At 39.0% G+C, this 72,089-nt stretch overlaps 1 protein-coding gene across 1 annotated transcript; it reads left to right on the plus strand.

The window, feature by feature from the left end:
* The first annotated feature begins 836 nt into the window (after positions 1–836).
* Positions 837–53,696, plus strand: LOC137276921 (zwei Ig domain protein zig-8-like). Its single transcript, XM_067808568.1, has 8 exons — positions 837–951; positions 14,294–14,296; positions 40,002–40,126; positions 46,707–46,920; positions 47,844–47,867; positions 49,328–49,645; positions 52,374–52,394; positions 53,548–53,696. The coding sequence occupies exons 1-8, from the start codon at positions 837–839 to the stop codon at positions 53,694–53,696; spliced, it is 969 nt and encodes a 322-aa protein (XP_067664669.1).
* Positions 53,697–72,089: the final 18,393 nt, after the last annotated feature.

Consider the following 72,089-nt stretch of genomic DNA (forward strand, 5'->3'; position numbering starts at 1 on the left):
CTTTCTTCAATGACTTAGCTGAAACCAGGTGGCAACTAGTCCATCGCTGTATCGATTCCTGTTAGCGGTCTGTGAGAAAACTTGTTTGGGATGCATTCTCACGCATGTTTCGGGATGGAAGAGTTTTGTTGCCCGACTCTGGGGGTGCTTAAGGAGCTTTCATAGAGACGGATACCGTCATCATTTAAGGATTGTTGCCGTTACGGACGCGTTTTCGGGAGTACCATTTGCGGATAGTTTCCTACATTTGCCTTAAGCAGTTTAGTTTCAAGGAATATCTAAAGAAGAAAGTAAGGACAAGTGTTTTCGTAGGCTCAGAGGAACACTTAGCCTTCTCTTGAGGATAGTGAAAAATGTATTTGTGATATTCTGTGTCAACAGTTGTCAAACGGACCTTTTCATTTTTCACCAAGTGTGTGCTTGTTAGTGAGCCATATGAAGGCTTCTACATAGAATCTGTCGCAGCGATGAAACCATGACTTCACTTCTGCTTTTACTAGACCCACGCAAGTTTGTCTTATGAATTTATTCTGACACGTTAAACGTTCACACAACTTTCTGATATACGTACAATAAGACTCATCGACGTAGAAGGTGATAAAGAGGACAAAGACTTCTAAATAAAAAGCAATCCAACGAGTTTCATTCCGGTGCGGATACCTTGTCGAACATGATATTTTCAAGCATGGCATCGAAGTATAGCATGTTTGGATGTACACAATAATTGTGTTACAATTACTGGATTCTTTTTAAGACGAACTGTTTTTGAAGTGCCCATATCAACAATAAGGCTACAAGATCAAATGATCATATGATCACTGAGTGACAAAGTCATCATGTTCGGTCAGTTGTCAAGCTACCGCTTAACACACGCAGTAATACTGCAGAAAATGATGAACAGAATTGTGGCGGTGGTTGTGTTGGAGTTTCTTACGTGTTTCTTCATATGTGGTAAGTAGATTATTGTTTTACAACGCATTCTTGTGTAAGCGATGTGGATATGATACGTGTAGCCATTGTATTTTTTACATATTTTCTCAATACAGCTGTAGCTCAATTGAATTATTTGAGTGGTGCATGATGATAGGTCCGATCCCAATAGGAAAGATTGAGGTTAAAAGTCTAGTCCAACATATGCATATGGTAATCTTCACTGCTCAGCAAATTGGCTTGCTCATCACACACCACACCACAATGTGATGATATGATTACACCGTGTCACGTTACGTGGTACATGGTACTCACAATTGATTAAGCGTCGGACTACACTTTCACAGTACAATGCATGGTACTACCACGTGTAAACCACGGCGCTTTTTCGTATGTGTTGTGTGTGTGTATCTCAACAAGACATTACACTAATGGTTATCTTTCAAAGGAAACACTTATCGTTGGGTATGTTTATCTTTGTTTAATTGGATAGATGTCAATGATTTTGTACTCCCAGGACATACTTCATGACTCTTTAAACTTAAATACGAAAAGTGGTAAATCATGTTATCTTCATCTTTCCCATTTAGATGCTATGCACGTCAGCTGTAATTACGACGGGTATGTCTACATCATAGTTGTTTTAGTGAGGATTCAATTACTGCAGTGTTTGTGAGATAAATATTAGCTACACGTTTTGAAGCCGAGTAGCAAGTATAGCTATCACAGACTGTTAATGCAAAGTAAATGATGTACTAGAGAATGGTGTTGTTGCAAAATGTCGAATGATGATTCACGTGTGACATTAAAATAAGTTTAACTTTCACTTCCTGTACGTGGTGTTATTAGCTGTCAAGTCAGAGGTTAGGATAGGGATGCCATCTGCATCTATATCATGCTATGTGTTATCATTGTGCGTCTATTTGTATGCCTTTACTTCGAGAACATAAAACAATTTCAAAACTTTCACTTATCAAACATTTATCGATTTGTTTTCCGAACGATCTACGGAATAAGTAATGCTATTCATTGCTATCATATTACATCTGGGGAATGTTCCTTGTATTGACCGTTCACATGTTAATACATTTTTAATGATTCTGTTAATTTAGTTTTGTTATATCCCAACCACGTATTTGAAACACTAATTTCATGAAATATGCAGGTGCTTTGGGACTCAGTCCAACTATTTCTCATACGAAAACCCCACCCAAGGTTATAGTCCAATCATTAAATCTCTAGAGTGCTTTGGTATGGTCGGTCTGACACACTACAGAGCTCTGTTAGAACCTTCCAGTTTGAAGTTTTATTTCGCGCACAGGGGAATTTGTTGCGGCAGATTATCAAGTCTGTTTTTCTCTGACGTTCAAGCATGGCATTTTCATAATAAAAACATGAAGCCAACCGAAATACATTTTGTATGCATACATCAATCAATACAGGTGAATATTCCTATTGTAAATGCAACTAACAAGATTCACGGTGCATTTTGTCATATTTTACTTTCACTAATATGAAGTGATAACGGACACAAAGCATACGCAACAGACACAATATGGATATCCGGTCCTGTAAATACGTGGTTATCAAGGGGTATTTTGTCCTATATGGATAAGTGGTTATTGGTCGTCCGACCATGTGACAGATGTTTTATATGCTAACTGTAACATCGCCGAATGCATTTATTATATACCAGTCGTATTAGAAAATGTGATAATGAAAAATGTTTATTAAAAAAACTTATCCTATTTCAATGACATCACTACAATGTGATTTTCGGATTCGCTTCATGTACCGTATTATCAGTTTGTATACAATTCATAATACAACGTTTTTTGGTATGTAACATTTTGATTTGCAACACATTCAGCTGCAACTGGTTTGTAACGCTTGGTAAAAGGGAATAGCCAGGCCCCAGTCAGTATCAAATGATGTGATAGAGCCCTGCTCCACGGCTGCCCTTAATACTGAGACCATGAATATATAGCAATTGTTTCCCAGACCCCCATCATTTAAACTATCAATTTTAACCTTGCAGACTTGTTCAAGTCCAAATATGATAGCATTATAGCAGTGTGTTTTCAGTGTGTGTGTGTTTGTGTGTTTAGATGTATGTTAATACTCTAACAGATAAAAGAAACAAAACACCCCCATCCCCCAATAATGGAAACTGAAACTGCTAAAGCATGAGACTGTGTCTCTTTATTATTGCAAATCACACAAAAGAAATTTCGTTGTGAATAACAGCCCCAGCGTATTGTGATCTGGCTGTGCCTACCAGTTAAAAAAGTTTACGCGCAAAAACCACCTAAACCGACTCCTAATTGGAAATTGTCCAGACAGTAATCCGCTAGATGGTATCTAAGCGCGGTTGTAAAACCCTGCTTCTGCAGATGTCTCTCCGTACTTCAGCTACCTTAACTTGGAGCAGAGAATTGAATCAGGTCGGGAAATGTCACTGCGTCGCTCGTAACATGCCCATTATCAAAGGTAAAAACCTAACTCAGTGAAACATTTTAAAATATTACGCATGTGTTAATTCTATAGAATAAACATGTAAATGTGCATCCAATGACTGGAAAATTATACCACAGCTAATGACAAGCATGCTGGGTGGTAAATGTGAAGAATAACCCAGAAAGGTTGCCTTTAATTCTACCAGCTGGAACACCAAATATAAGAAATACAAAGTCGAAGACACGAATTCAGACACAGTGCTGAGATGTAATCATTCGGATTTGTAATCAGTTGCATTGACTTTTGACCGATTTGGGTTCCTCATAACTTCACATTCTGTGTGTATTGTCAAACATTCTATGAAAAGCTATGTCTCTGGATGGCTGGGTCTTGACGATACTAATTTACTACTCAGAAATATTGTTCCCTGTGCGGACAGTTTACTGTTATTTAATTGGAGAGTGTCTAAATCTTTGACGTGGAGTTATATCAACCAGAAGACATATGCGCTAACTTTGACTTTACGCTGATGTTTATTTGGACGCCTGGTTGTGGGGCAATTCAGATAGGTAAATTAATAACTTCCTGCTTTTTAATCATATTCTATCGATTTTGGCTTGTCATAACCATTTACATTGACGGATTAAAGAAATCGCCTTTATGGCAAACATCGTTTCATACTTTGCTGAAATTGAAGTTTGATAAGCATCATGGCTATATTTACACTGAGCGCTGAAGGTTCCTCTGCTAACTCTGTGTTTGAAAGGGTGACCTTTACTCAGACAGCCTTTAAAGCAATATGCAATTGTTGAAGATAAAATTACATCATTGATATTTGTTGAGTTCAAGATTTATTAGTAGGATTGTTTGAGGAAAACTTTGCTCAGTTCTGTAAATTAGGACGACCCCTTCTCGATGGGTAATCTGTTGTAGTTTGTATCCCTGGGTGGCAACCAAAGGGAAGCAGCTATTCTCGGTATCATTGTAGGCATATACACTCTCAGTTTGCAGCATTACCTAGGTTAACGTTTTAAAAGACAGCTTAACATTACATTTCTCAATCTCACGTGTCTCCTTATTTACGAAAAATGACCAGTGAAAATTCGGGTCAGAATGGTAGTGAACAGTCCATGCCTTTCGTAGAGGGTGACTAAGGAGTCGGATGTTAACACTCTCTGACCTGGTTGACAATTGCTTTCGTTTCCCAAATTACGTAGATGATCATGATGTTGATCACTGGATTGTCTGGTCCAGACGCGAAGAATGCTCGTTGTAGCGCAGCAACAAAGAAACAAACACGCATGCATATTTTGAAAAACTGGTTGAATTCGGAAAAGGCACGTTTTTTTTTTCTAAATATATACGGTAAAGTGACGTTGTTCCGGTGGTGTAGGGAATTACATAAATACTTCAAGTTACCATCGCTCCACGCATAGGTATTTGACAGAATGTTATAAGCATTAACGTACTTCTTAAGGTACTTGGGTTGTGAGTTACAGCTAATTAAGATGGATTCAGGTACACGCATGCAGGCATCTCTTTCTCTCTAAATCGAATCAGTGTTTCATATGCTGCACATGTATCACCTTGTCTAATCTGCAGCAAGATGTGGACGCCTGATTTAACCACCCATAACCCAAAGTTGCAGACAATATGCAAAGTGACTGCAGTATCAACGGACAATTTTCACATGAGACAGTGCAGGTTATGAGCATGAATTGAAGCCGCACCGTGAAGCACTGTGTAGTCAATGAAAGTGTCATCTTGACATCAAAACGCCCTTCAGTGTGAAGCGTTACTAATCAGGGAAGATAATCATCTCATATTAATCACAAGAGATTAAAAAGATAACCATACAGTCAAATATCACAGTATGCATCTCATAGACAGACGGTCATGCTGTCATGCTCAAAGTGAATTATTATCTTTTCAACGAGGGGTTTCCGTTTTAACACCGCTATGTTAACACGAGACCAGATAGGTGCCTTATGAGGCTAAGCACATGTTTTAACAACGCGACATTAACACGAGACAAGATGGGTGCACTCTGGTGCTAAGCACATGTTTTAACAACGCAACATTAACACGAGACAAAATGAGTACCCTCTGAGGCTAAGCATGTGCTATAACAACGCAACATTAACACGAGACAAAATGAGTACCCTCTGGTGCTAAGCACATGTTTTAACAACGCAACATTAACACGAGACAAGATGGGTACCCTCTGGTGCTAAGCACATGTTTTAACAACGCAACATTAACACGAGACAAAATGAGTACCCTCTGGTGCTAAGCACATGTTTTAACAACGCAACATTAACACGAGACAAAATGGGTACCCTCTAGTGCTAAGCACATGTTTTAACAACGCAACATTAACACGAGACAAGATGGGTACCCTCTAGTGCTAAGCACATGTTTTAACAACGCAACAGTAACACGAGACAAGATGGGTACCCTCTAGTGCTAAGCACATGTTTTAACAACGCAACATTAATACGAGACAAAATGAGTACCCTCTGGTGCTAAGCACATGTTTTAACAACGCAACATTAACACGAGACAAAATGGGTACCCTCTGGTGCTAAGCACATGTTTTAACAACGCAACATTAACACGAGACAAAATGGGTACCCTCTGATGCTAAGCACATGTTTTAACAACGCAACATTAACACGAGACAGAATGGGTACCCTCTGATGCTAAGCACATGTTTTAAGAACGCAACATTAACACGAGACAAAATGAGTACCCTCTGGTGCTAAGCATATGCTATAACAACGCAACATTATCATGAGACAAGATGAGTACCCTCTGAGGCTAAGCATATGCTATAACAATCACTGGAATTTTATGTTCAGCCTTCACAGACATGAATGTTTACAATCTTTTTTCAGAGAGATTGAACATGGCTCGAGGCTTTATCCCACCATCAAACAACACATTTATGTCATTATCGCCCCAACCTGACCAGTCCAACAATATAAACTAAGCAACCGCAATTCCTGATCGGAAGGAACACTACAGCAGTGTCACCCCTCGCTACATTTCAACATTATAACACAATCGACTTTTACCTAAATTTGTTTTCTTTGGGTCTGATCTCCACAGCCAGACAACGGAAACGGACATCAATCTTAGAGGCGATTTCAACCAATAAGGATCTAGCATTGGCCCACCATTTCCTGAAATAACCCGTCCGTTTTCTTGTGATTAATGCCTATATTATGACCAACAAAGCAATTAAACTTCGTGATAAAGTGGAAAGTAGTTACATCGGTTTTGTACTTTGCATAAGGCTTGATTATTCATCAGCTTCCACAAGATCACTGATGATCTTCATGATGCAAGAAGATTTTTGTTGTGTGCAGTCGGGAAATTAAGCTGGTAGTTACAAACGACTAACGTTATTAATAATTATATTTACGATTGCAACTTTCTAAAACCAAATATGTTATATACTGACTGTGACCGTGACTGTGATGTTACAATGATATCACATTAACTGTATTTGAAGCAAACCATTTGCGTCTACAAACCAGTTTGTGTGACGTAAGGTTAAAGTACTCGGGCACCAAACAAACGGTATTATCATACGGTTCTTGACATTAGCTTCCATGCATGTGTTGATGAATATCTAAGCCATTTGCTTCACAGACATCAATTAACATTTATACAAGTCATTATAATAGATATTGTAGCGACTACGAGGTGTCAATATCGTTTCATGAAATGTGATAGTGACAAAAGTCAATGCATATGTACCGTAAATTCTATGAGTCATGTTTAATATATATCTACAGCAGTAGACACGCCAACAATCTGGCAATATTCCCTTTCACCAATGATCGACAACGTCCATGCAAATGCACATCACATGACCAATTGCCCTAATGAAATGACATCAATCAACCCTTTTCTCCAGTCCTTTTGTATGAAGTTCATTATCACTTCATCCAACAGTTTGCTAAACTACCACGAAGCAACGATTTATCCGACAAGATGTTAGCCACGGTGAGGTGCGAATTACGATACAATTAGAATACAGTGTAGCCCAAGGCTGTTGTGCCTTCAAAAAGCTCCCTTCGTGTTATTATCAATACCTTACTTCCTTTTAAGTAGTTATTACGACACTCAGCAGAGAGGAATTGTATCCGTGTACTGCGGGATGTTTTATTGAACAATTCATATTTGATTACGAAACAATGGTTTTGCGAAACCCTCACGGCAACAACTAAAATTATACCTACATCCTCCATTCCAAACGTTGCCTCAAGCCATAATGTATTTGAAGCTGTATGTCTGGTTTTGTTAGTGTAGCGTGAAGTTACATTACAAGATGGTACATATGTCGATTTTCCAACTTTCCGAATATTGCACATGACGCGAACAGCAGCTCAGGTTGTGAAATGAAAAACGTTGGTAGATGAGCCCAGCGTAGATGCGTTCATTGATTGATGTTGGTTTTATGTTATTTCACACCGAGGAATAACTCAACATGTATGAATCGCTTCATTAAAATGATTGAAGTTCTTTTAACGTCAACTCGAGATGTAGGGGTATGGATATCGCATGTTGTCTCAAACTAGCATCTATCGTTTAGCATGGAATTTTAAGTTCTGTTTATGCACTTGTTTAATGTAGGTCCAACAAATATGCCTCTTTGTGTATATGTATTTCTTCACAGCTATTTTCATCTCGGTAAACAAGACCAGTCCTTAAAGTTAGGTGCATACACTTTAGCGATGTGAACATCTCGAACGTAAAAAGATAGACTATTCTGGCATCCTGCATGGGTCTTACAACATGGAGATGTATATTTAGATTTACATCTATTTTTCCTCCTCCCATCACTTTTCCATCCACCCTCTTCCCATATTAAACTCACCCACGCTTTCTACCGCGGTCTAACATCCCTCCACACACCCCTCCCCCCGCTCCCACTCCCCATCACCCCGACCAACCTTCCCCTCCCATCCACTCCCCGTTCTGTAACTCTACTAAAGCTCAGCATTGATTTTATTGAAACAGTTGGAAAAGGTTCCTCCGAGATACCCTTGAAATGTAATGCAAACACATTGTGATATCGAGTAAAATAACGTATGATCTGCTAAATCTAGAGAGAGAAGATATAAGCTATAAATCAAATCCCAAATATTGCGTCCATTGACAAGTCATCGCAGCGTTAGTTATTCGCATGGCCTCTACAAGGTTGTGTGTACATAAACGTCTGCACACTGAGAGTCTTTAAAGACCCTGGGATCAGACGGTTGAATATATGTTTACGAGTTTTTATCAACTGGCTCAGCCACAGTTGTTCCTGTTCAGATAGATGAAAATCCTCTATTGATCCCCGGTCTTTTAACTGGCAAATTATATTACTCCTGTATCACGTTTGCAGCAACACCGGCATGGATAAATTGGTCAGGCTCGAGTTCCTATTTTGTTCCATTGGCTTAATTGAAGCACTGGGTGAAATTTTGTTCATTCGCTACGTACAAGCTTCTAGACAGTGTGCAATCAAAATTAATCAACCCAGCATTGTGAACGACCCAAGGCTGTCCGGTAATTGTGTCGACTAGATGATTGCACCAGCCTTCGTTTCTTGTTCCTCTGAAAAGTGTACGCAAAAGGATGTTCTGTTGCGCTTCAAAACTTCCTCCTATGCCTTGATCAAACATTATCGTTGGGACAGGATTTGGATTATTATCGAAAGAGATCCGGTGTACAAAAATATGGGACCCTTTGAAATCTTTTGTCGCCTCTTTGATCGATTGAGCAAACATCAGCAAGAGTCGTCAAGCATGGAGAACTGATGCAAGTGTTGGTCTCCAGTAGTCCATAGTGGTTACGTAAAGCTGCTTGACAATGTACAACAAGGTACGTGCATTGGCTGTATATGGTCGTTGCAATAATATCAGCAGCTGTTCTAAAATGTTAAAAGTATTTTAGGTGATATAGTGTAATCTTCAGTAATCCCCCAGGTCCGTCCTGTTGGGTTCTTGAGTCATACCCTGTATATGTCACAGTAATGAGTTTTTCTCAGTCAACTCATTACTAGCAGCGGGGGCACGGGTGGAGTCGATGCCCGAGTCCGTGTATGTTTCAAGATCAAAATAGATTTGTTGTCTCCACACCCGTGGCACAACTAATGCCTAGGACTTATAATAATAGCCACTTTTAAAGTTTGCAGGCACTAGTGATGCCCAAAGCAGTAATACAGCATTACCCCTAGAAACCAAAGCTGTCTATTAGGCGCTAGAATGTTAACTGTCACATGACTTTTCCCAGCGGGTACCCATTCACTGCTAGTACCTCCATGTAGCTGCAACATAGCCGAGTGTGGTATAATACTAAACTCACTCTCTCACTGCTAGCAATTCATGAGCAAACTCATTTGTCCACGGTGAGACCATATGTGCCACGTGTGCTTCGTTGTGGGTGAGGATCGAATTTCAAGAAACTCTCAGGAGTCAAACTGCCAAACACTGTCCCCTGTTCTTGGACTGTCCGCGACCATCTTCGCGTAACTTCAACTGATTCGTGAACTGGGCTCTATGCACACACCATCACTGGATTCCATTTACAATATTAAACTGACATGCTGTGATGTAAGTGAAACAAAATACTGTTGAAAGCTAAGGCATGCTGTCATGCGGCGTACATTAAAACTGAATCAACCAAATTCACTCATAGAAGAGATTTTACAGTATGACTTAGAAGTTGTAATTCAGGGTTATTCATGCATGACTATTACCTGATTTAATAACCTTTGCAAACAAGTCAGTTCTGTCAACTGAAACACAACGTTTACATATACAACAGCATATCTGAAACAGACATTGACATTTGTGTTTTCCAATAAATGACTATTGGATAGACTATGTTATTTTCACTCGGGAGAACAGTGATTAGTGTCAGGTAGCAATGTATCTACCAGACCACATTGCATGCCCTTGTAGAAGGTCACGTCTCAATTATGGCTTAATGATGTGTATCATACTTGTTCCACACTCCCTGATGCCAGGACACACACTCTGGTCTCAACCTACACAGCAATAAAGGTGTACTCACTGCAGACTGTCAGCAGACAGCCATTATCATTTTATGCATCCTCGCTGAGTGTCCTCTGTCTATTTGTTGTTCCTGGCTACATCTGTAAATGGAGGGCATCACACAATCAATGGTTTAACACAAGTTGTAGTAGTATCATTATTTATAAATTAAGGTTCACGAAATTTACTAGATAAATAAATAATACGATGACTTTAAGTGTACTGTGTGCTTGTGTCTATGATCAAGAAGAAACAATGTGTCTTCGTGTCTTGTTTTTCTGGACATTATGCTCAGGTTGAGCTAATCTCATGGGCGGCATCTGTGAATATCAGCTGACGCATGCATGTAAGTGAGTGTGTGAGTGAGTAGTTGTACGTTGCACTCGGCAATATTCGAGCTATAGCATGAACATCGATCTACGATAATTGGGATACGATGGCATAATTATGTCGGCCATGTCAGCGAGCCTGATCACCCGATCCCGTTAGTCACCTCTTACAACAAACATGGGTAACTGAAGATCAGTTCTATTCATAACAAATAGATTATAAGCAGACGCTCAAGTCACCTAGGACAAAGTTGTACTTACTCTCATAGTCCATTGTACACATTAATATCTTATGGGGTGTGGGAAGTGTGTGTGTGTGTGTGTGTGGAAGGGTGAGGGGAGGGTTGATAATTGATGTCCATATTATTGTCTATGTATGCAAGATGTAGCAGCTGGATGCCACCATCCCAAGGAGCCTTATCAATCAACAACCAAAACAAAGCAGGCATAATGTGATAAATATGCAATGTTCTATTGAACAAGGTGAGCGAAAAACCTAGACAAGGTCCTAATGATCTTCTTGATCAAAGATACACTCATGCGTTTCATGGAACACTGAATTGGCTATACGTCATAATCGACCTTATCGACGTATGCCTTCTGCCCAACATCGATAATATCTCTCTTCCAATGATGAATCCACAATCTGGTATGACTTTCTAAAACGCTTGTTTTTCAAATGCCTGCCTACCTTTTTAAGGCTGTTGCATATCATTGCGTACACAGGTAACTTCAGTCATCAAACGAAAGAAGATGTATCATGTATCTCATAAATACTCCAAACAATCAAAACAGATACTTCTGGACCCTTGGGGAAGTTAATGAGTTGATGTGGACTTGGGTGACCGAAAGAAGGATGTTTACATGCTACCAACTCCTGGTGAAGCAGCTACCTCGTAAGCATTCCGTGTTCTCTTCAACATTCCTTGTCCAAGCATTGAACATGTGGAGATTTCTGAAGAATGCATTAACGGAATGGTTTGTTAGTGAGAACTTATCAAGCGCATTCCTGCCGCCAACGAATATGTCTTGTCTGCGAACGAATCGGATTTTAAGCATCATCTCAATCACATTTCCTCGCAGTTTGCTATGAGTTAGTTTTATCTCAACCGTTTCTTTGCCTTGGGGGTTAACCGTAACCATTAATTACGCAATGTAGAAGTCATGTAATCAAAATAAGTGATGTGTTTCTAGTAATTGAGTGCGAAACACCAGAAACATTTTCGATGTAAAAACACCTACTATTTTGGAAAAGTTGAAAATGAATTTCAATGATTTATTTCATTTGTTTTCTACCGAGGAGGAGTATGTGTATGTAGGTGGAGGGGTGGGTGGAGGCAGTGTTATTGAAGAGAGTGTTTTTGGTTTCTAGTGATCGATTCGTCTATAGCTGATGATTTATCTGGTCTTAACTTAAGATGCACGATTCAGCAAAGTAACATACCTTTGGCTGCTTTCTGACATTATTGATGATTCCAAGCGATGATTCCCACTCTTTGCACTTTAAACAATGGCATTATATGTGTAAGCTACCGGACACAAAGCATATAATTTGTTGATATAACAGGTGTTGTTTGCATGCAGTATTTGGTAACCTTAATCGAATAGACGGTGGTCGAACGGTGCACATATCTTCTTACTAAATACTGTAGCGAACTGTAACGAATCAAACACACCTGCTTGAATGTCACAGTGTGCCATTCAAACAATGTTATGTTCGAGTTGTTCGTCTTTCCATTGTTTGGTGTGGATGAGGGTTAAGATGTATCATTCGGAACGGAGGCTTAACTATATTTAAGCTAATTCATTTCTTTTCAAACGCCGGCACTTGATTTGTGCAATGCTGCTTATATTTGCTGTCTTCTGTAGTCTTTTGTAGTGAATTCGGGAACATTGCTTGTGCGACCAACACTGGTTTGATGAGAATATATGTTTCGTGTGGCTCTGTACTATACATAAACTACATGTGGACCGCGGAGGATTACTTGCGTACCACTAGATACTAAATACCCGTCAGACAATCGTACTAGGACAAAAGACGGATGAAGGTTCGCCATGGCAGGAGGAAGAGGCCCCCCAAGAGCATAGGTATACACGCTTCAAATTAGCTTTATATCACATATTTTCACGGTAGTTTAGGAAACACTTTTTACTACAAGAACTATAGAGCCTTCTTGAACTTGTATGTCAGTTCAGAACGTTGACTTGTTACTGAAACGTACATGGCAAATTATATTCCGTGATGTGATATGCTGTAACGAGACACAGAAGACGAGACACCACACCATTTCACAAACACAAAAATAGTGTGAGTACGAGCTCGTATGTCCACATCTTCATCTCCGGTTTTAGAACAAACTTGTTTATAATCTTAACACAAGATCTTATATCCCAACGAATCCGCGAACGAATCTGAGACACAGGAATCTCAAGATCCTTTTTTTTCTCCTAAAACCGCTCTCTTATAAAAGACACATAATTCAAGCATAAAATCTGTATAATCTGTTACAGAATAAGGAAATTGCTTCACGACTGACTAAGTTGTAATAACAAGCGCTATTTCCCCAGTTAGGTGGCAAGATGGAAAACATGTAATATAACGTAGTTGTATTGTGGGTGGGTGACACATAACGGAGATCACTTCAGCAATTGTCGTTATGTGTTTTCTCTGTAATCGTTTAACTTCCATAAATGTTTTGTGACGCGTATAGAGAAATGATTACGTGACCATAGATGGTTACTCATGCCGCGATGCAGCTGTGTCAGCTGTATTGAAGACTCTGCTTCATAGCCGTTTGTTGCTTTGAAAAGGGATACCTGAAAATAGGTGCTCGAAATTTGAGGCATGTCAGAACCATATTCTTTCAAACTGATATGATCAGATAACTTACTGTTCAAAAGTGGCTAAGCAAACTTGATTTATCTGGGAACAGTCAACACTGCAAGAGTGATATAAGTTTGTGCTCAAACCATTGTGAAATAGATAGAAAACGTCTAATTGATTCTCTGTTAATCGGAAATTATAACTCCGTATTAATTGAAGAAGGGGTAGCTCAACATGCAGACGGAAAACGGGTTGTGACTCCACTGACGTTCACTGCGGCCATGCATCGCCCTCTCCACTAGCTATGGCGATGCCATTCCATCACTGGAGAGCAGCAAGTTCACGGTGTGGGTGTCGTTGTCGAGCAGCTACGTAGATACGACGATATCTCATGCGCATCCTGTGGGAGGGGTCAGGTGAACTTTTCGAGCAGTCCAGCACATGATCGTTGTTTCTACAAAGCAACTAACGGTTTGCTAACACGGCATGTGGACGGGTAATGACCCGCTGGGATAAACTAGGATGCTCGCTCGTGAAAGCGATGATTTGATCGCAGTATCTCTGAATGTTACTGTTTCAATAAGATGCCCGAATTGCCTGCCCAAATCTTGATACCCCCACCGACCTATCCGTCATGTGGCATCAAGTCAGGTGTGTCCTGACGGTAATATTGTTTAAGCCATTGTTTGATCCATCAGTAGGTATGTATGACTTGTTCAGGTCATACATCCAATAAACAGAACTTTTCTTACTTCCATGCATAAATAGAATGGTGATGTGACGTGATGGCGCCGACGATTTTGAAAAAAAATTCTTTCAAATCCCTAGAACTTTATACCTCCTCGAGTTCTATTAGATACAACTTTACAATTTTGCCCATCGCCCGTGTCGAAGAAACGCTGCAAACACGTGCTTTACCCCGGCAAAAATGATATTCTGTAGTTTTCCCGTATAGCCTTGGTCTCAGATTAGTAGCTCTGATACATAACGCCACAGGACATTAGAGATAAGTACTTTGTTAAAACATGGCGTAATAGGGACGACACATCATTACAAACAAAGACACATCATACATGCCTGTAAGGAACACATATTGAAATACGGTTAGTGGTTTCACCGACTGTCAACATTTTGGGTTTGCAAGGATTCTGACACGTCTTGAAAGGCGATGGCACTTCAATGCACATGATGGCCTTTCATAGCCTTCAGAACCGCCATGCCATAAGTCCCCCGAGACAAATGTACGTAGAGAGAAATGATATTAATGTCTTTTTTCTCATATTCGTTTTCGAAACTTATTCAATGCACATATATAGCACGACCATATCCAGCTCGCTCACATGTGTTCGTACAACTGGTTACATTATTTTAACTCCTGCTTGTCAAGCCACACAATTTGTTCTGTTGACCATATTAACACCTTCAAGTTCTCTCTGTGAAAAATGTGATCACACCATAAACACTGCTTAAAATATCCCCACGTTGTCTCTGTTTAGACCCCTTAGTACTCCTAAACGCTGCTTAATAATACACCAGTAACTTTACTGTATAAGCAACTGCATAAACGACACGACCGACTACATACAAGTCTACAATAACCACTTTTACAACACACCCAAGTTCACTATATTAACCATGACTCCTAACAGAGCAATGACACCATACACTACCCACAATAAAACTACAAACCACACTCAATAACACCCCCAGCGATACTGAATAACTGTATAACCTGGATCATTCCAGTAACCACTACCGATACCATAATGGATGGTTAATGACACTACAAAGTTCATTCTGTTAAACATTACAGATCTTCAAATGTTGCAAAGAAGGCTACTAAACGTAATGAGGATTTGTTCCTGTACATTATGCTTCGAAAAACGCAAGGTCCGTACTGCATACGTATCACTGGCAGGGTGTCATTGTACAAAGTGAACTACGCTTACCTTAACACAGACGTACGACAATCGTAGCGCTATGTCTCTTTTGAACATTTTAATCCAGGTAATTAATTTATATTAAGTCAAGTTGCAAAGCCATACTATCAGAATCCTTTAGCCCCAAGATAGCTGTTACATTTTATAGTCAGTGCTACGAGCAACTTCTTTTTGATCCAAACGGTAAGATGGTGAAAACTTGTAGTGGTTTTGCTTTGGCCATTTACACTTGCTTTTATTCAATTATTTCTTCAGTATTGTTATAAACTGTCTGCAAGAAGCAAAGGGCCGCCGGGTAGCCTAGTGGCAAAGGCGTTGACTCGTCACGCCGAAGACGCGGGTTCGATTCCCCACATGGGTACCACATATGCATCCCATTTCTGGTGTCCTCTCCGTGATATTGCTGGAATGTTGCTAGAAGTGGCGTAAAACCATGCTCGCTCACTCACTCATAAAAAACCAAGTGTATATACAACATGAAAGTTGGTAAACTTTATGAATGAGTACAGTTTGTGTATTTAACAAACACAAAGTGGCTTCCTCATGTTTCTCCAGTGGACACCAACCCAGAGTCTTCGGCGTATTGAGCAAACGCTTTAACTACGAGACTACCCATTCCCCCAAATTCCGCAATACATGACTATACTATTGCTTTGGACATTACGTTCTTTGCCCAAGAAGGTAGGAATGTAATATACGACTGGGTTATATATAGCCAATAGATCTTGCAGAGAATATCAAATCTGAGATTCCAATCGTCATGTAATTATATTGTAATAAATCAATACTCGTTGGATGAAGCCAGGCTAGTTTGGTGATGTAAGTTATTCTGGCGGAAATTGCATTCACTGAACAAATGCTCTGCATCCGAAACAAATGCTGAATGTTTGTAAGACTGTTTGAACAAATATCCCCACAATGTTCATGCTCAAACTATATCTCATCCAAAATGTGTGCAAGATTGTCAATACATCCAACCAGTTATCATCGATAACCCCGAAACGATGTCATCATATTGGATGTTCCGTATGGTCAGACCCAAAATATTGCATTATTTCATGTGCCGCATGGGACGGTATTATTAAGAGAATATCCTCCAAATAAAAGCAAACGTCATTATAAACAGTCGTCGGTCATAACATGCTACGCTGAGGAATCTACACGCGACCTTCTCGCGTTTATGTGTGAGCTTTGTGCCCCAACTGGACATCACATGTGGTCAATGTAACGACTCCGAGTAGCCATTAGTGCTATGGGGATTCTTTAGGGCCAAGTCCTTGATTCGTCAACTTACAGCGCGGTTCCTATCAGACATCCCAGGAAGGCACTAAAGTTCCATTTCCGAACTTCCGTGCTAACAGCATGTATATTCGTACCGTATGTAACCCTAAAATTGACAACTCGGTTTTTATAAGTGTTTGCAATCGGTAAAGCCAAAACTGCACAGAAAAATAGGTGCTCGTTTAAGCAAAGTCGACTCCTTTTTTCGAAGGTATTTTCAAAGAAAACAATTTTTCTTGTCACAACACGTGTCGCCATGTAACATGAATGTGATTAGAACTACCTGTGCGAGAAGGAAATCACCCTTGATACACAGGATGGGAATGACAAGGCCGGCAGCGAGAAACTAGAGACACTTTGGGTGCAGCGAAAATTAATTGTCCCTGTGAACAGCGCGCGAAACTGTCACCGTGTCAAGCTGTTGGTGGAAACCAAACTACGGTGAACCCGTTGAAGATTCGCATTCAGACGATACTTGCTCTTTGTTTCTATGTGCCACGGCGGTGTTCAAGGATATAAATATGGGCAATACACATTAAAGGCACATTAAGCTAAAACCATCTCGGAATCAATTCATGATTATTCCAAAACGTTTTATGGTTCGCATGATAGCCGCTTTTACTTTGTAGTTTGTAAAAGACACCCAACTGTTACAGAGGACATTTTAAATCTTATGATTCATACCAGCCCTCTGTTTTATAGAGCTTATCCTTATAGGAGAGCACGAGCTGAGGACCAAGGCAGGAGATATAACCCGAAAAAGTAACGTAATGGCATAATCTAAACGCAATGTTTCAGACTTTAGACACTAACGCAGGGGGTTTAGTGACATCCTTATTTACAGCCTAATTCCTGAATGGCGTTGTAACTTATCTCATCAGGGCTTGTCAGCAGATCCCGGCCATATGATATTGCCAAATTGATTACAATATGACACCTATTGATTAATCTATTTATGAGGCTTCTCTTGTGGATACCGAAACCCACTATCGCACCGTACGCACTTTTAACGAATGCTTAATCCCTATTCATCGTTTGACTGAAGCCATATCAAATAGCTTTACGTATTTTGGAGATTTGCTACACGCTGTGATGCTCCGTTTTAAGGAAATACATTCAGCGAATTTATTGAGATTATGACGTAAAAGTGGACAAAAAAGTATGTTTTATGAAAATTATACTAAAGGTAGCTTAAGGATGGTTATGCGATGTGTTGACTAAAACGAGTATCAATTATATTTAATTGTTTGTGTATGCTATAGTAACTTCAGGCACGATTAATTTCAAAGGATGAACCGTTTCCTCGAAAATACTAAGTGCATGTTTCTCTAAACCACATTATGAATTCGTTCCTAATTTTCTTCCCAAACTGATAATTCAGTTTGATATTCAAATGTTGTGAAACGTGTTTTCTATGTTTTCTTCGGACGGAAAAGGAGTTGCAGGCATCACAATTGAAAGTTGCTTTGTCATTACAAAGATGGAAACAGGTCAAATACAGTAAGTATATATCGACTCTGCATAGGTTGCGGGGTCGTACGTTGGAAAACCTTCTGCTTACGTCATCAAAAGCATAGAAACCTTCTTTTACCTCCAAAGCGAGCCCACGTCGTTTAACATTGGGATTTGCATTATGGGCCTAGTTGGGCTTACGTTTCATACGGCTGATTTTCATTGGGATTTTGGACACAATAGGTCGCAGTACTCAGATGGTTATCGTAATTGATCAGGTGGCCATGCTTGGTGACTTATTTAAATGTGTGTCATCTTCGCGTATCGGTGTGGAACTTTGTGTTGGTGAGTACTTGATTGTTTACCTGTCGCTCTGATACTGCTGCAATCTTGTTGACTGAAGCGTTACACCTCTTACGAAAAATGAACTATGCACCCAGCTGAACTACAGTTCATTGCCAGTAGGGTAGCCTAGTGGTCAAAGCGTTCGCTCGTCATGCCGAAAACAGTTCGTTTCCACATATGGGTACATTGTGTAAACTCATTTCTGGTGTCCCCCGCCGTGATATTGCTGGAACACTGTTAAAAGCAGCGTAAAACAATACCCACTCACTACAGTGTTAAGTTACTTATATTATTATGCTGTTTATATGTGCTTGAATCAAACTAATTACCAGTTTTAAAAAAGAGAGCGACGTAACGGATTTTTTGTGGTTCTACATGTAATAAAATATTACTACGGCCATCCAAATCTAGTATAATTCTCCTCACTGTTAAGCAGTAATGTCCAGTTTTTTTTCCAAATTATTGTTCATTTATGCTGTGATTACCCGATATAAGTTACTCTCAAATGTAAGATAACTTTACGTACTAAAGGCCTGTGACATTTTCAGTGCAAATAAAGATTATTATTGTGATCCTGCCAATTTTATTCAAAACAGAATTAAAATTCTAAGACGTGCTTTGAATGTTCATCTACATCAGGGTCAAAGGGAGCTATCCTCACTTTCACTGTCTGACCAGACTTAACCAAATTCGTTTCCCCAGAGGGTATTAGGCTGTATATGAGTCTCTAGGTTAATTTAAACGGCATCGCTGGCGTCTTAAGTAGTTGAGAATCCAAACCGCGTGTTCTGGACGACTCCTCCGAGTGTACTAGGTGTAACAATATCTCCCCTGTAACTACATGGTATGACCACATGTCCCCTGTAACTACATGGTATGACCACATGTCCCCTGTAACTACATGATGTGACCACATGTCCCCTGTAACTACATGGTATGACCACATGTCCCCTGTAACTACATGGTATGACCACATGTCCCCTGTAACTACATGATGTGACCACATGTCCCCTGTAACTACATGGTATGACCACATGTCCCCTGTAACTACATGATGTGACCACATGTCCCCTGTAACTACATGATGTGACCACATGTCCCCTGTAACTACATGGTATGACCACATGTCCCCTGTAACTACATGATGTGACCACATGTCCCCTGTAACTACATGATGTGACCACATGTCCCCTGTAACTACATGGTATGACCACATGTCCCCTGTAACTACATGGTATGACCACATGTCCCCTGTAACTACATGATGTGACCACATGTCCCCTGTAACTACATGATGTGACCACATGTCCCCTGTAACCACTTAGTGTGACCACATCTCCCGTGATACCTTTGTGTGGAAGAATAGCTATTTTATACCGCCATTTCGCCTCGCAACCTGTTTGTCCTGAAAGTTTAATATTAAGTGACCATTGATACACTCATGGAAACGGGCCTGTATCCCGTCCTAATAACATGTCTCCGACAGCTTTTAAGAAAATCATCCCGAAGGATCTAAGAACATGTGAACGATTTCGAAACTTAAAGCTATGGAAATACCATGTCATAACATCAAGAATCTACCTAAACCAAACTCACGAATGATCCTGATACACATGCGAGGCAAATTGGTGGAACGATTTAAAAAGTGGCCCCGAGTTCACAATTCAGTTATTTGTCACTTACATGCTGACTGTGCTGAGTAAGAGGTGACAAACAAGATCGGATGATCAGACTCAGTGACTTAGTTGAGACATGGCATCGTATCCCAGATGAATGTTCATGAGAGTGATCTGTGGATTGTCTGTACCAGACTCAAATACTTACAGGCCTGGAATATTGCTGAATGCGGCTTAAAACCTCACTCACTCATTTACTTAATCAATCAATCACTCAATCACTTGCTCAATGATTGTGCTGAATTAAGACACATCATTGGAGAAGGCATGTTCACGTCCGTTTAGTTGATACTATCTAATGGCTCTTGAAAACATTGTGTCAGTGAAAAATATATGATATGTATGTACATACGTCCCCTGAGGATACGCATGGTGAAAAAGCATACGTTTTTTAATATTCCTATTATCTTTGCATCGTGTTGAAACAACTTCACTTGTATTAGTGTACAGTTTCCATAAAGGTTCAGAAGAGCCACAGACCCTTAGGCTCTATGAAAATCTAAATAATAGATAGTGTCTGTCGGAAATACCTAAAAAATGGCAACAACAAAGAATTCTTATCCTCCTTTCGATTGCTTCCTTCATATTCTATTATCAGTGTTATTGCTGTGGCCCCATGATGACAAAACCCGTAATTACACCACATTTTCCGAGAAATGTTGTAACCTCGCATTTATGACCAAGCTAAATTTGATATAATCTTTTCGTTGTAAATTCAGATATTGATAGATTCTCTACAACTGTGGCGGAACTACGACAGATTCATGATTAGTGTTATCGTTGATCTATGTCTGTTTGAAAAACACTTATCAGAGTCTAGTCATCTTGCTTGGAAGACATTATTTAATTAGACAACACACATGGCGAAGGAGGTCATTAACAGTTCATGCATATTATTCCCTGTGGTATCATCATTAGTAATTAAGTAGAACATCAATATTCAGCGCAACTCATCATGCGTGAAAGGTCCACAACGGGCACATTCACGGTATGGCGGCATGGCATCTATTTGACGTCAACTGCATAACCATATCTAGTGCTATATTCCTGTGATGACCTTGGCTTCCCCCTGCTTGTAATCGTTATGGTCAACGATGAACTAACACAACGCAGCCTAAATGTGACAATCTATTTCCAAGAGGAGTATGTGTTGTCGAGAGACATAATCTCTCTTTACGACAACCTTGGAAATAAAATTGGCGACTAAATTCTTTTTGCCCATGGAATGGAACATCAATGATGGTGAGATGTTTTCTAATGGTTTCTGTGCAAACAACATTGCCTGATTAGACGCAGCTATACCGAAATTGCAAATCAGCGGTTTGTTTCCAGAGTAAATCAATAATAAGACACTGATATTGTAAAACAATTATATGTTTTTACGTTCGATTAACTACTATTCATAGTCTCTGTAATAACCGTTTGCCTTTCTGAAAATAGTTACATATGGACTCAGGAAATTGACGTTACACCAGAATGACTTTAAAAAGTGAGAGACACTTTTTCTTTTCCTCTTTGGCTTTTAAAATATCTCTCTCTCTCTCTCTCTCTCTCTCTCTCTCTCTCTCTCTCTCTCTCATCTTTGATATATTGTTGTTTAATATAAAATTTAATTTTAGAATGTCATATGCCATGCCAGATTGATAGCTGACATCATTTGCATGCGATGAAAGTTGGATAATATGAAGTGTTGTGTCTCCGTCGGAGGCTCGGATACATTTGGACGAAGCTGACATGAGTTAAATCTCCATCCTAACATCAGCACCAACACAGCGATTTGGTACAAATGGTCCAGCTGAGCCCACTGAGTGCCCCTGGCGCCAAATGTTAAAGCCTTTGAAAACATCGGCATCCTCCTAACAGATCTAACGTTGTGGGCCACTCGTGCAAGCAGAATAAAACCCTTGACAGCCAAAGCTCCCTCAATGAGAAATAATGATCTCTGCTATACGTAATTTGTGGACTGAGAAACTGTGTGTTGAAGAGTCTTCCTCATCCAACTGATGTTTGTTGAACAATTGTCCTCCTCTAAGACGCTCATGGTTTCCTCTGCAGTGAATTTAGCCTTTATCATGCTTCATTTAGTCGTGGAATTTTCATGGCCTCTTTAGTCACCCATCGCGAGCTCGGGTCGATTAGAGACCATTCACATTTCAATTCCTCCGACAAAGACTGTACCATTCTCTTGGCATGTATGGGCTCTCAATCACAAGTATGACACTGGTAGTCCTCACCTTGATTAAATTCAGAAAGCCGACATGTCTTCTGAAGGATCCGTGATGGAATGAAGATGTAGCTTCGCCCTCAGTCTGATTCGCTGTTGAGGGATGAAAGTAGAAATACATATTAACAAAGAAACCCAATGATGTGTTGCATTGCTTTTAAGGCACATATCTTAAGCTTTTACTGTTAGTCGACAATCCAGGTGCAGAGTTAGTGTTGATAGTCATACAAAGATCTGAAGTCCAGTCACAGATTCGTCGCGAATGCAGGCACTCGCTAATCCCTGTCAGCATGGGTGAGTGAGTAAACCTGTGAGTGAGGTACTTGCTGATAAAAGGACTATAATATTTCCAAATGGGGATTCGTACTGTTAAAACACTGAAACTGCGTTACCAAGACAATGGGACAGCCGTTCTCCTCAGTGTCTACAGCTTTATGATCCCCAATCCATTTATATCGAAACCAATTATGGAAACATCAGTATAGTTGAATTTGTCATGACATCCGCAATTTGATATTTCCAGTCTTTTCAGTAGCTGTTTAATTACGAAAAGTCTTTGGGGAAGCTGTACGTTAATGTAAGTGTAAGTATTCTGGAAATACCATTTTAGTCTTTTCGATTATTTACAAGGACTGGTTTCAGTCTTTTGAGTTTGACTAAATATCATGCGATGGCACTGTTTATATTAAGCATGCTATTTTGTGAGGTCTAAGACTGCAAATATAACCATTAGCGGAAAAAGAACACATCACGTGGTTAAGTCCGGATTTGCTTTTTTCCTGTCCATAACACACAATATTTAAAAAAATAGCAATAACATTTTCTATCAACATTTTCATTCCGTCCAAAAACGCAAAAGATTTTACATATTTTGGGTACATCAGTGCAACACATATCAGAGTTGATCGCATGCACTTGCATACAGGTATGCATGCATTGTGTCATGGTTATGGTGACATGGATTCCCTAGATACATGTAAAATGGTCCAACAGAAGGAAACGGATAGGGTCACATGCATCGGATTTCAGTCATATTCTCATACATCATCCTCGCAGAACAGACGGCAATCTACATTAAACGGGGTTTATCATATGAAACCGCGGAGAAGAACTCGATGGATAAATTTTATGGCATTTTAGAATACGTCAGTTGGAACAGTGTCGCAGTGAATCATCGCTATATGATACATTCCCAATAGACCTTTTTCTATGTGAAATAATTCAAATCTTAACATTATCATCGTCATGAAAGGGTTCCTTACGATTTCGTTTGGCATTATTGACCATTTAGACGTGATCTATCTCAGTTGGCAGTTGTGGTGCATTTGTGTTTTTGATTCCTGAAATATATGTTCTTTGATTGAAATGGCATTACCTTCTGAAATAGTTGCCTATCGCCACCGTAGATTTCCGATTTCAAGGTCCTGGCGATATCTTTTTTAATGACATCGTGACTTCCCTTCAACAAACCCTAAATTCACACACTTCAAAAAGCTTTGCATAAACTGATATTGGCTAGATTTTGCATGATTGAATTCTTATGCCATTCAAATAATGAAGGAATAATTATTTACTCCGAAACGTTGTGTTCCTCATAGAAGTTGACATCCATAAGTAGTTATGTTCCTGGGCCTAGATTTTCGAAGCTCTCTTAGCGCTACGATAGTCGTAAGTGCCATACATTAACATTACTTTACGACTGTCTTAGCGCTAAGTGAGCTTCGAAAATCTAGGCCCTGATTTACGATTGCCGTAAATGTTTAATAAAAACATGTTGAATGAAGTTTATACTGCATGCGAGCTACTACTGGTATATATTATCATTAATTTATGATGCAACGCTCAATGATCAAAACACGCTATCAAGCACGTTTTTGTGGTAGGTTACACTGGACTGACGTCACTACACCATTCTCGTCTGTCCCCTCGTACTCAAACGTACCCATGGTAACTGACGTCATGATTTGCGTACGTGAAAGCTGATACGGTCGGTTTTTCGACTAATGAAAACTCAGTCAAAAGTAATGACGTATTAATACTAATTTTCTTGATAACATTAAACTAGTCATTGTATGCGTATTGTTTTCATTTGACACATAAAGTTTCTTTGGTTCTTGTTATCAGTGTGTGTGAAATACGTAATGACGTCTGTAATGTCCCTTGCGCTTGAGGTTATTTTAAAACATATCGTTAATTAAATATTCCGAGTTTATTCTTTAAGAATTAACATGGTCCCTTCATGCGGCAGTGAACAATCATGCAAATAATGGCTGTGAAGTGACAGTAAGTTATGGATCTGTTGGTGGTACCGTTTATACCGTTTAACTTCACCCCAGCATGTTCATTACATGAACTACCACTAACAAGTATATTAACAATGTAGTGCTGTTATCCACCTGTAGTAATGGATGAAATAATGTGACCATTATCAGCTTCCCACGGCATTCACACATTACGATTAAGCCATCATACACCTGATAATGAGAATAGAACATCCTATGAGAGGGCAGTATGTGGATTGACTTATCGGGTATGCATTATTCAATAAAAGGAAAGTATTTGTCTAAATTACCCTCAAAAGTATTATGTGATATATATCATCAGTTCGCGACTAGCGACTTGCGAAATATTATCTACAGGATTCCCGAACATTTATACACATGTACACCTAGGCTTACAGCAACTGAAACGGGATAGTCCACTCATTAGTCAACTGAATCAATATCTGTACGTTATGACTTCATTTCCGGTGTGTTGTGGATGAAAGGATCGATTCTACATGTGAGCCATTGCTGGTGTGAGCATATGGATAGGTTCCCGTCTTATTATGAACTCGGAGAGAAGTCACTATCTGTAGCCATGATAAGTTTACTCTGGAACATGCAGTACAAGCAGTGCATGCGGTATATGCAGTACAAGGTTACAGTGAGAAGCGTCAACATATACAATGTAACAGACATTTAATGTTATCAATGTCAATGTTAGTATTCAAATTCTAGTAGGACGATTGTATTCTAGAAATAGCATTTAATGCTACCCTCTGAAGACATTTTTTAAAAAAAGACATTTCCAAAGACAAGTAGGGTATCATGACAAATGATTGATCGCCTGAAGACACCTCAGCCTTCATTCTACGTGTGACAGATAGGTTTCCAAAACAAAAACTAATTGTCTAACATACCAGACACATTGCACATGAACCATGATTTCTTCGTGCAGGTCCGGAGGGGGTTATTCCTTTATTCCTGGTTTGGACACTGAAAGGTCGATCGCTCTTGTCGCTATTTAATTTATCATTATTGATTTTCAATTTTCAGCACAATAACTCATAGTCTCTCCACTGCAACTCTGGCGTAGTGTTTGTGTGACGCGACTGACAGAACCAACATGTATCCAACATGTGTTTCAGTCTGTGATTTGCTGTGAGAAAAATGTAATCTTTGGCAACGCAAGGCGCCCTGTATCAACAACACAAATCTAGCAAGCAGAAAACACGCTCAAAGAAAGTCAGCCCAAGTAGTCTATCAATTCTATATACACTTTCGATAGGCTACCGAGTTCAAATCATAGACTGATTAGAAATGTATTAGAAGTCAAATACGCATGCTGTAGACCAAGTTTTTCCCATTGGTAGCAAATAGGCAAATCCTTTCCCAACGCCAATGGGTTTTAGAATGCAGGTACTTAGAGAAACGCCAATAGTCCCAGCTAATCTTGTCAGCCCACCGATCGTCTCAGGACTTTATGGAAAAACATGAACGTGCCTGGAGGCATTCATTTGAACGTCCATCCAACCTCAAACATTAAACAACATGACACGTAATGATAAGGGTTGGGATCCAGTAAACGCCAGGGTGTATCATCTGCAGAAACCTGCCATTGCACATGCCTGCCAGTGATGTCTTTCACGAAGCAACCTTTACCTTAGTGCTTCGTGAAAGAAGGCCGGCCATAGGACAACAAACTTGCGCCAGTTGTTGTGTCATTGGGGTCATGTCATGCAGGTCCACGGTGTATACGTACAAAACAGGACCATTCTACGACTTTTCAAAGAATGCTTAATGGCACGACATCTGTTGAAACGTAATGTTGGACATCAGACTTTGGAACCTTTGCCTTTTGAAAAAATGCACATACCATCCCATCGAATGGGTGTTCGCTTGAAACAGGTGTCGGAGTCATCCTTCATAATCATGAAGGCATACCTATGCGTTATGAGTCATGAATATGCATAACGGGATATCTCCTTTAAGCATGGCTAGTGTCACAACACAATTACTTACGAAGACGACAGATAGCTTTTATCCTGAATCCAGTTCCGAGAAACAGTATGGCATTTTCTGGAATCAGCATTGATATTGCTTCATAATTCCTGAAAATTATACCAAAAGATGCAAGCCAGCGTCCTCTATCAAACATTTATATTTAATTATGCAGATCCTGTTCCTGGCAAATACCGTTCCATCACAGCCAATTTGTTGCTCCGAAAAGTTTGATTGCTGCCTGCCCTATCTGCTTTCAAAGCTAAACGTTCTGACTCAGGCACAACGTAAATCCATTAAATTGCTGAGATATTCATCAAAGGTTTTGAACTATCTCGGCTGTGAATCTCAGAGTATTCAAAACAATATATAAGGCATATATTGGTATATACCGTATGTATGATTCTTTTAGCAGTCTAAACAATGTTTCGTGGTTTGATTCCTCAACGCCTTACTTTAAATCTGAAGATTCTTGCTTGCCAGAGAAATCTTCAAAATGTAATTCCGTTTATGTATATACTGATTCACGTGGACATAATTTCTTTAACACCTTTATGTGTAGATTCATTTAATTCTACAAATATTTGTATACTCAAAAGTTAAAATGCTTTGGAATTTTCACTGAGTCTAAAACTTCACATGCACATGTTTACCAAATTATGACGATGATGTCTAGCCATTTTTGTAATGGTTGTGGGGTTCATTTTGACTGCAGTTGAGGGACGTACGTTACAAGTGAAGCTTATCATATCATTATAAAAAGAAGTGGGTTGATGTAGCAACTCACACCGTTTTTTTTCTCGTTAGTCGTTGCATCTGCCCAACCATAACCTTTCAGTGTCTTATCACATTAAGTGTATTATGCTCGTGGGAATCGAGCTGAACAGAATAAAGTTTTTCAGGATTTGAATGGACTCTGTTGGCTTGCCTGAGATCATTTTAGATAATGCTTACACAGTGGAACTGATGCCATAGTGAACGATTTCCATTGCCCTCAACTCGAGCTTCAGTTTGGCTGGTAAGCCAATGTTCAGCGTGTGCTTCCGTGTCTTAAGTGAGTTGACGAGAGCTTGAAGGCCTAGGTGAACACAGAACCATACCATACAACTGTACACGTACTTCTCCAATTGGAAATGACTAGACATACTCTAAGGACACAAGCAATGCCATATTTCATATGTGATAAGTACTGTCTAGACTGTTAGAGCCGGTGTTATTTCCAAGCATGCCGATTCTAAAAACAATCATGTGTGATTGAATGTTGGTTATAGAGTTTTTTAGGCATACATAAGTCTAAAGGTGCACACTGACCGAACATTTTATGACGGCAGTTTAGATATATACTTCATTATATCTAATGGACTAGACACAGGCCCGTCAAGAACGGATATTTCAGATTTTATAGATAATGAAGCAATGCAGGGATGTTGCATCCTCTATATCATCAGACTTGGGTGATGCGCAGACAATTGTCTGATCACAACCTGGTTTGCTGTAATATCGTCCTACGTTAACACAGAATAACACGCGTATTACCTATACGTGATAGCCATGTCGTATCGACTCTGAATTAATATATTCCTGGTTCAATACGATGACCAAATACATAATCATTATTTACTGCTTGATCTGCCAGTCAAATTATGGTTTGTCTGAACACTGTAAGGGATGTCAGTTACGTTGTAATTAGACTAATATGTATGTTTGTCTGATTGATTATTCACTTTGTTTCCCTTGTTTATTGACTCATAAAACATTCGCATAAGTTTTTAATCCAGTATTGATGTATGACGTTTAACGTGTTCCTGCCCGCAGCCGTAAATAGAAGCATTACTTTGACACAGCAAGTATATTCGCCGACATGAAGCGACTCAAGTACTGCCTCTGTTTATCATCGCCGTCTTAAGCAGTGGGAATTATGTTATCGGAGGCGAATAATTTAATAACATCATCGAGATGTTGAGCGAGAGCGTTAGGTTTGAACAGTATTTAGAACGCGTCGCACCAGTATCCATGCATAATGCAAGCTGGATGATGACGGGGGCATAATTGATAAGTATGTGGCACCAATACACGTATTTCTGATGTAGAAAGACGGAGAGTTGTGATCTAATTATGGGGACATGTTTTGCGCCAAAAATGTGAGCGCACTGGCGTGTGATGAGAGACACCTGGATAAGATTTGCTATGCATTCCCTGCCGACCAGGACCACACGCAGTGGCACAAGGGATCAAATTTGTAAACCTCAGCGATGGGGACACCATAAATTGTGTCAGTTCATGTTTGAAAGCAGCACATTCATGTTGCAAGTCACATTTTAAGCTCTCCTCATAGACATCTCTTGACTCTTGGTACGGAGTCCATGGCTTGTTTAGATCAACACTTCCACGCTGCATGGCATCAAAATGCCTGCGAACCTGTAAGCAGTGTGGCAATTCGCATCAATATAAAGGCGTTACCCTCAAAACAAGATAAGGGTACATGAAGAGTGTACGAAAGTTTAGCTGTTCAGCTTGTATTATCTTACATACCAATTTGATACTGCAAGACTCTTAATGTTATTGTTTAGCATTCCTAAGATACTGAGCAAACCATTATCCTTCTTTTAGTGTATGAAAGGTTAGATTAACAGGTTCAATTACATTAACAATATATCTCCGTTGACTATTCAAAGACGTCACTAACTCCGCTTCTTCAACGACATTCTATTGACTTGCGAACCCGTAATATGATTCAACGTTGGTTTGAAAATAACATTTAAGACCAAAGATAGGAGCTCACAATAAACTTGAATTTCTTAGTGGTATTACAGTGGTTTTGTATAGACATTTAGAATAGGATAGAACTAGTAAGAATAGAACTGACTATGAAGTTGCCTGTTGTCTTTGCGAACGAGAAGAGCTTTTCCATTTGGAACATAAGGCAAATGAATCCAAAACATATTTGAAACGTATTTGTTTGATTCTATTATTAATGTAGCTTTGACACTTGGCATTTCTCTGTTAGCCCTCGAATTCATGAAGTTCAGTTACAACATTCATTTTTCTTACCGCTTTGTTACATATGACATATATGATATGGATGGAAATATAGAAGATAAAAGACTGGATTGTAATATTTCTTTATTATCACAATTGATCAAAACTCTCGAGCTAAGATTTATATGCGTTTGAGGACGTGCAGATCGACTTTCTTGATAGCATGTGCATGCATCAATGACTGACATTCACAACGCTTCTGTCCTAATTTATGTACGTTTGTGATGGTTGTGAATATGTGTATTCCCAAAGGAATATACATGTTTCTGACACAGGCTTTAAGAACTCTTCTCTCGGCTTTTCAGCTGTTCATGTCATATTGAATGTTGCCTTAAACCACCATGCTTCATTTTGATATACGCAGAGTGCTTGGATTTTAAAACATCCAAGTTGCCTGACTTAAACGTAGGGAAGAGTAAATGTACACATATGCACACCCCGATTGTGTCCAATCTTTGCAGCTGTTGTTTTTGTTTTGTTTTGTTTTGTTTTGTTTTGTTTTGGTTTTTTTTGTTTTTGTTTTGTTGTTGTTGTTGTTTTTTTTGGGGGGGGAGGGGGGGGGATGACAGAATGTGACGTATTGTGACTTTCATACTGACGCATATCGAAATACGTGTCACAAAGAATGCATTTATCTGCTGCGTGATATATGCCAGTGTCATTATTCATGTACAAAAACAAAAGGTTTAAACCTTTCACAGAACTGCTTAAGTGTTTTTTCGGTTTGAGCTAGAATCTGTGTAGAACAATCAATGAATTATTGGACCATATTTCTTGCCTTTAAAGGATATACGATACCTATTGAGAAGAAAGGCAACTGGAATGTATGAAGTCTGACAATCAAGCTTTGTGGCCATATGAAACATTCATTCCCATAACGGCAGTCAGAGAACTCAAAGTCCTTGTTCACATTGTAGATTCAGAAAGACCCACGTCAATCGGCGTGGTAATGGATTGTCTACAAACTTTATTTTCACGTAAATTTAACTAATCATGTGTGATCCATTAAAATTAAATCTTTATCAGATCAATGTTTTCTGAGTAAGATTACTTTTGTTGTCAGTACGAATCGATGAACGTAAATCATTTCATTATTCTATGGGACAATGGACTGACATTCTATTACCTCTGGGAAAATGTATGAGAAAACCCAGCCTTGTGTCCTGCAATAATCTATAAATATTCCGGATAATTTGTTTCACCAACTCTCCTCTTAAAGATTAAATTATTTCCTCTTAAAAAGAAATAGCTGCCTCATTTCATGCGAACGAATGTGTCCATTTACATCCAATGATACACGTATTACCTCATCATCGTGTTGTTGTAATGAAACATGGGCGTGTGTACTACATTCGGACTGAACGCTTTACCAAAACCACAAATGAGTTCCAAATAGTTTTTCTTTACATCTCTTTATCTGAAGTGCTATAGCCCTGCAAGAAGGCGATACACGGGTTTACAGTCATATTGAATCGATAGCCTCTGCAGTCCTTTTCTGCCTTTATAACTCAGTAAGATATCTCCCTGACACATCAGACATTACAAACATTATATACTCCGACATTTGTATGTTTAGAACTTCACCTCCAGCCGTTTTTGATAAATTGTCTGCCCATGTGAGCACTTTAATCGATCACCTTGCTTACTCGGAAACGCAAAAATCATTTGTTATGAATTTCGAGAGACTTTGACCAATAGCCAAGAGATCAGAGCAAACACCGTCTATTGACCCGAGTCGAAAATCTATAACCTACACTTTAATATCCTGGAAATCTTGCGTTATTTGTTCTAAGTTCCAAGTGTATGTGTGGGAGATATTATTGCACTAACACATGAAATGGAACGTTACAGAATGTGTCAAAAAGGTTTTAAAATGTGCTCTTAACATGTTGCTTAAGTGAGAATCCTTCTACGATTTCAAATATCAAGTGTCCACATTGCATGTTTCAATTTAGAAATCAAAGGCCAAGTAGTGGAATTAAGAGACACTCGAAATTAGGTTTTATTGCATGTACACCCACTTAAAAAGAAAGACTTAAAGCATATTTCCTTTCACAGTCCTCGGATCCCTTTTCCTATAATTGCAAACACATATCGACGGCTACCAGGATCCACATAAAAAATATATATTTTCAAAGACAATCTTTTTGTGGGGACTCTGCACTCTCGTAAATTGCTTGTCTCTGTTACAAAAACCGTTCTCTTCTTTTCACACAGTTAGAAGCATTAACGATTTGTATTTCTAACGTGCACCATTACAGATATTAGTGTGATAAATTCTCCCTCGACAACAAATAGGCTGACTTTGATGACAGGTTTACAGTATTAATAACAAATCGCTGTAAACCCACACAGCGTGTTTTGTAAAAGGAAGTACAGGAACCAAATAAATATTTGAGGGGAGCTATGCCGCGTGAAAGTGGTGTTTAAATTCAATAATGTTTTGCGTCCATGGACCATACATTTGGACGGAGGAGGTTATCAAACAATTAGTTGACAAGTTTGTCCAACTCAGCTCTGCGTTGGCTTGTCATCTTACCTTTAAAAGTATTTGGTTGTCAGTTTGTACATACGTGCGATCTACGCATTGGTGACATTAACCTTTCTTTTGGATTTGAAAGAGGCTGCCAAAGATGCCATATGGGAAGTTCCATGACAGTTAGCGAGTATGTGTCTGTCACATTGTTGTGTCTTTCACTCTGTATGTCCCATGTTTGTTTGTATACAATCTTAGGACCATTGCACAGATATTTCGATAGACGTTTGCTACTTACAGCATCAGATACTTTATGGTCACTCAGAGGTTGGAAGTGAACATACCAACGTGTGGTATGGATCTACAACTTCTTTTATACTTACAACAAAACATTTCTGGGTTACTTCTTGCCCCTTCATCACTGATTTACAGAATGTGTACATTGTACGTATTGTACGTTTAAATGTTGTTCGTTGCTGTGTATGATTTTAAAGAGGAGTGCTTTTAGTTGTATGATTAGATCTTGTATCGCATTTCTTAACAGCTGATTCTGAGATAAACGTGTAGCAATTATTCTATTGTGTAGCAGTGTTCTTTGGCAGAATGTTGGCGACTTACACAATTAGAAATCATGCAGTTATAGTACATGTTTGTCATTGTAAACTTTTACACAACCCGGTAAACTAAACTGGATTTACTAAACATCATTCCTTGCAAAATTACATTCTTCTCAAGAGTGTCCGAAACACTCACTTCAGTTCCACGCCGCACTCAGCAATGATCCAGCTATATGGCGGCTGTCTGCCAATAATCCCGTAGGCGATACGACACTAGACAATACAGTGATCAACAGCATAACCATCGATATACGCAATTGGGATATCATGCCATGAATCAGCCAAGTCAGCGGGCCTGACCTCAGTTGTATTTAAAAGCAAGGGCTAACATAAAACACACAATATACACGTTTTGAAATACGTCAATTACGTTTATAGCAAAAGCGCTTGTAACGAACTGACAGATATACGAAGTGATGCTTTTGTTCCGGACACTTGTTCAGTTATTCAGTTTGCACATGCATCTGAAATGCGGACCCCTGGCAGCTCGTTATAATCGCAATGGTCTGTATCAGGAATCCCGAAGTATTCATGTTAATAAGATTAAACTATTTAAAATTGACGTTGGAGGTAATGAGAGACACTCTGGCCATATAGTGCAGTCACTTTAGCCGTAATGTAACGTTTGATGCTATTGATAGGTACGTGGTAAATTGACATCCTGGATGGACCTCACGTCTGTGATGATGTCGCTGCCGTCCGGAAATATATTTAACAAGGCAGACATTTTGACATATCATTAAAATTATTCGATCGTTGACGTAAGTGGACGTAAGTTGACTTAAGTTGACGTAAAGAGGCTATGGCGTGACATTGCCCTCCCAGAAATGATTCAAAACCAGAAACATAAGCCGAACATTCACAAGACTGGAATATAGAAGTGTGCCCTTCGTCCACCTATGATCTGCGATTTTGTTTACACAAGAAAACATTTGTTTGATTGCTGAACTTTTGAATCCCACGTAGGATATATAAAAAAACTTCCCATTGACAAACCAGCAGCGAGTTCTATTTTCTTGATACACTGGAAAGTCTGTGTTTGGCTGGTTACGATATGTGTGACTAATTGATACAGGTGAAGATAAGGCAAATTTGCTGAATAAGACTGCTTAAAGCATAAGGCAGCTGGTTGAATAGTGGTCTTAAACTTCAAACTAGCAGATCTAAATCAATACTGCAATATCCCTTTCTTTGTAAAACCGCCATTTCATAGATCAACTTAATCATACTTCCAGTAGCGTTATTGGAAACTACTTTGTCGGTTCGTCATTACTCCAGTTATTATAGACTAATATACACTCAGTAAATACGGAACGTTTTCAGAATGATATTTCAAGACGCGGACAGAGTGTCAAATCAATTTTCAGTGACGGAAATACGATTCTGAATCTATCTGAAGTTGTTACAGTGTGTTCCAGTTACAGTGATTGTGTCATGAAATCGCTACGTGGACAAATGACATCTTTTGAGAAAGTTTTTCCAGTCCGCTACCGGTAAGGTATGAAGACTATTTGCAATATTTTGTTTCACCTGCTACCAAGTCATTTCAAAATACACCTTTATGGTTTCAAATAAATAAAATCGATACATTATTGAACTCATATTGAACATTATTGGACTCTTGTCATTGTGGAATATCATATGTGGTATTGCTTGGAATCCAGCTCAGGTTGAGATACGTGGACATCTGTCCTGCAATAACCTGAAATAACGAAATCAGAAATCAGACGCGAGCCAAATGGTTTCAACATTGTTCCAGACTGATAATTTTACTTAAAGACATATGAATACGATGTGCCTTTAATAAAACAAAACAGTTCGCACCGAACGGTAGAAATGTAAGAAGTTGAAGAGACTGTTTGTTAAATGCACATCACACTGCCATTGATGAAGAGGTCTCCCCTGCATATAATCATGTAATTAAAATGCAGCGAGACAGTGAACCCTTGTAAAATCTTGAATGTAAAAACATTGTGTATTGCTTTTTATCTGAAAGATTGCTCTAATTTTGACAGATCACCTTTCGTATGGAATGAGTTCTTAGTTCAGAACTGAAATAGGGAACACTTATCAGATTCCTTAATGATCACAAAATCCTTGCACAGGTCTTCTAGTTCACATTTGATGTCAAGGGCGCAACAAAACCCTTAATTGTCCAAATCACCCTAAACTCAAGCCATACGACGACTACTGCTACGAAATCCCCACGCATTCTAGTAACCTTTAAAATGAGCTTACCAGTACTATCCTAAAGGTTTTGATCTACGCAAATATGTCTATGATGGAGTTGTAAATAGCCATTCCTTTTCAAACCTAGAACATGTAGAAATGATGGGAATCAGAAGTAAATGTTAGAAGTTCCAATGGTGAATTGTCTCCTCATTTTGAGACTGGCTTTATCAACTTTGACTGAAGTTTGTCAACTACTGCACTGCTCCCATCGTCTACCTGGGAAATGAGTTTGTACACGACATTATGTAAATTTATGGAGGCCATAATTCCACAGACACAGTGGCTCACTTTCAAACAGTCTACAAATTACAATGTTTAGCCCTGGAGTTAAAATGAATACGAATTTGTGTGTTCTTCTTGAAATGTAACTATATATATCGGTTCCAGTGTCTTTGATGTGTATTGGACTATTCCAGAAATCAGCGGTGACTACTGCCTTTCGCAGTACGTTTTGAAACGACCAGTGGCATTTGATGTTTCAGAGGATCATTCGCTTGTTTGGCACATCAATATATCAAATATGGTCAGTATATCACATATATATGGTCCCAGATGCTTATGTAATTTGTCAGTACTATGTTCTTGAAAGTAATGTTGATATGATGATCCTGAAATTTAATCATATGATATATCGTGCAACTGACTGAGTGAGTGAGTGAGTTAATAATTAACGTCACATCGGCAGTATTTCATCCATATCGTGACGGGGACAAAACACTGAAATGGAATACATAAATTATGTATTATAAAAAACTGTCAACAAGGGACAGTAAAACAACTAGAATATCACAGAAAAGAATGTAAAACTAGTAACTATACCTAAAACAATTTATCTATAGAGGAAAATACAATATAAAAATGGGCTGTAGATTGCTAATAACTGAAGGTAGATCACCATACTAGGGACAATTGACTGAGATGCATTTCTGTCTTGAAAGTAAAAGATGTCAGACGGAGATTGAAACCATTAAATGTAGGAATCAGATCTGATGTTAATGATCACTAACACTAACACTGATCACTAACCATTTAGTCGGGCAGCGGTCTAACCATTTGAACAGAAATTCCTTCAGCGAGTTGATAATAATATATCCCATTATATTTTTTGTTTATGTGACATTAAAGATAACAGACAAGGCGTTAAACTTTCAAAAACAAATTTATACTTTCATCATTGATGTGTACATACTTGTGTGCAGCACAACACGTGGTTGCATTCAACTAAAATTAAGAAGGACATGATTTATGTCAATGAAGTTGAACTCAGTAGTTGCATTTGCAGAAAAATATATGACCAGGTGATGAAAACTCGAACATATGTCTTGTTGCCATGTGATAGTTAGACAAGCGGATTGTGGATACTTCCAAATATAGGATATTAAAGAGAGGCATGCATGATGCTGACATTGCAAGCGAATGGTGCGTGTTTGTTCCTCTAGAATTTGTCTAATGTGTGTACCTATTAGCTTAACGGTTTTGATTATTTATCATTCAAATTACGTGTGGACATGGAATGAGAGACAGCGAACAAGGATATATTCTAACGTTGAGTGACATTATCGACAGTTTCTGCGTTCTGAACAGGCTAACAAGAATGGTTTCGTGTATATTCATTAGAAAAAGCTTGTCAGGATTCAAAGAGAAACGTTTTATTGACTATCTTAGCACTGTCATGCTCGTTGAATAATATTGATCACACTTTTCTAAATCACATCTGACTCAAATATTAGTTGAAAGAGGAGCAACAGCACCTAAATCCCTGCCCTCACGCAACACACGAGATAAGTTCAAACGAAACGAAAGTCTCTCGCATAACATTTCGGCGTTTTCAAAGCAATTAGGGTAGGGATGGGCATGTATAATATATAAGACAACCATTAAAGCTGTATATTGCCACTAAGCCTGAAGTTTGTGTTAAAGAACCGTTCAACAATTTTCAACCTCTTACACCACCTCACATGTGTGCTTGCTTTTTAACGTGAATAATTTACTTCTTTGTCGTCAGAGGAGCTATGTAAAAGGTTTTGGCTGTTGACAAAAACAATGTCTTACAGCTCTCCATCGTAAGTATAGTCATTCAAAGGCAAACGGCCATGAGCTGTCCAATGCAAATACCTATCATAAGTTGTTCACTGGTCACGATGGTGAACATAAACAGACATCGAGGGTATATCAACCTGAGGGACCACTGGACAACGTGTTTATCCTTCCAGAATCTTATTGGAATGCCAGGCAAACGTTTTCTTAGTTCTCGATAGATTTTGCAGAAAAACAAATTTAGAGTTATCCCCCCGCCGGCGATTTGCATTCGTAAAATATCGGTAATTTCCAAGCATCATGCGTGATTCAGCGTTATTCGAGACAAAGAAGTACTACCATGAAGTACCAAATGAGCTGCCATTGGCAGCGGACTACATCGCTGGTTACTGAGGTACATTGAAAATAATAGAAGAACGTTTAGCCAGTCAGAAAACGACATTTATGTGTTAGGTAAGATTATTAGCGTTGCTTCTTGTCAGCACATCACAAGCTCAGTATAACCCGTGCAATGAGACTTTTTACCTACGAAAAGACTTTTAGTCTGGACACGTGATCTTTGGAATAGTGTGCTGGTCTCTCTCTCTCTCTCTCTCTCTCTCTCTTTCTCTCTCTCTCTCTTTCTCTCCTCTTTCTCTCTCTCACTCTGTGTATGTGTTATTTATTTATTTAATGCTTTACTATTTGAAGTATTGAAAACACTGATTTTTGTTTCAGACCATATAGTTAATGATACTTCTGCAATTCCAAATATATAAACATTAAAGGCCGTTGTAATGATCAGTGTTATTACTGTCCTGTTGTGGTATGTATGCCTTGAAGCGATTGGTCAATCTTTCAGTTTTAAGCATCTATGAATATCCGGGTTAGAATTGGTCTTCAGAAAAACATGCTTGTCGTAAAAGGCTACTAACGGGACAGGATGGTCCGGCTCGATGGCTTAAATAGATGGCGTGAACAGATGTTCATGCTGCTGATCACTGGCTCAATTGCCAAAACGCCATACTTTGCAGGTGACTTACAAATAAATGATACAACCTTGGGTGCAGCACTGACCAAACAAACATAATTTTCGTTTCCATATTTCCGTATATGGAATCAGGTGGCCATGCTCGTGGACTTTTATCGTAATCCCAGTCGTGTACATCGTAGCTCAGTGTGTCAATATCTGGAATGTCTATTACTAAATATTATTTTCAGTGACGAGCGAGCCATTAAACAACCCAAAACAACCCTTTTCTAGAGAAGTAACTTGTTTCTGTGTGGTCCCAAATTTTTAAATAAATACATATGACGATCTTCCCTATAGTCATGGGACGAAAACACTTTAACGCAGGTTGCTGTCCAACAGATTAATGGTGATTTGGGTAGAAGTATACACACGTCAGGATCACAATGGGTGTACAAAGAAGCATATTTCATGATGAATACGTTATAAGATGTAATTAAAAATACACTAGGCAGATGTTGTATTATTGACGAACAACCTTTTCAACACACACACATTGTTTCAGTCAATCGTATTATCAGCATGCATAATACAATTACACAGATTAGGAACCAACAGAAAACATAACCGTTGTAACAGTTTGTTCTTGTTTCCAATATCTGCAATAGATTTCTTGGGATGTTTTGCCGAGCATGTAATATAGACCAGATGAAGGTATTTCCAGATTACCACGTCGTTTGTTATTGGTACGATGAACCCACAGTCGTGTTTCTAGCCTTTACGGTGTCCCGAAGACGTACGGACACAGTCCAATATGAGTTACCCCCAATGACAGTCTGCTTGACGATGGAGAAGCCAAATGACAGTGAAATGTTATCAAATTATCTAATAGTACAGAAATGGTCTTCCGTAACAGCATCGTAAAAGCACTTTCAAGACCTTGCTCCAGGTTAAATGATGCTTCCAATTTTGACGACAACTTTTCCAGATAAATACAACGTAAAGTTTTAACATTGTTAATGCAATGTATCGCAAAAGGAGTACGTGGTTAACATGCACTTTGCTTAAAATAAAGTGCTTCATGTGGTCAATAATGGTTACTTAGACGCACGCCAGCAACATATGCATATTCATATTATTGATGGTGCTCAGATAATTTCCTAAGCGTGTGTTTACTACACACTACTGCCCATGGGCACTTCGACAGTAAATGTCGTGCGTGTCATATACGTTTGGGGGCACTTCTGGTCGATGGTAGGTAACTAGCCTTGGGCCCTGTCTATTTCAGACTGTGACATGTCCCAGAGTCACGTTAATGTAATTTACATACTGGGATGAATCTAATTGTATAGGCCTGACAGGCAGGTGCTAAATTGCCAAACGCCCAATCTTTTTACTTAAGATTTTTTGTTCAAAATCAATTTTAGCATCAGCTAACAACGTTTTGCATTATTCGGACATGAGCACAAATTAGGATGACTTGATTATGCGGAAAGATCCAAATACCGTTAACGTTATATTTACAGTATTTACCTCTACGTCTATGGTTTTAGGGATGGACCTATATTGGATATGGTATTTAAAAATCGTATGAATGTGTACTGAAGTCTTCAAACAGCAGTATTGACAAGATTAATGGTAAACATATTTATGCCAAAAGATACAGCTACATGGTACATTATATATTGACATTGGAAGACGTTTTACCTAGCAAAACTGTCCGACCTAGACTGTATTTATGTCAGGAATAATCTGGGCTTTTACCATTTACGAGGTACTAAGTATAACCAAACTCGATCACTTCCATATGCAACAATTAAATGTTTCAGGTCTCACTTTATTGATGTTCTGTACATTTCTGTCTCTCTTTTGCTAGGAAATGCCTCTCCTGAGATCCGTGTGCGGGAACCTCAGTTTACAACGATGTCAGGCTCGATAAACCACAAGAAAGGAGATCTGGCGATACTGTACTGCTCTGTTCAGAATCTTGGTGAACGAACGGTAAGCAGTATTGGCATTTTTTTGTCAGATGGGATCTCGTTCCTTGCAATTAAACATCAAAGCATATCTATTAGACCTTGGTGTATCTGAAAGAAGTATGTTATCTCAAAGATGCAAAAAACCTCAGGTGTGCTATTGTTGAAATCTGTACGCGTTTTAGCGAAGTGAAAAATATACACGTTAACTTTCCGTCTGGTGCGTGACAGGGCCAGAAACGTAGATAATGATGAGGTAAATGGGCAAAGTTCTTTGGTATTCAAAACGAAAGTAATGGTTATGCTGAACAAAACGGCCAAGGTCTAATTGCTTCCAAGTTGTAATATCAATTTCAGCAAAATAAAGATAGAAATAGTGAATTATATGAGATCAATCGTAAGTTCAAGTATAATGTCCTTATTTGACCTATCTTAAGCACTCATGATAAAGCACACAATGAAATGCTCTATGCAATTTTGGGAGAATTCCCTGGGGTCAAACCACTCTATTCCTTTATATCTGGGCAGTTGGATTGCTAAATGGCCTGGAATGATAACTGAAAATCGGCAGAGTGTCTAGCTGATTCCTGATCGAAGATTTAGGAGTCATGAGGGATTCCCCTGTCATTGACTCACTACGCTTGGCTTCAACCGGTGTCTACTTACTTTTCTTGAATAATTCCTCGTTGCATGGGTTCGACATAATCCCCAAATGCCCTTCAAGCTTTTGCAAAGCCTCTCTGGACAAATTAAAATACCAGACGGTGATTTGGCATTTTAAATTCAGACTGAGAACTTTCTGGTTCTGGGGAGATTTCAGTTACGTTTTTGCTGGTTACATATAAGTAGAAAGTACGCCGTGTTTTATGACTAGTGGCCTCAATTTATAAAATATGTCAACCCATTTCCGTAACGACTGAAAGCCTCTGACACTTACACAAGTATAATTGTCGTCAGTTCTGATCACCCATCACACAGACTTTGCGTTTTGTACGCGAGGAATAATTCGTTCTATGTCCATTTAAACATTCAATGCCTTCATTTAAGATGGGGTCGATGTAATATCCTCTTCTATTCATAGAAACTGACATTACATTCATCATTTGTAGCTGAAGGATAATATCCTTACCATCAATCTCAGACCACAGACATCCTTAGATGATACTGTAAGAGTTGCATGCATCAATTTTCTTTCTATAGAAGGGTGTTTCTTCTGAAACGACTCTGCCACAAACAAATGAGTCCGGTATCGACGACTGTTTCCTCATCTTAAACAATATCTAATACTGAATGGTTTTACCATTACCAGATACATCCAAAGTAGGGTATTTCTACACGCCCCGATTAAAGATAATATGATATGCAAAAGTAGGTGGAAATTAAAGCACAGTGATACTGCCAGAAGATACACCAAAATAATAAAAGTAAGCGATTGATGTGGCAAGTACGTTTTCGAAGACATCATTTTGAGAAACTCAAAATTTTGACAGTGACTTTGGATAGCACATACAAGGGGCTTACCATTGTCACTCAGAACTAGTTATCGTTTTTCTGGAACAAAACTATACAGGACACCAAAATGAGCATATTCAGTTATGCATGTTTGATCATAGATACATTGCAGATGGTAGGGCTGTAACGATGCATCGAAGTATCCATTGTTTTCCATTATTGAGCCTCCGATAGCAATTAATGGATGGTAGATGCGAAAAACTTTCATTGCATCGATAGCTTTGAAATTGTCTTCACTTTTATAAAAACAAAGCGCAAAGCATAGGATGTTCGTATTCAGATTTGCAGCTTCATTTAGTCTATGTTTCAACTTCATCTGGGCTTCCCCTAGAGGAAAAAGTACGATTGCAATAGTACTGCAATAGTTGGTCGCAGGAGACTATCGCTATCACAACAAAATTTTGTAGTATGTTGCACTAGACTATTGCAATAGTTGTTCCCCCTTAATAGTCACCCCTAGCAGGTGATCACATCTTACTACAGAATATTGTTGCCGAACCTCTACATGTTTCTCAATCTGTCATCAGTAGACTCTTGGCCCAATACCAGGAGATACAATGTCGATGGACAGAACGATAGCATTAAGAATTCGGTTGCAAACTGTCTCTCACATACGTGGCCGGAGACGACATTCAGAAAGTGCAGATTCGTCTGTATGAATGAATACCGTTAAGGTGTCATCTTACATCTAAAAGCACGTCATATGAATCTTGAGGAAAGGATTATATTACCATTAGCGCTGTGACTATCGACGCTAACTGATATCGAATTTTCCAACGAACCAAGATTCGTTCTGAAGTTCCACCCCAAAATGCCTAAAGGAATGCGTAAATGTCCACGAAAGAGGTGGTCCTAATGTGTGCACATTCCGACTTGATCCAGGCTTCTTTATGACCTCTAGTGTGACCTCTTAATTAGCGTTGTATGGACGTTATAACACGACCGATTTCCGGTGGATGGTTCCATAGATGGGCTTGCAATGATATCCTAAAGACCTGCAAGGTTTCATTGTTCAACATGATATATAGAAACTCGTCCTACCAGTGATTGTGACCCGATTAGTCTAACAGCAAAATGTCCTTGTCATGCTATGGTAAGCGTTCAATCAAGACCTTCCCCCCAGTGATGCAGGGGGAATCCAGGGGGAACGTCACTGACAGACGTATAATTCAACCAATCACCAGTGTGTTACATATGTCAAGCTGACACGAGTCGACTCGCTGGTCATTCCTTATGGAATTCATGAATGTTTGGCGAAAAGACTTGGCTGTAATTTATTCAAAGTCCAATTTACACCCGTCTCCTTTATGACCTAGAGTGACACCATATCATCACATCCACTATTAGAACCCATTAGAACTGATCGTCTACTCCCCAGCTGGGACGATGATCATATAATTTGCTAATACCATATGTGTCCATCATTCCCACTATGTTTTCGGCATACTCTATTTGAGCCAGCTAAGATAGAACGAAACAGAAACCTGTAACTCTTGTATTATTGCACTAGTTTTGCATATCTATGTGAAGCTGAAATAATAATTGTTCCAACTGTCATAAACAGTGAGAAAGTGATTTACATGGTGGCAATTGTGGGTCCAAGAGAAGAGTTACTTTTTTCCGTTTTCTGTCTCAAGCTCGCTGATTTAATTCGCCGTAGCATTGATCAGCGAGAAGAATCTACACCGTACACGCAAGCTGCATACAAAGTAATTTTGAAAGATTATGTCCATTGCGGGAACACTAAGTGTAAGTTAAGAGACAGATTATGTCTGTGATGGCGTGGCATCCACAGTCACCTGCCAGCTTGAAAAAACACCTTGTCAGTAAGGAGTCAATACACGTAAACCGATCCTCGTATCATGCTGTCCGTTCTCTCTGGAGCATGTGGTCATCGTTGTCTGGAACCTCGTGATAACCAAAGCTATGTCACATGAAATACACCATGCATCAAGAATGGTGTCTATGTCTTATTGGGCAACCCATGATGAGACCACGTCACCTTACTCTACTTCAAGGGGAAGGAGAAGATATATTTTTACCCTGCATCAGCATCGTTTAATCTCTTCTAGCGGAAATACCTTTTTATTTACAACGACAACGGCATCGACATACTTGCAAGGGTGTTAATGCTACTCTGGCTGTGCTGGATTCCAATTACTATATGGGATGTCTGTGTAAACCCCCCTCCCTAGGTTACAATGACCACATGTGGAGTCGAACACTGAATTCCTTATTTCTCGGTATTGGTGCATTTTGGATCAATTCTTAACGATATTATTCAAGCATGTAAATGATATCTTCATAATTGGTTTTGCTTGCGTAGATTCCCAGGGTTAACGGTATACATTTTTTGTCTTTTCCACTCAGTTCCACTCATGTAATCCCTCTTCCCCATTTACTAGCCTCTCTTCAATCTCTAGGAATAGCGATTTGCGTCCATTGCAATAACCCCAGATCACTGACTTCGATCGATCACTGCTGAATGTACACTGGTCTGTATAGAGGAAGGGCGTTTGTTTTAGGACGAAAAAATAAATCCTGTAAATGCCCAAACCGCACATGTCGTAAAACGTGCAGATGATGTTTAGTTTTGCGTACATATTCTTGTCATTATTTCACCTTTAATATGGAACGGAATAGGAATGCTGCCAATGTTTTATCCCCATGTTGACTGAAATGCCATGCCTATCGACAACAACACTTCGTGCAGACAAGAGCAATTTTACTCTACTCTTAACTCGTAGCTGCCAGCGTGTTCAGAGGCTACAGGAACAAGACAGATGTTAACTTTGCCAACCAAATTCGATTGGAGAGAGAGTGATGGTTTGAGGCAAGGTATTCGCACCATGACGTGTCCATCTTCACAATAGTAATTCGCATTTCACCACGCCGTGAAGACCAATGGCTTGGGTGGTTGCAATAGCATGCCTCCTTCGTGTTTGTAAGAACCGCAGTGATGGCAATTGACCGAAAGGAACTTGCCACAAGCTTATACATACAGCTCAGTGCTGTATGACAGAAATTCACACAGTTGAATATGCATGTCTTAAAAACATTCCTAAAGATGTGCGGGAAGAAGTCAAGTTTCCTTAAATTCAATACTGTAGGTCAAGAGCTCAAAGATATGCGCTCCAAGTATAAAACCTACATATTGCAAATTCATGCAAACAGACAAGCCTTTCACACGCTAACTGCTGAATCAAGATGGTTCTTTTCATTTCGAAATGAAAGACGGGACTATAGAGTATAGATTCAGTTTTATTGACTGTTTGATAAACAGGAACTTTCACTCTGTGAGAAATACGACATATTTAGCAAGTGAAGACAAAAAAGGTCAAGACGCTCCATTTCACGTCTACCACACTCCACTTACGATAGTCTGGTGGATATGTCTGTACGTTAAATCATCCGTAACAGAAATACTCCTTTTCCTGTGGCAGCTGAATTGCTTCTACTGATTATAGACTGATTTAAAGAGATGTTGTTGAGGTATCCCCAGACTGGCAAAAGGTCTGTTGGTGACTCAATCTGCTGCCAAGAAACTGGTGGGCAGTGATTGAACTGAAAATACCATGATGACGACTCGGTGGTCCGTATGTAGGCGATAGCCTCATTAATCTGTTCACCTGATTTCACCTGTAAAAACTGATTATATGAATCCCATCTTTCATCATCAGTTTCATGTTTGGAACGTCTTCATCTTCAAACACTTCTGCCAGTTACAAAGACGTTATCGTTTGTGCCACTATTGTCCATATGGAGACAATAACGCACCAATGAGTTCAGTGAGAACATGATACTGAGTTATTCTTGATATGTGTCAGTTCTACGAGTTTCTTCTGGACAAGCTAGAAAACAGCTACATATTTTATACCTATATCGAACTGAATTGAGACCAAATATTTGTCAGAAACATGCTTGTTATATATGACGTCCTATTTAGACAATAGTGTTATACTGTACATTGACCATGAACAGAATCATTGTCATATAAAACAGATACACTAGTTGCCTGGATATGTGCGCTATACAAAAATCCTATACCATATGACATATACACAAAGTCAGAACCAACCAGCATAGCACCTATTCTTAAATTTCAATTTCATTTCTTTTTCAATTCTACAGGCAGTCTTCAGTTTCAGATTTAATTATAAACTATACGTCTTCACTATAGTGACGCATTTTCTTTTGAGACTACTCCTCACATCGATGGCAATGTGGAGATATAGAATTCAATTATCACCAAAACTATCGATAGAATAAGGAGCTATTTTTCCCTTAAGCACCCTTGTTAACTCCAGGTTATCACTGTTCCCCATGCTGTACACATGTTGACGGCTTGTAATGAGCAGCAGAGCTGAATGCAAGGATAAAATGAGCTTCATGGTCAGAACATGTGGAAACGATGATAGTAATGACAAAGTGAACTGTATGACAGAGGGAAACAACTATTGCATCGGCATTGTTACTCCTGCAGATATTTTACGCTGTACTTGCTTCCAGAAGCATTGTTTGTGTGCAACTTGATTACCTTTTGATATATTGAAGCAGGGTGGGCATTTCTTAACAGAGAGCGATGTAACTGGGCGGAAGGACAGCCAGCTTCAATTATCTTTGGAAAATGAAACGTGTAGTATTTTACCGTTCTAAACAGTACAAATATATGTGTGGTGTCGCGTGTACTTTATTGAGGAAATTGTAGTCGTGCCAAAATCTCTATACTCTGTCTAACTACACATACCGTTATGCATATTTGTCACGATTTCCTTGAACACTTCTCTCATCGCTTGGTTGCCTTTGTCTGCAATTACCGTAACGAATGAATTGGAACACTGTGTTTGCATGCTTGTTGTCTTGTTTGTACCTTGGAATGGTTACCTCCACCGTGTGATCTGTTTGCGGTATGTAGGCAGCAGTCAGGTAAAACATTGCTCTATATTAATCTAACTGTTCCAACACCAACAAAGCACCTAAGCTGGAGACGACATATGCCTCTGTAAAATGTTAAATCAAGATAGAACAGTAACTTCTCCGTTACCTGTATCACATTCTGCATGTGTTATGATTCATGTTATATCTGTCATCAGGTTGTATGGAGGAAACTCCCTATGGCTGGGCCTCTTACCGTCGGTACGAAGACGTGGGTGAAGGATAAGAGAATTCACGTGGAACATATGCCTAACAGTGACCAGTGGAATCTCATCATAGAAAAGGCAAATGTTAATGACACAGCCACTTATGAATGCCAGGTCAGCTTTAGGAGCAAAAAATTGCGTCAGCTTATAAAACTCACTGTCAAAGGTACGTGTAATCATGATTTATTTTGCAAAGACACCTTTGGATAATTTTCATTTTTTGTTCTGTTTTCCCTTTCAGGAAATGTGATTACGTGGATGAATGGATTTTGTTTTACGCTGACATCAGCAATATTTCACCTTCATAACGTCAGTCTTCCTTGTTTCTGTCTTTCATGTTAATATTATCAGCGATCCATGGGCTATAGGTTTGATTTAAATGCATGGAGCCGATTTAAGGTTAAAATCGTCCAAAAAGAACTTGCTTCTATATAGTAGGTTGTCTCCAATTCGGTATTATGTGCAGCACATATAACTCAGTACAATTTAAAGTATCTCCTAAACGAATACGTATCAATCTAATCGTATGGACCATATGTTCATTCAAAGATATTCATTTCCATCAAAATGAGATCAAAAGCGTCGACACTGGTTCGTAAAGCAGGGGATTTCATTTACTGAGGAACCACTGGCCTAATCTGTGAAATGTAGCTTGATGCTTCTTGTGATCTCTGATGGTCTGACGTGGGTTAACTGACATTGTAGAAAAGGTCTACACAAGAGACTAGTGGTCTTTCACACTCAAATTTAAAACAGTGCTGATTTAGCGTTTCTCATGTCACATCCTTCGCAGTGGTGCTCAGCTTCAAAGCGACCGAAGATGGCAGCTTGTGTTCCCATACTTTATGGATTTTCTACTGTTTTCACTTAATGCCTTCTCTAAATTAAATAATGTAGGAGAAGATGTTGTGTGATTATTTCAGAAACTACTTCTATATATGTATATATATTTGTATGGGTATGACATTTTGGGCACACTTTCTTTGTAAAGCTATGTCCTGATGATACCTCATAAAACCAGATAAAAAATATTACAAGACTGCTCAGTACTACATTCTGAATTGATTTGACTTGTGATTCTTATTTCAGACGATTCAAATAAAGACGCGCCAAGTAAGTAACCCATTTCTATATCAAAACAAACTATCGGTTGCATATAGAAAGCATACATACTTACGTTAGTAATGGAATGATTTCGACATATTAGGCATAAGCTGAAGTTGAGTTTTACGCAATATCAGTATTATTCCACACGCTACGACCACAGCTTTAACACGTTCAGAAGCACCACCTCTTCCTCTGGTAATGCAATCATCAGTGCATGCAAGATCACTCACCACCACCAGCCCATGTGTGCTCTAACCACTGACTTGTTAGTGCTGACAAGTAGAAGCATAATTACACGTTGTTTGCAGGTTGATAAGTGAGTGACTCTAGTTTTAGCAATGTTCCAGCTATATGGCGGGTTCTGTAAATAATCTAGCCTGGACCAGATAATCTAGAAGGGAACAGCATCGCCATTGATGTACGCATTTGGGATAACATGTGTTGCAAGTTCATGTCTTCATACAAATCTGTACATATGAACAACCATGATCCACACGAAAGCCATTTCAGTTTACGCAGCACAAGAATGTTCATGCGTACTTTCTGTCTGAAACAGTTCAATGGCCTATTTTCACGAAATAGATATCTCAATGTACAATCACTGATACATATATCTTGGCCATTAGTAGGAACTGATAGTAGTTCCGATTACATTTGATAATTCTCGGTTTGATGCAGATAGGAATAATAGACAATAAGGTATACTTTAAGGTACAATTAGATATCAATAGGTAATGACACAAAACACGCATATTTAATCATAGCTAGGGCTATTTTCTTATCGATATGTAAAAATGCATTCTAACAAAGGTCACTTAGATATTATTAACAACACCTTCATTTGACGAGCATGTTATTGATTTTGCTGAGGTTAGAAATGTTCTGTTTTAGATTTCGTTGTTTGCGCATGGCCTATAGCTATATATGTGATATGTACATAATAGTGACATATGTATAAGTGCATGGTGTTTCAATACATTTTAACTTCCTGTAGTGCAACATATTTCAGGTACAGTGTACGTATGTATGTAGTGTACATCCATATAACTTTGCATGTACAAACTTTCACTAATGGGGAGTACTCGTGTTTTTTCTCGAAAATGAGTTATTTCCTTTTCCTGCGAAAGAAGCAGCAAACGTAAAAGATATTTTCTTTAAAAAGAACAAAATACCTATCTCAATGGCTAAACTATTTCGCTATCCATGAAAAATGGCTCATGAACAGAAATAGTTTTGTATTTATATTTGGAAAAGAAATACCTGGTACGTCTATGCGTCTTTGGAAATGGGAAATAACTCGTTTCGGTAACCTCTGACATTACTAAAGACACCAGAGAGTGTGGAATGGCTTTTTACGTCGTCTAGTGGCGGGCTTACTCTCTTCGTTGTGGTCGTGGCACCAGTCAGAAATCAATTTTGAAAGTGTAAATAATGATTTTGATATGCAGAGATCGTTTATTTTTCAGCTCTTTCCATTTCAGGGATTCAAATAAGTGGCGAAAGTTATCTTAAGAAAGGACAAACGTTGAAACTTACTTGTAACGCCAGCTTAATTGATGAATCCATGGACGGGTTATGTTGGTACAAAGATAATGACATCCTAACTACACAAGGTGACAAACGGATACAAGTGTTAAGTTCTGTGATGCTCTCTAGAACCTCAAGTGGACATATGAGCAGTGTGTTAGAAATCACAGATACCAGAGCCAGTGATAGTGGAAATTACGTGTGTAAATCACCGGAAAATTCACAGATGGCGGGGGTCCGAGTGGAAGTATCGAATGGTAAGTGTTCTTTGAAAAAGTGACAAGTGAGATATTTATTCTCTTTGGAATAAAGAGTCACACATTTCTCTTGATTTTCCCAACACGTTGAAATGGAAGAAATGGAAGATGAATTATGTATCAACACTATTGACATGTTTAAATACAATACCATGTAGCAATATTACGTCCAATAAGGACAAGGAACCTTTAAGTTCAAATCTCACAATGTTAACAGCTGTCAAGAATAAGGAAATACCTAGCTGCCAAGAAGAAACACTAAGAAATACAGTGTATTTATTTGAAATACATTATATGAAGTAATTATAGTTAATGTATGTGAATCCACCACAATTTATAAGAGTTCATTTGTTTATTGACACAAGGTGAATCTTACTCCTTGTTCTCCCTCTTCTTCTCTTTACGCTTCTTCTTATTTTTTACTGTTTTGCTTCAGTGAGGGTTTGTAGTGTTTAATAGAATTGTATTTGGACTAATCTTAGGGATGTTTTAGCTGGTCTGTGCAAGACGGTGAATGGCATTCTTTGCAGTGATCCACAACATCGGTGTACCATGACATGCTGTCACCGCCAATAACAAGCTATTCCATTTAGTCGTACATGGAGATACATATAACGCACCATGTGGCCACTCGTCATTAGTAACTCCGCAAAATGCATGGCGACATAATCCGAGTAAAATATTACTGTGCATCATGTTTTCCTCACTTGAGTGCGCTTCTCGCATACATCGTGGGTATAGTCAAGCGTTATTTCATTAACTATGCCAATACAAATGTGCTTATGGTTCAGTGAGTGATAATTCTCACAATTCTGATTACAACGATTACTGAAATAACGGAACACGTGCTGCTTATTATCTCAAAGTGGAATGGTGTCAGCTGATATTGACATTGCATCTTGTTATTAGATTCTCAAACCTTGAAGATTACAACCCATTGTAATAACTGCTTTGTGCTCAGGCACGAATTATCAATCGCCAAAGAATGTGTAATGGTATATGCAGTGTCTCGGATGTTACAGCTTCAAACTGTTGTCTAGCATGACAGTAATATGGCGAGACATAGCCTGTATTTCGTCTATACACTGGCGGGGAGTAGCAAGTATTAACCATTTGTAATTACATATATATATAGAATCGGCGTGACAAACATTACTTTCACTTTGGGGTACTGCAGATCAACCGTAACAGAAAATTATATTTACTCTTTGATGCAATGATTTACAAGTTTGAGTTGAGACACCAGCTCTGTAGTTGAGGACTTTCTTCATCATACGTGTCTACAAATATTTAGAAAATATAGGTAGATTCTGTATCTCCTGCTTATAGCCCCCATAACGCAGTTCACAAGAAATATGCATACTGATAGGTGTAGCATAGATCAATACAATGTGCCGTTGTAAGCACCTCCAATAGCAATCAAAATATGATAGATGTATTATCTTCAGCAAACCTAAGTGACAAATTGCCAGTATAATAGTCATTTTCAGCTCGAGCTACTCAATGCATGGTTGCTTTATTTCCTCGTATGTAATTTTATTGTGGCTCCAGATTTATATTTTTCGATCGTGGCTCATCACGTCCTGTTCTGGTTTCAAGAGGGAAATAAAACCTGGAGTAAACTTCCGACAAAAGATTTTCAAATGAGGTTTGGACTTTAAATGATTACAAAGTTATTGCGTAAACGTAATGAGAGACGTCAAGGTTCCCACATGTAGCATTAAATTTGTTGCAAAGACCAAGGGCATGAGGTTAATGCGAAGCTTATAAACAGTAGCCTTCAGCAATATTTTACAGAAAACCTAATCCCATAATAACCTTTTTATATTTCTGTATTTCCGTATCGTTGGGTACGTCATGCGAAAGTTCAAAGTGTATTTATTTTAAAGATATGCGAAAGTAAATTCTATTTGGGGTAGGTTCGACAGATATTTACGAGATACTTTACGTTTGCATTCGTTATGCCTAAGGTTAAATGCTGAGAGACATTCCATAGTATGATACTCACACTTTGTGTGTGTGTGCTGGGAAGGAAGTACCTCACTAATCAGGTTTTAAAAATTGTGTTGTCGTGTTTTGTTTATTGTTTTGTTCAAAAGAATATTGTGTTTACATCCATACGAAATACCGCCTCACCCTAATCAAGGTTTCTACCGGGCCATGAACTAATCACAGGCACACGTGCATGTCTGCTAAACGCATTTGAAAGGAATTTATGCATATATCCGTGGCATTCTGTCACTCACTTACTTTGATTTAAAGCGTGTCTGAGTGTATCTGTACGTGATGGTAAACAGATAGACATGTGGGTATGTGTATTTATGGCGAGACAAATATTTTTTCTTGACAAATGGGTTACAGACACAGTCACACATGAATCTAACTCGGTGTGTTTACATGTGATACGATGTTGCATGTATTCGGTATATTACAGATATTACGAGTGCCGAGCAATGCTTTCTCGCAGAAAGAATAAGTGATCAGATTCGTCCTGAAAACACCAAGGAGCACCACAGCACATTTGTGACATTTGTAAAGGCCGCACGATTACAATCAGTTTCATGGTTTACGACAAAACGACCTTATTCAACATTGCATTTATACGGGCGTATTTAAATTCGTAAAGCAGCAGCTTTCTTTGAGAACTATGACACTGGAAATACGCTGCATCGACATCTGCTGAACATCATCGTTTCCGTGTTGTCATTATACTTTTTCTCTTTGGCAGGTTCCCAGAATATTAAGCGAGGTAAGATCCATTTTCTCCTGCCTTCGACTCCGTCTTCATTTTCTTTGACAAGTCTATCTCTGCCAGCCATCGATCTGATTTTGAAGTCATCTGAAGGATAATTTGCTTTGAAACGTTCTCACCCATTCTCTTTCACGTATTGATGTCTGTAATGTGTTTTCTGTATGTACTTGTGTATAGAAATAACATATAGGTGACCATTATGCTGAAATTGGCACGGACCCTTTTAGTTATCATCATCTTCACCACAGCGCAGCCAGAGCGACCGGATATTTGACACACCATTGCATTGCTAAATTGGCAATAAATAGCGCATTTACACCGGTTACCTTCTCCCAGTCTGTTCTAGGAAACAGTTGAAAGGAAAGGAAACATACATTATTCAAACCCACCAACAACTCAAGGTGGTATAGTGGCTTAGAACTGAACCTGAAATGTCCCTACAAGTATCATATTGGAGTAAGCGGTGACAATGCATGTAATCTGTTACTATAATTGTTCAGAGTCTTGTGAATACCATTCAGATTGAACATCCTGGTATATCTGAAGAGAGAACCTGATTTTTCCACATTTTATATTGCATCCCTGGCATGCACGCATATCAAACTTAGTTTAAATTCTAGAAACACCTATGATACCACATTTCATTTTCCTACCAACCCAACACTCTCCATCTGGGTTGTCGCAAATGAGCTGCTATTCTTCTAGTGATTGTATGGTTGAGATCGTTTTGTGCCGCACTCGGCGATATTCCAGGTTTATGGCTGCAGTCTACAAATAATGGACCAGATACCCCAGTGATCAATAGCATGAGCATCGATTTACGCAATTTGTGTTCAGGTTATACTGTTTCGATGGCTGAATAAAAGGTGCTGAAGAATGTATGACGTTAATATGTACAAAACTGGCTATATCAGTTTTAGCCATAACGGTTCTTATATGTCTAACCTTATACTTAAATGTTGGAATGATCCATAATTGCAACATGATTATGCAGCCATCGGAAGTAAAGGAAATATGACATGTGACATCATGCGTCTTGTGTGTGTGAGTTAATCATTACTAAGATACAGAAGTTCCATGCATATAGACACATTTTCATTCCCCAGTCTTCCTTGATCTTTGAAATTAACTCTCGGCTGTACATTCACAGTTCCACCCGATCCAGTGGAATCGATGGATATGAAAAGTTCTCCAAACAAGAAGAAACATGTAAGTGGGTGCTCACATCGTGTTCTCTCAGACAGTTACCTTCTTTCAACGACTTTAATCACTGCAATCGTTACACTTGTGAGGAAATAACCCGGGGATATTCGAAGCAAAGACGCTGTGATATGTGATCTCTTCTGGCATCATTTGACGTTAAATAGGACTGCAATTATTGACGGTGTTTCCCAACAATGACAACTATCATGTTACTGTTGGGGACGAGTTGGACGGTATTGCCAATATCATCTGGTGCTGTGCTATTTGTGCAAGGACGCAGATGAGGAGGACGAGTGGGGTTTCAAACAACTCGTCTATCATTGGGCCCAGACTTAGGATGGAAGACTTCTGCATTTTCACATTACAAAGTGCTTCGTTCACATTCCAACACATGTCAGTATTATGTACACATCAGTCATCTCACGTCTATCGTTTAGTGGAGGTTTCCGGCATCATCCTATACACCTGAAGGTATGTATTGGAATCGATTAATTTCACTATTGCTGAACGACGTCGATTAAGCTCTTTTCTACTTTTACCAGGAGCAAAATATGGAATTTCACGTGTGAAATTTTATTGAGTGTCTCGTTACATCATGAATTTAAATTGCAAATCTTGCGTTTTATTTGATAGTGTGACATCTAACTGATTTGATGATCACATGTGGTTAAACACAACACTTGAATGTAACACGGCTGGATTAGGTGCTTTCCAACTGTGAACATCTGTGAATAGCAGCAAGGCTTATGCTGAATATCTTCAACAAGGAATCTGGACCCTCCCCTGGTAAAGAACGGAGAGAGTTGTCAAACTCATTATCTTCTCTTTACGAGGTAGCCTCTCCCTGACCCATGGGCGGCTGGACTAGGAACAAACAGATAGGCATCATAGTGGTGCGGTTTATGATTCAGTGGCTGGTCTCCCCTTCCAGTGAGATGCGTGTTATGATGTCAACTCAGATACAGTTAAACATTTATTATATTTCGTTGTATGAGAGCAGAGGGGTATTTAGATGTTTCAAGTACAATACGAAATGAAAACAATCTTTCCTAACAATATGTCATGATATCGAAATAAGCCTTCACGTTAATGTTAGCAGCTGGACGTAGCACTGTAATTTGTGAAATTGTCTGTCACGTCACGGAAACATTTGTCAGCGATGTTTGGAGTAAATGTCAACATAGTCATTCTGGACCTACTGACCTTTATTAACACCTTTAGTGCAAGGTGCACTATCAGGGTGACGTGCCTAGCAACAGTCACATACACTACTAGAGCTAAGAACTTTTCGTACTTTCGTACACATTACAACAGTTGCCTCTCTCTAATGGGTAGTACATGGTACTTGTGTGATCTGCGGGTGACATTAGACATCCATGTATGCGTAATATGCGTATGTGCTCAATGACGATAATTCACATAACATACAAAATGTGCAATACTCATGTGGGGGATATGTGGTCATATCCCCGAAATCGTCAGTGTAGCGAGTTTGGGGGTTAACGAAGTGTACCCCACGACAGCGATGTGTAGATACCTCATAACAAAAGAGGTATATTCAGGCTGTGAAACCTATGAGGTGAAACAAACGTGCGTCGGAGGCGTTAAACCTTTAAGGGTTAACAGACGCAAGTGATTTAGGTATTAATCCGAGGGTTGTGTATAGTAAGTTGTACTACAGTCTTTCACGGTATGTAGATTTTGTACATTTCTTACACCTTGTCTTTGTAAATACAAATGTGAATAATCTGTGATATGTGGAACATGCGGGCTACTTCAGGTCTATTGTTTGTAGTTTTTGTAGTTCATATATTGTAATGGATATTTTATTTTCATTTGCCTGTGATTTATGTCACGTGCTATGAAGTAACATCCATGAATTTGCAAATAACCCATGAAGAACTGATGGTGGTAGTTGTCTGTTTCACAAACAGCGTAATCTTACATGTGTGTAGGTCATAGTTTGATAGTTGTATAACTTTTGTATTTTATTTTGTATTTTTGTATTTTGCAATTTTATACTTAAACGGGCTCTCTCTCTCTCTCTCTCTCTCTCTCTCTCTCTCTCTCTCTCTCTGATTTTAAAGACGGAAATAAGGGATTTCATAAAGTGATGCGTTTTATTACTAGTATATTAGGACCTATATAACAACAAAGATCGGGCATGGTGAAAGTTCACAGTGATTTTACTAACTGTGTAACAGGAAGGATATGAGATATAATCAAATTCATTGTGATTTACTGAATGTGTAACAGCAAGGATGGGACATGGTGAAAGTTCATAGTAATTTTACTAACTGTGTAACAGCAAGGATTCAAATCAACTCCCGCAGAGATCACGATCACCGGTGAGGTGGTCAGTGGTTTGAGGTCATGGAGTTAAGTTGGCATGTAATAGAAACTGCAGTTCACATCTAACACGTATCAGTTCTGACTGAAAACGGTTTGACGTTCATACGCGGAAAGAGTACAGTCATGTTAAGTCAGTCGGTCTACCTTAGATGCTTACTGATCCATCGCTTAGGAACACACCTGTCAACAAAATTCCGGTCATTTATCTACAGAGAACGTACATTCATCAAGGAACATGGTACGATATAATCTGCTCTTAATTATGCTTGATCTGCATCTGTCCCATGCTGCTGAAAACATGTTACCTGTGAACAGTCCAGTACCTTGAAATCACGCTAAATGACCTGGGAGCACAACGACCTATCGGAGAGTGACTACATAATCATGTCTAGATAAGTAAACCCTCAATTTTTTGCTCCATTTTGCTTCGCATCGGTGATAGTAAATGCGCGTGCTGCTGCCGCAACATAACAACTGCTTTTATCCGACAATTGCACAGCATTGGTGACAAAATCATGACACTAACAAATGCCAGAATGGACTGTTATTTATTCTGCTTCTAAGAACAACTAATGTGATCTCTTATTTCCGTCCGTTGCTGTATTTACAGTAAATACGTTTTTCACTCTACCAAACAATGAGTTTTCGTTTTCGTCGAGGCATGTGGGGCAGGAACAAAGTGCCATGGGAATGGTACGTAAATATCGATCAATAATGCATCACCGGGTTCCATAATAAGAAAACATCCAGCAGTAGCCAGTTTCTAGGAAAAGAACCCGTAACAGACCGTTGTGTCCATCACACTGTTGTATTCTTGCCTGCAGTATTATATCTACATCAACAGTGACCTCACGAATGTGCAAATTGTGAGGATTTATTACTCTCTTGTAGGCAAAACAGGAAAATGGCACATGTCCAAATTGCTCTGTGTGTGTCGGAGCTACTTTTGAAAGCAAGCGAAACGTTTCTACTTAGGTCTTCTGGTGTGTTGTATGTTATCTTGTGGTGCACATATGTAAAGCTTCTACGCTGTGGGAAGCCATAATGATTGATGTTTCAAAAACATAAATGTATTGTTTTACATGGTTGTAATGGTGATAATGAAATATTGATTTTAAAATATTACATTGTTGCGTTATCTCGAAACAGATACTTTTCATTTGATGTAAAAATATACTGTTATTACAAGGCATTGTAGCAGATATGTCACGGTTAAAACTGTTGCACAGAGGCTTTCATCATGCTGCAGCGTTGTAAACAGCAAGCTAATAAATATGGCTTTTGTTAGAATATATCTTAGTACGTCAGCGTGTCAACTCTTTTCAAGCTCCTCAATTTAAGGCTTTTATCCGTCCATATCATTTCTAAACAGTTCACAATCCAGTATTTGTTAAAGAAATCATAATGAAAAGTCGTCATATTTATATTTGTCGTACTGTTTCGTTTCCTTTACCGTCAATTCTCATGCGTCCGTTACCAGATAGTCAGCACCAATCCTGTCAAAAATACCTGTTAGTCAGCACGTCAAGCCATGTTGTTATTTCATTGCATCAATGCGACACCATCTCAATTTGTCATTGACACAAAGTTGTAATTATTACTCTTGATAATTGCAGGGTTTGTGTTCATGTGTATATTGTGTGTAGATATAAATGAATGTGTAAAATGGATATAACACCATTTATCATCATTTAGCATATGTATATATCCATTATTGATGTATATAATCTGTAAATATTATCATGCATTCATGTAAATTAAACTGAACATGATGAATTGACTTTGCTGTTTTATTTTCAAGGAATATTTTGCGCTCACAGACCTTGACATGAAGGATGGGACTGTCAAGTGGTAAAAGCGTTCGCTCGCCAACCTGGAGGCCTGGGTTCGATTCCCCACATGAGCACAATGTCCTTTTCTGGTGCCCCACGCCGTAATATAAATATTGCTTGAATGTTTTCTTATGGCGGCGCAAAACCAACTCACTCACTGACATAACAAAATATATAAATGCCTAAGGGAGTCCAGTAGTCACTTTGTTCATCACACGGATCGCCCAAATTCTCACATGTGCCGTAGCACTTAATACACTGTGCTTTTTAGATCCTCACAGACTGGTCCTTAAGACAATTTGGTTTACTTGAATCATGTCTACCCAGAACATTTAAAGTATTATTTCTTGCAGGATGCTCATATTGGCGAACGTGGGTTTGTATTTATGGCCCTTCACTTCATCGTATGGTTTGTTTACAGGCCGTCGCTGTAAAGCTGGTGTACTTTAAAGAGGAAACAAATACTAGCTGCATAACTTGCGTGAGTGGCGGTTGCTATCGGAAGCTGTAGCCCGATTTTCTTTTGGGTATCACCGCCATCTTACCTTTCTTTATTTAACATCTGTTTCGACGGGAAATCGAGGTATTTTCCAGCCTTGACACTTTAATGCTGAACATAACGACCTTCCACCCAGCAACTCCTCCGTGTATCATCAGAAATACGTATGATAACAGATCTGAGTACATGTTTTTGAAATTTGATCCTCACAGATTACAGAACATTTTCAACATTTTCCAAACATAAAGTTGTGGGTGTCTTAACATGGGAAATGAAATTCGAAATATAGTTTTCAAAATTCCCATGTGACATTGGAAACTTGCAGATTTGATCCTAAAATTAGTTTACGCAATTCTTTGAATTGAAGCCAAAATAGAACATTACACTTTTGAGGCCTATCGGTATGACACAAAATGAGTTAAAAAACACTTTCACATGTAATAACAAGGTTACGCGAGGAGTATTCGTTTATGATAAGTGTTTTACGACAATTTGAGCTATGGCACCGATTTGATCTGTGCAATTTGACCATCATTTGTTGTTTTGTGAATTCATTTTAATGTACTTTATACACACAGATTTCGATTTCTAGGCTGTACTTGTATGAGCCATGGGCATACAAGCCGTGGAGACTTAGCACTTCATATACGCGATCCTTGGAACACCTGTTAAAGATTTGGTTTGGGTTGGTTGTTGTTAAACGCTACACTAAACCGGATTCCAACCATATGTCAGTCGTCTAGAAATAAACGTGTCTGGATCAGACAATCCAGTGATCAACAGCATGACCATCGATCTACGTAAATTGGATACGATGATACGTGGCAACGAAGTCAGCAAACCTGACCACCCAATGCCATTAGTCGCCTCATACGGGCATAGGTTACTGAACATCAGTTCTAACCTGAATCCTCAGTCGTACCTGGAATAGGCTTCAGTTATGATTGTCGATATCAGTGAGGAAACAAGGCTTAAAACTTCAACTTAGCTTTAGCTTTTTACTCTATGGAGATCCTGATGTCGATCCTGCATCGATGGGCTACTGACAGGCTTCATCATCGCTGTTTGTGAACACTGAACTCCTTTCACCGAATTTCATTCTCAGTTCCTGAGAGTCCTACTCAAGCTGCATCGGAAGTGCTGTAAGGTTACCAGTGCATTTTACCTGGTAGCCATTCCAACGAGAGACTTATTTTATGCATCGAAAAACCCGATAATATACTTCCTGGTGAAGAAAGAATTATAGCAACAAGATACCAATACAGCTTCGCATCTACTAACTAACGAAATTGTTTCATACTGATATCCCACGAGAAAAACCTCTTCGAGATGTAAAGCATTTAAACAAAGCGCGCTATTTCCATGTTCATGTTATTTTCCATATTCATGACATATGCACGCACGACATTCTATAAAGTGATGTGAACAAAAAAGAGGAAAGCGTTTAGTTCAGCTGGTCAGTTAGGTCGGAGGGGAGAGGAATCATATATAAATGAGAATTCTATATCTTGATTACCTTGACTTTGAAAATAGGAATATGAAAGTGCGCTTTTTTGTTTGTTTCATCTGTGTCTGGCATTACCAAGAAGACAAGGTGTCTCCGTTGCTGAAAAGGCCTGATCTGTCTCTTTCACATATGACGACATTTGAAAGTTTTATATTGATTTAGAAACGCTAAAAAACACACCTTGCGTGAACATATCAGGACTTTTGACAGCCCCACTATATCCTCGGTTAATTGGTTTTTAGACATCTAAGACGGCATGCACGTTGTTTGCATTGTAAAGAAAATACACAGTAAAACATTCTCGAGAAGCAACGAATCTTCTCCAAAACTTGCTTTCCAGTTTACAGCATTTCTTCCGTTTGTTGTGGATCTAGGGATCTCTCCTCGGCGTGCAGTCAGATTAAAACAGCCAACATTATTCGATAATGGATTTTATAATGGTTTGCAGTCGGTATGTACATTACAGGGGATTCACCTCGCGTGGTTAAGGCTCAGTGTCCCCACGCCGACATCCTAGATGTCAGTCACAACACTATTGTGTCAACAACCAGAAGCGACAAACACTTTTCCATGATTAACATATATTAGGTTTGGTATTACACGGTCACAGTAAAGTACATATTCTATCAGTTTGTTGGGGGTGAATTCCATCTGTCGACTGAAAATTTAATCCCATATTACGGTTTAAATAACATATGACATATTGGCCATTTTCAAAAGGCAGTGACCCAATGCTTCGGCCATGGGTGCCAGTTTACACGTGGTAGTGTGGAAGATAAAGTTACTGCTCTTGGCAACCAGTTGTCCGCTACGCCATGAATTGAATCACCACTTTTGTGTGTCGGCGATTTTCTGTCTGTGACACTTTACAAAGTACTTAAACCTGAATTGAGAAAGAGATCTGATGCCAAATATAACATATAGGTTGCACGTAACCTCTTTCTAAACATGGGTTGCATATGTGTTCTGCCCAACGTAGAATGTAGTGAACAATTCCGACTTCATCATGAACATGCTTACATGAGTGAGTGAGTGAGTGAGTTGGAAAGTGCATGACTGAGTTGGATCTTATACCTCTTACAGGAACATTTCCGACATCTGACAGGAATGAGCTTCACGCCCTTCTTGAGATTAAAAATCTTGATGGGTTGGTATTCGATTAAAACGTGGGCGTCTTTGCTGATCAGTCAGGCCGTCACAAACACATGCAAATTCAGTTCTTCATATTACAGAACACTGGGACATTCATGTATGATACGACCGAAATAGGGGATTGCTCTGTTATACGCCTTTTTATAATGCCATCCCCGTTTGTAACCTTTATCAACCAAGTGTTGGATGAAGCTCTTTGAAATCGTAGACCGCAGATCATGCTCATTTGTGCGGCAAACATTGTGAAATGTAGATAGTAAATCCATTTGAGGTCCTCCATGCCGTGATATTAAATTCTTGTGCAAAAGTTGCTTACTCAAAGTTACAATAATCAAACCTTTGTAAGTCTCACAATGTGTTATGTGCATATCATTTCCAAGGTTGCGGATCTGTAACCAAAATCATGCCAAATGAACTTGCCATCGCTTTTTTTTGACACGAAGCAGTTGTTCTGGACAATATGCAGGATCACCATATGGTAGTAAGTAACAAAACATGGATGTGCGAATGGCTGTACCGGTATCTATTTGACTTACTTCGGCCTTTATATATACTCATGCCAAAACCCCGGTTCTATTAATAAAATTGCAGGGGGTGAAACTTTTCTTGGCATGAGTATATCTCGCTTGATGTCTCATATCAATGATAACTATTTAGAAGATTAGCGAGGTTGTGAGGGATGATATAATGGTTAATACATCCGTTCGTAGTGCTTAAGGACCAGGGCCCACTTGCACAAAGCGATCTTAGCACTACAATGATTGTAACTCCCATTCTCCAGTATAGGTTTAAGATAGATGTAGCGCTAAGATCGCTTTGTGCAAGTGGGCCCAGGTCCGAAAAAAACACATGTGAAGCACATTTCTGGCGTCCCACATCGTGATATTACTGGAATATTGCTAAAAGTGGCGTAAACCTCACTCACTAACCGGAACATTAGCAACAGGAAAGTCTACAAATTCTTCCGAGTAAAACACTTCAGAGTTTATATCTGCTGACGACATTAGTTGGTGTGTCTTCTGGCCTTAGAGAAATTTAACCAACTAATCTAATTTGGACATAGCGTGCCCCTGTCTCGAATTGCGTTTGTCAATACTAAAATAATTATTCAATGTGTCTTGCGTCTGTAAGTGGACACCAGTGAGGTTATCTCTCCCACCTGCAGAGAAATAAAACTCTATGTAAGTGATCCCCTTAATGTAAACTGTCTATGTCTGGCCGAACGGCCAAGTTTGGATACGTGTGTAATATGCAGTGAAGTTGATCGTAATTCCTCTTCATGCATATAAAAGCTGTTGTCTACATGATATTTTCTGTTTATGAGGGTATATTATATAGCTTGCATTGATGTGTGGTATGCTTAAATATGCACAGACGTTTTCTAGTGCAACATGTTTCATTTTCAATCATAGCAGAGGACTGAATCCTCTGCATCAGTCAACACACCAGCCTATTACGTGCGTCTGGAACCCCTCGATCTCGAATGTCAAGTCTCTCCAATACTCTTTCGGCATCAAACGTCTCCGTATGGCAAAGTCATACATTATGTACGGACTTAGCCGAACGAGTGGGTTTGCTCAACTGCGTCTTCAACATAAGTAAACAAATTATATAAATGCATTTATACAAGTGATTGCTGATGTAGACTAGCTATTCTCGAAACTTTCGTAGTCGTACGAACCTCTTAAGCCCATCCTTAACACACTGGTTACGATCAAAGTTACGAATTCTTAGCGCTAGGTACGTTTCGAGAATAGGGGCTCAGATGCGGATGTGGATGCGGAAATGAAAACGTTCCGAGCATTCTACAATGTTGGATGGGTCTCAGAGGCTACTGGCTTTTGTGAATTGTTTTGATTGCTTTATATCACCTCCTGGCGTTGTTACATTAATATTTAGTTGCGTAAAATGCAAAATGCATAACTGTGAAAATTGGTGAACGGATCTCCAAAAACGGATTAAGACACTAGGTGTATTATGCCCTGTCTTTCAGATTGCTGACACAATTTACATAAACAGGAAATTTCGAAATATAAAGTCTCAAACAGAAAATCAAGTCACAAACCAGACGGTCCAATGACAAGAACAGGCATTTGTCGACTGTCTTGAAACTAAATACTATATTTAAGCTCAGAATGAAGCGTTGAGTAAAACAGTTTCTATACTCTTGACTTAAATATGTACCATGAGACAAATTGTTCACGATTCACAACACGATAATCACTACATGTAGAATGCAGTATTGCCTGGTTTCTTGAATATTCTCGCAGTAAATTGAAATTCCAAAGCATGGGCGAGTAGGATTACTTTACGGCTAAAACTGCGTGCACATGCCATGATGCAAAGCAGTTTAGCATGAACACCCCACTCAGACAAATTGTACTGACACCGAGCCGACGGGTTTAACGCGGATACGCCTTCAGACAGAATAGACTGACTGCAAGCCGGCCTGAGCATGTTTTATGTCTTCGTGTCGAGCACCAGACTTGGTATTATCACGTACCACCCTCAACGTCTTCTAGCACGTCAGGGTCAGGGAATCAAACGAGCCTCTGTCAGACTCTCCACCCACTACACAACAGAGGCGTAGAGAACAACAAACACACGCGTATCCGTGACACATGATCCAAACAAACTGGAAGGGAGGATAGTTATAGAAAAAACTGTAATGGGCCAGAGTCCAGACTCTTCTATAATGATATACTTCAGCGAAAAGAAACATATGGGTGTAGTTTCACGAATTTAAGCTGATAACTTAAGAATGAGATAACACATACATTTCTGGATCCGTTGCAGGCAACGTTCTCAGCACCGTCAAGGCATGGACTGATTAAGTCTTTAAATTCGACCTTGTAGAATTCTGGCCCATTCCTCCTGCAGTGCCTGCGACAGCTGATGTGAGGACTGGGGCCCCGATTGACGTTCACGTACGCGTCGACGGAGGCCATCCAACAAACACTCGAAAGGGCTGAGTTCTTGCGATTCGAAGGGCATGGAAGCAGTGTAATGTTCTCATTCGGGAGAGCAGTATCTTGTTGGATCAACTCGTTCTTGCTGTCAACGATCGGAACCATTCGAATCCTTGAGATTTAGTCTCTGTACCGAATAACAGTTAAATTGGTCTGAGTGTGCACAAATTTAGCTTTCTGCATGTAGAATATGGCTTCCGATATGACGGTTCCACAACATATCGATCAACTTGGCCGGTACAATTGTGGGCAAAACGTTCTTTTCGACGTCAACAGACCCGTACTCATCCGTCACGGTACCAGAGCAGAAAGCGTGATAGTCAATGGTTAGTTTGGCCAGTTTTTTTTAGATTCCAGAGTGGACCGTTATTGCAGGTACAGGAAACAGGTAAGGTATTGTGGCTCGATTGCACTGCAGTTGCAGTGACCGATCGATTCCGCAAAAGCAATACCCGGATGTACCTATGTTGCGCAGTCCTAGGTCTACCATTTCGGGGCCTATCATACGTAGAATTGGTTTGCTGATACGTTCCATACACGACTGATGGCTCACTGGTGAACACTGAGATCACGTTTGGTACACCACAGACTCCAACGCAACACTGCAATGACAGTCTTTCGATTTTACATCGATGAGTCACGGCAAATATGTCACAATACATCTGCGTTTGGTCTTGTTGACGTATCAGTGTTTTGGTTTACGTTTTATGAGCAATCTTCGGGCAATCTAATGAGCTTATGTGTCAACATTTCATACCCACAGGATGAACGTGGTTTACAATTATGTCGCATTTGAGCTTACGTGGAAACGCTTCCGGTTCCGGTTTCGTCAATGTCATGTACATTGTAATCAAATAAATGGTAACTATGTTTTCAGCCTGGCTTGTCTTTATAGACATATCTCCAAATTGGTCTACATCAATCTCTGTTCCTCTGGAAATCAGGTTCGTGTGTGTAAGCGCCGACAAGTGATCTTTGCCTTATCAAATAGTTGCTGCATAACTGTCTCTCGGTGTGGGAAACCCTCGACCCGTCAATGTTTTTCACTTGATGCAATCCAGTTGAATATAGCATGAAACACACGAACATTTTCGAATCTGAATGAGTAAGTAGATAAGGAGGGAAACAAGGATATATGAACTATTTCAATGTACATTTTCCTTTCAAATGTCGGGAATGTGTTGTTTCATAAAGCGTAGCTTTGAGTAAGTTATGCTGAATTCTTCATAATTGCTCCATCTGGTTTCTGTCGCTGTATTTTCCATATGCCATTATTTACCATAAATTCATAAAGTGTATAAATGGAACCACGTGATAAGACTATTCGGAAATGTGTTGACTTTGGGGAGATGGTATATACAATTTTTACAGATGGTTTACGTTGTACTTATATTAATGTCTTCTTAAAGACGACATGTTAACATTTCTCGAAGTGTGAAATGAACATGTATATGTATCTCCTATCTTGGTCGCGTATGTTCTTTTTCAATTTGTCAGTGATATTATGTTGAAGTTGAAGTTGCACGCTAATAACATGTGTCAAATATTCATTACGGCTGTCTTGTAATGGAATAATGAAAACCGATATAGAAACATAAAAATTAATATTAATCCGCGTACTTTTTATGTGTTCTATCTGGATATTGTCCCATACATACATTATGCACAATAATTACTCTAATTCAACTCTATTTTGGCTATCAACCTGTCGACCCTGACAACATTATCGCTGCGTTGTTTTACTGTTGTTGGGGAAAATATGCTTATTTTATAAAATCAATAAATAATTAAACTGAGCTAATCATCAACGGCTGTCTAACATTCGTCTGAAAAACAAGTAATTCCATCTTGAAGTCATACTATATTACTCTTCAGGCAATTGATACAATACGTCATATATTCAGTATAAGTCTTTTTCCAGGCTATTTTTCAGAACAGACATTTTTTCGGATTCGATTTCTGTTATTTAAAAGCTTCTGATTTGATCCTTTGCTGTTCTGGCCATCAATAAACCAGTTGCCTTAATGGCCCCTCGAGTTGTGACCCTCATAAGTACCAGAATCCGTGTTCGTGGTACCAGTGAGTGGGTGAGTTTAGTTTTACGCCGCTTTCAAGAATATTCCAGGAATGTCACAGCGGGGGAGACCAGAAAGGGGCTTCTAATATTGTACCCGTGTGAGGAATCGAACCATTAGGCTAAATGTACCAATTCACCCCTGTTCGTTTTTGCAGATCAGAGCCGTGTTGATGATTTTGGTCTCGTCAGCACCATACCCGTGCTTGTTGGATTCTCAAACGAGGTGTAAACTCTAACTTTCAGTATTCCATCAATATCGGTCTAACTAATCTGTGTTTCGTGTACTTACAATCGGGTTCCTCCACTCATTCACAAGTTAAGATCGGTTGGTAGCGCCATAACGTTGAAAGAATCCTACCCATGTAAGGTATATTTCTTGAACTTTGAAAATAACAGAAGCGGCAAAATATGGACATGAGTTTTCTTCTACCTAGTGCAATATTCTGCAAGGCAAGCCTTTGGTGTCCACGTTTTAGGTACGACAAAAGACCATGCTCTTTCTACGAACATTGTATGAGTTGTCATAAGGGTTCAAACATTGGGGTGATGGTTTCAAACAAGTCATCATTCAGTCGAAAAAGTCAAGATTCCTTTGATTGTGGAAACTATTTTATTAGAAAGATAAATTCCTTGGGTGGTAATATCTTGAACAAATACTATCTGTTGTCATGAGTATCTGGGGGATAATGCATCAATGATCTGTCATTAATATCAACAGAAACCAGATGAAAACAGTGTAGTAACTCTAGTTGCGCCATGAGAATCAGTTCATGAATAGTTTGGTCACGTTTGCCAAAACAACAAAGGGCAAACTGCTTTCAATTTTTGAGGCGGCCATAGTTGTCAGTTTAATATTCCATGCCTGTCTTCGATTTAACACCACCAAAGATCACACAGTAATTTAATCAGGACTGAAATTATATACATATACATCAAAAGATACTGAGAGTAAAAAATAATATTTCACTTGGGCGTATGATATTTTTCTTAAAAGGTTCCTGTAAAAATAAGAATGTATTGATTTTTTTTCAGAAATAGCCTCAGGCTCTTAAAGTAAATATATCTTAGTCCGCGAAATACCCTATCTTTCAAAGGTTTGTATACGTAGCAAACACATGATAAGACATCAAGCATGCGAAAATATTTTGACTGCTTTGAAAATACTGAATTCATGTTCACGTGGCGACATCGATGGAGTCGTGGCAATTTGGGGGCGTCATCTCATATTACGCTCCAAAGTGAATTTCAGAACGGTGTGCTTGGCAACAGGAACCATGAAACAAAGCGGGTAGTTGATAATGACCTATTTTCAATGGGGATAATTTAACGATAGGGCTGAGTTAGCAGACTGCGGTCGATGTCATATCTGTACCTCTATCTGCATCGGACAATAGATTGTACCTAGCTGATATTGCTGGTCACGCTGATTAATGTGTCACACGTCAGGATTATATTTCCGTTTTGCTATATTTGTATATCTAAATCACCCCCATGCAGCTACAATAGGATCTAACTGACCCGCTATCTGTTGATCTGGCAGAAAGTTATATTATCAAGTAAATACAATGTGCAATCCTACATATGCCTTTTCGGAATCCAACCACTATGTGTTCCCATGCAAATCATCAAGCAACAACTACGTCCAATGAATAGTCAACTGTAGGGACGAACAGTCGCTTATCGATGAAAGTGTTATGGTTTTATCTTCGGGATTTCTTATGGTAACACCACAGATAAAGTGCCGTTCTATTATCTACATTTTGATGAATATGCAAAAATACCCCATAGTACCCTAGGGCCATTGTAGAGAAGTATTATGTGAATACTTTCTTCTTTTTAAAAAAATCTACTTTATGGAAGCATCATTAAGCATAATATGTTTCACTTATCCTTGGGGCTTGATTTTCCCAACATGATGAGTGCACTCACTGACTTCGAGGGGCGCCAGTTCGTTCTACTTATAAATCAACAGTTTTACGTGGTTTCTCATAACACATTTATCGCATGTTTACGAGTTCGTCAACTCACAATCGGGAGTAATCTATCTCTCAGTAGCAGCCTAGTTGTCATGTAATTAACACCCAGAAGAATGAGCACAACGCTTTGGTTTACAAACATGTTCGATAAGAGACGTGTTTTGCGAGGGGATGTATGTATTGAAATGTATTCGAAGAAGAATTTGCTGTGTTAGGATTTAGCCCTGGAGTAGTCTTGGATCGTATTAATTCAATTTATTGTTACCAGCTTGAAAAATGATCCTGTATATGAACCTGTAGATGTTGATTCATTCTTTCAACCAGATGGCTGCATAGTTTTCCATGTGCACATACAATATTACATTACCATCGCTTTAAGGTGGTAAAATGCTACCGACCAAAGTTAAGTTAGTCAATTTGCTTGGTGCTGTACGAAATTGCTCTGCCTCGAACTATAATAGTGTGAAGATGTTTGACGGCAAACAAATCAAAGCATGACTTGATGCGATCCCTGATGTCGTCAAGACATTCAAAGTTCCAAGTACTTGGTCTGCGAACGGCCAGCGTCTTTCCAGTCACTTACACAAACATCGTTTCATTACATGTGGCCTACATGAAACAGAACTAGCATGATCATGTTTATCTCCAGTGTTACCAATTACCAATTGTATTCAGAGTGCCACCGGATGATGGATGATTTTCCCATGGAGATAACAAGAAAGTTGCAGAAGGGCTACACGTTTTACAAGACAGTGTTGTTTGTATCAGCCAAATCCTCAAATCTCTCACTTCAGATCGTAATCAATCTCTGTCAAACATGACATGCGTTCATTGTGTTTAGACTCAAATCTGTAGGGTATGAGGTGAAAGAATAACAAACTGTTCAATAAAGCAAGTATTACAAACAAAGCATCCATCAAATTCATTCACTGCAAGAAATGCTTGGTGACTTACTTAAGCTCCTACCCTATTCATCATGTGATGTTAGATAGTGCATCATAGAACTATTCACTCCAATAATTCAAGCAAAAAGCATTTTGAGGTGGCTGATGACATGAGCTTTCTGGTGAGTCTGCAATTTCCGATATTTCTCTTAGCTGTGAGTTTAGGTTGATCATATCAAACAGAATATGAAAAAGACCTAACTAAAGAGTCCCATCTACCAGCTATCATGTTTTTCTTTAGAATTCTGAAATTTAAAAGTGTTTAATGCACCCTTCACAGAAAGTACCGAAATATGTATACATTCATTTCTGTTTTTATGTGTGCATGTTGCACACTCATGCACGACTATCGGACACATACATTGTGTAACAGATGGACATCGGCAAGGTATCGCGAGACATTTACATGAGTGAAGACATAAAAGTGACAACACTTTTGCCACACCACTGAGGCATTTCTGTACAAGAGGTGTTGGCTTACAGTTCCGATGCATCATGATAAAATATTTGGAGCTGAATAATGCCTTAGTTTCTACTCAACGCTTAGAAATCCATGAATCTGACTTCATAAGTAAATCATGATTAAATATGTCTGGGAATGACAGAAAAAATACCACTTGATGTAAATATGACATGGAATCCACGTGTTTAATGGCAATCGAAAACAAATAACCCTCTCCATTTCATTTAATTCACATTATGAATATTTCATTCCCCCAGGATAACCGACATGTATCGTTTGTACAGTACTGGTATTAATCTAAACACGAAGACATATGGTAGATAAGGATAAATTGTGATGTCACGCTGCACATCACCACTACACAGTCAAGATGTAGTAAATTATAATATATCGCGCAGTTTTGATGGCAATCAGTCGAGTTCATAGTGAGCTTCCGTTGCCAGGAATTGACTTATATTCATATACATGCAACAGACTCGGCTCACCTTTCAGCAATTACCCATGGTCTGATCTATATAACTTAGGGAATATTTGATATTGCAATTTGGGTGAATTATTATTCTATTTATGCTTAAATGATTAAATTTTGATTTATAGCAGGCTTTCAAAACTGCAATCATGTTCTCGATAATGGAACTTCAGAACCGATAACTGATGTGAACGAAAAAAATAAGCATGCGTTCCCGAAATCTTTTATAATCTACAAGGTTTAATTGGGTTCTTTAAAGTTCACGTTCGCTAGGAAACCGATATTTAATTCATGTACATGTTGTTAAAGCAGGCATGAGCTTCAAACCTCCTTTCGAAGAAGTTAGACTGTTGCTATAATCCTGTAACTAGCCCGGACGGAGTGGCTGGTATAGCTGTTTGTATACTCACCAAGATATCTCAATTAGCTAATGAGTTGGAAGTAGGTCAGGCTCGGCAGAAGCTATCGTGATGAAATAGACATGATCACAGGTCACATCAGGTCATCAATATTAGATATAGCAATGATAATTGGGTTGATAACAATGATGTTGTTATTGATCATTCACGCCTGTAAAGAGTGAGTGCATTGGTACTATGGAAAAGACAACACGCCCTATAGAATACAACGAACATCCACAGCAATCCGTCACGGTGATGAGTGGTGTTTGTCCGTGGGTGACATGGAAAAAGAAAATATATTGAGTAGATATGAACATTTATTACAGATCAATGACTTTATAGAAGGTATGTCTGCACGTAATATCAGACCAAACGTACATTCAGACATCCAAGCAGACATAAATCTGGATTAATCGCCTTCTATGATGACAGTATGATGCTTCGAATTCTATAGTCTGCTTGATTATTCATACGAATCGAAAACGGATCTACAATTACACAATTTCTGGGTGAAACGGTGCCCGCGTTTGCATGTAATTTGTTTCAGTAAATCATCACAATTACACATATGTTTTAGAAAGATTTGTCCAAACTACTGAATATTTATCAAATGCTATTTTCTTTTTCCAAATCCGGTACGCTCTAACAGTAACTTGAATCTTTGTAATTCTTTTGACAAACAGGCCGATGGTTCCTCACGTGAACAATAGTTTTCGTGAACTATCCTCGGAATGTAAATGTATCGGTTAACGTGACGGCAAGTTCAGCCTTGCGTCCAAAATTGACTCCATTAACCTTTCACAGATTCTCCATAGTAATTACGTTAATAGCACATTTCTGCTATGCTTTCAGCGACTTCCAAGGCAGAACCTAACAATGCTGTCTGAAAAAGTACAGCGAAGTTGTTTTATGCTATGCTTTATCTGGCATAATGTGATTGACAGTTATATCAACTTCCGTTGAAAATGTAAAATATGGGGTTTTGATGAAGTATTTTCAACGCTGAAAGCGTTAATAAACTATTCTTTTCGCTGAAAAAAAACGTTATTTGCTTGTGTGTGTTAATTAATTTTAACATGAAATATCGATTTGCCACTTGAAATAGTCACGATATGCCAATATCAGCTGTAAACAAATTTTCTTTTAATCCTGTTTGATACAATGTGTCCCTCGGAAGTTGGGGTAAAGCACTGAGTGACGTGCCCTTAAATAAAACATCAACTGGATCGTTCACACCTTCGTCCAAGGTTCAACTCATTAATTTCCAGTAGTCCATCCCTGAGCTAGTAAATAAGCGAGACATAGTATTGTTCTTCTTCTGCACTGATTATTTTTCGACAAACTGAATTGTCACATCTACAATTCAGCATAATTGGTATAATGGCTTCCCTGAGCCCGGGAACGCCAACCAGTGGTCTGTATGAAGTTCTTTAAGAAAAAAACCCGTCTATTTGAGCTTATTGCATTAGTCAGAAGTGACTGGGACGAGGCAATCAATACCTTCCAATGGAAATCTTAAGCATAAACTCAGTTTCTTCCTGAAAGCCTATATTTACCTTCAGCCGGACAGCTTTTTCAGCCAGCCTATTTGGCAGGACAGAAGACATATTCAGTCCAAGCATTTACATGACCTTTGCTTTAGTATCTCTGCAACGGAAATACTTGTAAAGTACAATGTGTAAATGTTTTGTTAATAACTGACAAAGTCGTGTTTGTCCGGATCTTAAACATCGTCTCATTTTGATGGCGCTGTTACTTGTCTCACCTTCATAACTAACTCTGAAATAGCGTGTCATCTATGATCATAACTGATCTTCGGTCGTGAATTTATCCCTTCCCAAAGGATAT

This window comes from Haliotis asinina, chromosome 3 (assembly GCF_037392515.1).
Source record: "Haliotis asinina isolate JCU_RB_2024 chromosome 3, JCU_Hal_asi_v2, whole genome shotgun sequence".
In the NCBI taxonomy this organism is placed as follows: domain Eukaryota; kingdom Metazoa; phylum Mollusca; class Gastropoda; order Lepetellida; family Haliotidae; genus Haliotis; species Haliotis asinina.

Coding starts and splice junctions, on each gene's coding strand:
- LOC137276921 (XM_067808568.1), top strand. CDS start 837: ATGTTCGGTCAGTTGTCAAGCTACCGCTTAACACACGCAGTAATACTG. Junction 46,921..47,843: donor TATAAAACTCACTGTCAAAG/GTACGTGTAATC, acceptor TTCTTATTTCAG/ACGATTCAAATAAAGACGCG. Junction 52,395..53,547: donor TTCCCAGAATATTAAGCGAG/GTAAGATCCATT, acceptor GTACATTCACAG/TTCCACCCGATCCAGTGGAA.